The sequence below is a fragment of the Hyalella azteca genome, unplaced genomic scaffold (genome assembly GCF_000764305.2).
Source record: "Hyalella azteca isolate HAZT.00-mixed unplaced genomic scaffold, Hazt_2.0.2 contig8696, whole genome shotgun sequence".
In the NCBI taxonomy this organism is placed as follows: Eukaryota; Metazoa; Arthropoda; class Malacostraca; order Amphipoda; family Hyalellidae; genus Hyalella; species Hyalella azteca.
The window spans coordinates 340,227-412,315 of NW_025938782.1; the positions used below are offsets into that span (position 1 = coordinate 340,227).

Sequence of the window (72,089 nt, forward strand, 5' to 3'; positions counted from 1 at the left end):
TGTCAAACTAGCTGCAAAATTTTCAAACAGGTTTACAAATTTTACTAAATTTACTAAAACACCTTTACTAAAATTTTTATACAGTAGATGCCCAAAAATCCATCGTAGAAATATTTCGTACAGTCTTCGACAATTGAAAAATATAGGCAATACGTGTCTGTAAAAATTATGTCTGCGTGGATCGCAGGCGTAGAAGTCTGCGTGTCCGCTTTTTTCTGTCAGTGAAGCATTCGTGTCAGACACCTGTATAACTTGCTTTATTAATACTAAATTAGTTGATGTTTAAGTTGAGGATAATTTAGGATTGATGTTTATGAATTTAACTCGTGAAGTAAAGCTACTAGTTTATATTTCGTATCATTATTGGGCACCTTGCTGTGTCAGCTCCATGTCTGAGGCTGTTTCCTCGAAACCCTCAACGTATCTTCATCCGCTCTTTATCAAAAGTTATGAACTCCAACATTTTCATTATAAGCTTATTACAATAATCTTATATGCACAATTTATTTAATTCTATCGTAAGTGAAATTTGTATCATTGTTATTTATTACAATGACATTATCACACGAACTTTATTACCAAAACTCTTTCATTTTAACCACATTACAATGATGTTATTATTATAACCTTATCACTACAAAATATCACAATAACCTCATAAACATCATTTGAAATTACCTGATCCATTTGATTATCTTTGCATTAGATTAAACTATCATGTAGACAATTGGGCGACGTATAACTAATTTGAAAGTTACAATTACAATTTTTTTCAAAAAACCTTTCCAGTTCAGACCCATAATTTCTTGTTATACCCGAATGAGTTAAGAATAAAATAAGTAGAGGTTTTAATTATGTTAAGCTTGGAAAATCCGTCCAATTTCTTTAATACTCTGCACGTTACTGATTTACTGTTTGAATTCTTTTATAAATACATATATCGTCCAACAGAAAATCTATAATTTTTTCATGCCAACAAATTTTAAAAAGTAAAATTTGTATAAGAAAAAAATATATTACTGTGAAATAAGAAACTGCGGTACGCATAATAATTGATTTGTTTGCATCCTAATGCGCTCATAATGATGCAAATCTTACTTATTCGAGAACACAGGGTTAATGGGATTGGTTGACGATAGTGAGCACAGTACAGCTGAGCACAGTTAGTGCTATAAAGTTGAAATTTTCTATTCGAGCTTCACTCAGTTGTTACAGAGAAAAATCTGTTCGCATGAGGGACTAATTTATAAAGGGGAGTAAATTTTATTTATTCAGAAATGAAATATAAGAAATGAAATATAATTATCATACGTGATGCATTCATGATTCCAAATACATTCCTGATAAATTTAAGAAAGTATTCACGATTCGTGCAGTCTTTTGTAGTAGGAAATAAATAACCATCAAACTGCATCATTTACATTGTCTTTATCAACAATAATTAGGAGTCTTAATTTTTCAACATATTCTACATTTCCTTTTAACATGGCAACAATGCTCAAATAATTAACGTCGCGTTCACACTAGGTTATTAATCATTATCTTCCGGGAGATCTTCAAGGCTGGTTAGTACGGATAATTATCTGGATAATTATTATATATTTTAGACAACGATTTTTCATAATCTTTACATATCTACAAGCCAACAAGTTGCCAAAATGTATTATAATTTTTCTTCTCTAGCTGTTGTAACATTTAACTCGTCCTAAGTTATCATAAACTACTTACCTAGTAAACTTACTATGGAATTTCTGGTGCAATTACTGCGTGGTGACCACTACACACATCATTAACAAGTCGATGTGTCGTTTAGCTATGGATTGCATGAGAAGAATTAAAAGAGTTCAGAGTTTTGTTGAACATGAACTGAGAGAACTTACACAAATGGCAGCGTGCTTTCGACTAACCGCAGTATCAAAAATAAAACTGGATGAAAAGTTTTCAGCAAGAACCATTTGCTCATTTCACTATGAGCGCGACTATTTATTTATACATTCGCTAGACCAATATCGGTTGTCAGAGACTAGCTAGAACAAATCTCTTTACAACCACATGAATCACAACGAATAATTAGAATTTGACACAATTCGACTACTGGTATATCATATAAATTTATTATGCACAATTATGGCATTAGCCTTAATTGGATCTTCATTGTTCGACTCCCCTAACTATAAACGGTAGAGATACACATTGGTAGGTACCACACAGTTCCCTTCGATAGAGTTAATGAGCTCTGAATTTTAGCCATGCTGCGCATCATGTGACCTAATAAACTACAAGAAATAAATTATTCATGAACCTGAGAAGACTTGATAATGGCAAATATACTTTTGGTATGACGTGTCTAATTATCATGAGAAATAATTTCGCGGCGAAAAAAAATTATTATTATTATTATTAATAACCTTTTCGGGCAAAAACCAAGGATTCCTTATTAAAATTGGTGAAACAATCCACGGATTCGAGTCATATAATTTGAGTATCTACACAAGGACTGAATAACTTGATAGAACTTGAGAAATTAATTTCGAAAATTTCCGGCTTTGAGTTACGTTAAATAAGTGTGAATGCATTATTAAATTTAATTTGATTCAATGATAAGTTCTGGGTTCATCTTAAGGTTTTTACATCGAACAGTTATTATGATGTAAAAATTAATGTATTACTTGGGAAACTTTCGAAGAAGCTTTATTTATGTTTTCGAACAAACGATACTAGCTCTTTTATCATTGCAATGAACAAATAATTTATAAGAAGGATGATATCTGTATAGCTGTACAGCTAAGTCTAAATTAGTTAGTTGCAAATTCTTCATTTTATATTGGATAATACGCAAATTTGATCTTGCTCCGAGCGAGCTGTTCATGTCGTACGCTCTTTCGGGCAGTTAACTCGTACGGAGTAAAAGAAGATGGACGGGGGTCTTCACTTTACTCGTAAACGTGTTAACTGCCCGAAAGAGCGTACGACATGAACAGCTCGCTCGGAACAGTAAGATAGTTCGTATAGGAGCACCGTGTAGTAAGTACCAGGTCACAAGGATGATTAACGTACGGCCTAACGTACAGGTTCAACAACAGATTGCGTTGGCTACTTATTCTTTGTATGGACAGAGACAGAAAGAGGGGCGTATGACGCCACAGATCTTGTATTAGAAATGAAAAAATGGAATTGAAAGAATTTAAAATTTTATTGCGTTTCGTAGATGAGTCGCAACTAATTATGTTGGAATTTTAACTTAATCTATGACTAACCTAGCGGATACTGCTACTTACTTAAACTACGTAACTAAACTGAATACAACAAAACTGCGAACGCAACATGAACAGAAAACGACATATAGACAACAAATTTACAAATGAATACAAAAATTATTAATGGTGGGAAAAATTTCCCACATATTTATGTTTTCGAACAACCGATACTAGCACTTTTATTATTTCAATAAATAAATCATTTATTAGAGGGATGATATCTGTATAGCTTTATGGCTAAGGCTAAATAAGTTAGTTCTAAATTCTTGATTTACATTGGATAATTCGGAAATTTGATCTTGAATTAGAAATAAAAAAAAATTGAATTGAGGAATTTCAAATTTTATTGCTTTTCGTAGATGAGTCGCAAATAATTATGTTAGAATTTTCAACTTAATCCATATTTGATATGATGAGGTTGATCCTCTACTCTACTTTTAATCTAGATAACAAATTCATCATAATGCAAGAATGATATGAATAAATATACTTCATATTCGTTCATTATTTCATCCCGAACAATCATTACACTGAAAAATTTGTCTCTGGATACTTATCCCCAAATAAATATGCGCGAAATAAATAAATAAATATTTTATTTAAACAAAAATGGCTCAAAATTAAACAAAATCAGCGTCAATCCACGAACCAGCAGCTGAGCTTCTGAGATTTTTTTGAGCGGAACCTAGCATGACCCCTCGTCATTTATAACAGTAAGAATTTTTCTCGGCAAATACCAGTGCATGTGAATTATGGATGGCAGTGACACTTGATCACAAAAGACTTCTACTTGCACTGAAGAACGCTTTTTTTCCCCTCAGGGGACAAAGATTGTTGTGAGTCGCGTGGACAAGCCACTGGCCACGCTTATTTATGTTTCTGCTTGTGTGTGCTTGATGAATAAATAACTACGGTTTATGGTCGATTCGCATATGCAGGGAAAGATATTGAAAAAAATTTCCTACTTGAGATGTATACGAAATGGCACTCAAATACCTTATATCTCGATTTTTTTTAACAACAACAAGCAATTAATAGAAAGCTGAAAAACGTGTCATTTTGTGAGATTACATTTTTTCGATGTCAAATTAACTTGAAAATTTCATTCAGAATTTTTAAATAGGATACCTTCCAGTGCCATTGGCTCCCAAGACTGACTTTCGATTATTCTAAGACCCACGCAAGTAAGCTAAAATGAAATGTGCCTCGCAGAGATTCTATTTTTGAAAATTGCTTTAACACTACAAAACCTGCTTATGCTCATATTCAAATGGGATAATTTCAAAATATCGCTCTAACTTTGTGAACTGAAATATGAAGAAAAAAATAATAGGATAATTTGGTTTGACGCTAATTTTTCTAATTATATAATAACTTCAAATAAACAATTTATAATTGGAAAAAATAAAATAATTAAAAGTATTTTTACCCCAGTTTTCAAAATATTCCTTTCCCTGCTTCAACCACTATACGATTTGATGAAACCATGCCTAAGAGTCCAAAAACAATGAAGTAATGATGCTTGAACAGAATTATTTTAAATATGGCGGGAAGAGATAAATTTTCTGGAATCGGCTCATCACAACCTTCGTGCAATTGAGCAACGTTCAAACGATCAACCTAACTGCAGATAAACAGGTAAAACTCTTTCATAATCCTCAATCACTCACCAGCTTAACAACATACACCAAATTAGTACCTAACTCTCTTGACTAGAATTGAACGCACGGGCTTACTCAAGTGCTGAATGATATGAGATTTCTCTCTTCTGTGCAGAAACGATAAAAAAACTTGCTCATTCACAAACAGTTTTTCAAACATCAGTTTGAAACACATCAAACATCAGTTCACAAACATCAACGGCAGCAATCATCCTTCACTCAACTCAGGAAAAAAAAAAGTTACCGAACACGAACGATAATCTCAACCTCACGCTGTGAATTGAATTACATCTCCAATTAAATTATATTAGATTCTCAGCAAAAATGTTCAGCACAGACCTCATACATCACAACTTTGCATATATCCCACGAATAAGAACTGAGCCGCCATTGGTGAAATGACACTTATAAATGTGTGAAATGCGTTTCATGGTGTGACCGTGACCAGACAAATGTAATATTCACAACATCTTAATTTCAAAATAAAGTTTAAAAGGAAACTCGTTGACCTCGTGGAAGTAAAAACGAAGAAAAAACATTTAAAATTTTCCCGTGATTAAATTGATTACTTTGCCTTCGGGCACACAGTGAGAATTTTATGAAAAATTTATTTTTATATTGTTGCTCCACTGTTAGTGGTCAGCTTGTTGTTGAATGTAATTCAAAAGCTCAAAACATCAACTAATATTACAGTATATGAAATAAAGGAATATTAATATGATATAAAGGAATATGATATATGGAATATTTTATATGATATAAAGGAATATTTATGAAAGTCGACAATTAAGCAACCCAAAACCATTTGATATTTACTTATTTAAGCAAAATCAATACGCAGACTTCAAGCAATCATCCATTTAATGGCCTGCCCATAGTGTGGCTCTACTATTAAATTCACTTTAGGGTTCTTGCTGATCAATTTAGGCTCCATAGAGCCATTGATTAGAGTGTGACTGGATTATTCTGCGTCGAGGATCATCTTTTGGTCAATTATGTTGATGATGGATAGCATCATTCCTTATCCTTTAGACATCTCACTCATTTTTATCATATTCAGGAAAAGGAAACTTCGATGTATACTCTGCAGCTAATGAGCTGCGGTCTGCTTCTGCTTTATGTTTGCATGTATTAACTGGTGCTTCGGATATTTTTTAAAGAAATATTGCAATATTTTTGCGAGTGAAGCCGAAATTACTCGTTTTACACTTTCTTTGGAGCTTAATTTTTCAATTACCGGTCTCATTTTTTTCTTAATCCAGAATATTTGCCTGATATGAAACAGTGCAAAAGTACGAGGAAGCTGATGCCGACTTACCTGGATACTTATGGTAATGCAAAATTTATTGTAAATTATAACTTTCCGATTTTGTGAAGAATGAGGAATGAATTTTATGAAATTCGTCTTTTCATCAGAGTGAACATTGAACTAGGAAAATAAACAATTGTAGGACACCTTTTATTTTATTTTCTATTCAGGTCTACATATTTAGAAAGATTTGTTGCCTGTGATGCTAAGTCTCCTACGGCATTTACAATAGACAATTTATACAATGATATTGCTTATCTAAACCTATTCGTATACAATTTCAAGATGCTTGAGAGAATATTAGAAGATCTGCCCAAATACGGCGTTTCTATAGTCAAGAAAAACAACGATGTTCTTTATATACAAAAAAATAGATAACATTCACTGGAAAACGTTATTCACTCAAAGTCGATGCAACTGGGAATTTTATCGTGTTGTATTGCCGAAAAATTCTTCGATAATCTAAATTCTAGAATCCAGTTTTAATTGTGCTTCTCCTTGAATTCTACAAATCCTTAAAATTGTACTAAAGTACAATTTGTAGAACGAATAAACGTCCTGATGCGTAAGAAGTGAAAAAGAATGTCTCAATTAAAAAAAAATGCAAATTCTTGCAGGATATATTTTCAGTGAATTCTAGAGTGACGAACAACTTGAACATGAGTTATGCGAAGAACGTTATCAAATAGCCTAATGTGTGACTCATGATGAAAACGCAGTTTTTGACAGGAACACAAAATTCTATAAGCTTAGCTATTTAGAAATTACACAGGACAGTTTGTGATCGACTGAATCTAAAGTAGATTCCCTACAAAATAACATGAATTTTGCATTAATTTACGTATATCAGCTGAAATTAGCATCTATAATAACTGACCTATTATAGACCTCGAGAAATCTGAGGATGAGAAGAACATGGAATTCATTTCATGTGAATCCAAACGCGCTCCCGTCGGGTCATAGATACGTTGCACCAGAAAAGATTATGCACACAGACATGGGCGCAGGTATATAGGCAATGAACATATTTACACGCTAATCAAATCAAATGCTGATGGAACGCAATCATCGGATGACAACCATCCATGAATGGTTTGTAAAATCCTTATATTTGGATACGCCACTTTTTTATGACTTCATTTATTTGCAAACATTCATCGGAACAGATATTATGAAAAAAGTCTAGCCAAAGAATTGGCATTAGGTTATAAGAGAGACAAATTTTACCGATTACCTAGCATTTTATCTAAATTTCTTTATAACTTCCAACATAAATCATAATTTTTAATGTGCATTACTGTGTAAAATAAATCCAGAATTATTGGTATTATACGTCGAAAATACATACAAATATATTTTAGATTCATCCGTTTAGTTTTAACGATATTCACATACAAACAAATCAACGAATTATAATTAATCGTATACTGCATGTAATGAGGACAGATATATCACTAAAATACACATACTTTACAAACTGAGAAGTTATGCGACGGTAAGCATAACAGCCGCAAATAATTATCACAACTAAATGGTTAGACATGATTCATTCACGACAGAGCTGCAGAACTAATTCTTAGGTTGACAGATTCAATATTTTTCTTGATCATATTCTTGAAATTGAAAAGGATTTTATTTGATGAAATATTTATATATTCCTAAGTAAGTACCGTTTTTCCATTATTTTACTGTCCTCCTAAAATTCAACGTTATATATTTAAATTGCTGCACACATCACCATCATAAAAAAACAAAATAGCTTGTAGGCTTCCTTTAACCGCTTTTTTTTTATTGTGACGAAAAAATATGAAGAATTCTATTATGTCACATCTGAATCTCTTCGATTCAGTTGCTACTTACCTAACCTTGCCATGCTCGTGAGTACCAGATGATTTTATATTTAGAAATTAAAAGTAAAAATAAATAAACCTTTGTCTTTAGGTTGAAAATTTAGAAGCCAATTGCCAATGAAAATTCTCCAATAGGAAGGCTTGGTCAACTCATGGGCGTTTCTGGTTGAAATGTCAGAATGCATCAGTCTCCCCTGAATCTGCTAAGGTGAGATTCTAAGGCCCGCCCTCAGGTCGTAAATACACTTTGGGGAGATGGCCCCCCTTCCTGAGACAGTTTGCAGGGGGCACTTCCGAAATGAAATCAGGAAGGGGGAGTTTGGTTGAGGGAGCGCAAAAGAAGGGAGTGAACTCCAGTTTAAATCACCACCTCGTGGTCCGATTCACATGCGCTACACTGTTCTTCGACGGTGTTATCAGCCAATTAAAAGTCTGCGTAGTTAATTTCAAGGTCCATGAATGTTCGATAATAATGCACAGAATTTACAATATAGTTAACGCTCAAATATAATATAGTTAACGTTAACGCTAACATTATTATTTCAAATTTTGATTAACAGATTGCATCCGTGTCATTCGACCAAAAATAATATCAATTCTCCAGCCCTGTCAGTGACTGATATCGTATCGAGATCCTCCAGTGGTCGAAGAGTTTCAGACAGTGAGGCATGAAAATTTTGCCAGCGCGCAAATGAAATCTAAGCGTGACTTCAAAAGTGTCCCTCTAAGAACAAATTTACAACAAAAAGTTTCGCTCTTCGGTTTCATTTTCATGACATTATCATCATGTCTCACTGCCTGAGTTATCCATTAAACGGTCCGGTCGAGTGACATGTTCGAGCAGAACTGAGAGGCTGATCATCATGCAGACAACAACAATCTTGCAGCAGCGATATTTTCTTATAGATTAGTGTTCATAAATGAAGCAAAAACTTATTTGCAGCGATGAAATCTGCTTGGGGAATATTGTTGATAAAAGTAGATAAAATTAATAAAAATTTTCCCACGAGAGATTTTTTAGTAAGTGTATAGTTTGAGTAGCTAATGCATTAAATAATATTTAGTAACATTCAAGCCAATAATTCAATTGTAAGTTCGTTCGTCATGTTTTCTCTATGAAGACATTCAAATCCACAATTCGCACATTAGTGAGTGCACAAAGCTATAGAAGTCAATAATTATTTTTTATGTCATATATGAAACAGTTTTACATTCGAAAGCTCAGTGTATAATTTTTTACACGTTCAAAAATGTTTGAATCTTTATATTATATCTTCATGATTAACTTTTCTCCGCGGAAAAGAGGATCTGAACATAAAACGAACATAAAAATGATAAAATTGCGCACGTTAACAAATAGAAAATTACATACGAGTTGTTTAATCATTCAGAATTTAGTATTAAGATAGAATTCTGCTACGCATTTGGTTCTTTGTAATAAATTATTTGTACGGTTAAATCGAACAGTTCACTGTGACTATGGCGAATCGAGAGAAAATTCTTATGAACATTTTTGCTCATCTCACATTTTTTTCAAGAAAGAGTATTTTTTAACAATTCATATTTTAAAAACAGATATAATTTTTGCGTAGGTCCGCGAGATGGTGTAGTAGCCGCGAGCTGCATTGTATGCATACCCGCCGTACCCGGGGCCGTCCACTCGTTACGACCCCTGACAGCGCGAGAGTTACCACGACCAGGCGGAACCCTGCACAAAAAATATACAATTTAGAGAGTTTTTTAAAATAATTTCTATATTTATAACTTTGTTTGTGCGGAACCCTGCGCAAAAATATACAATCTAGAGAATTTTTTAATACTTTTTAAATATAAAGCATTGTATGCGCGGAACCCTGCACAAAAAATATCCAATTTAGAGAGTTTTTAATACTTTTTAAATATAAATCATTGTATGCGCGGAACCCTGCACAGAAATATCCAATTTAGAGAATTTTTTGATACTTTTTAAATATATATGCCATTATATTTAATGAATGCAAAAATAAAAGGTTTTTAGTGAATCATTTATCATCCTAAAGTTATTACAGCGATATCATTGTTGTAAGCGAGTGTCAAAAAATATGTTTTTGAGTGAGTTTTTATCAACCATGAGTTTTTACATGAAAATCATAATGTGTGAGTGCCTGCCAAAAATATGTATTAAAAAATTTTGCTGTTCTTAGAGTTATTGCATGAACATCGTTGAATGTGTATGACTCGGAAAGGGGAGTTTTCTAACAGAGTTACAACATGAGCATCATTGTATGCGAGTGTCTGCGATGAAAAAATATTTTGTGTTAGTTATTCATTAACCTAAAGTTATTACATGAACATCATTGTGAACAAGTGACTGTCGAAATAAAATATTTTTGAACGAGATTTTTATCAACCTTAGAGTTATTACGTGTGCTTGATTATTTACAAGTGACTGCAAAAACATAAAAATACTTCTATGATATTTAAACATCTTGGAAGAAAGATTATTATACAAGACAAGAATATAATTGTGTGCCGGTCCTTTTGAAAAATAACTCAGTTTGTTATCAACAATTGCTTAGTAATTGCATGTTTATAAAAATAAGCAAACATGGGTTCTGTCCGGTCACTAAAAGGCATTTCGTACATTTGAATTACTTGTAAATGTTGGAATTTGTAAACTGTTCTGCATGGTGTGAATGGCCGAGAACGGTGGATGTGGAAAACAATCGGTTAAAAATGATAATAATAAGTAAATATCAGTGATTAAAAACGATTGTATATAATCTGCAACCACTACTGTGGAAGTTACAGAGCGTTTTTTCGATCCATTACTAATTTTGGAGTCAAAGTGGTCATTTCTTTTTACCATATTAATGAAAATATATTAGAAAATGAAATTCTAACTTCGTCTACGGGATCTTTATGTGTAAAACGCATTGACAAGCAGCGAGGAGAATGAGCTGCTATTCAGATCAACTGCATTTTGGGGTAGCTTGTAAAACGGAACCGTGAAAGGTATCGTGGAAGAATATTAATAAACCTTATACCTCAAATTAGTTATTTAGTTGGTAATTGATATCGATTTCCGCGAAGACCATCATCGAAAATTTAATTTACTGCGATTCTTGAATATTCTTTATCCTTAAAAATTCCCAAAAATTTAATCCACTCACCCCACTAAAGATAATGAAATTCATAGCAGATATTGAATTAAAAAAAATAGAAAGAATTTCATTTCAAAAGAGTACTTCCTTTACTAATTGACAATAAATAATGTTGCTATTCGTTATGTAAAATGTGAGATTTTCGACCACTCTCTGTGATAAAACTGCACGGAAGGTAATATACTGGAAATGCACATTCATTGTGCTACATTTTATACAGTACTGTATCGACACATCTTTAGTGGCATTTCAAGTAAGTTTTTCAGCCGTGAATATGGAAAGAATTAAATTCAATTAGGAACAAACACTTAGAAATTGTTCATTTTATTGCATCACGTTGTATTGTTTATAATTATCACTTAAATAAATTGAGCAAGAAATTCTGAATTGAAGATTATCATAATGAATTTTTATACTTATTTAAGAAAAATGATTTTGAAATTGTTTATTTCAGTTCAATACGTTCGTTGTATAATATAAGTACTTTATTCAATGAATAAAGAACTTATTAATTAGTTATTGTTAAACAGTACGTAACACATCCGAAGATTTATTGGCAATAACTTGGAGTATCATGTGCATCATCAGTTGGTGGAGCGACCATGCATTTAGCGAGTGCAAAAAAGATACTAATAAATAATCTAAAAAAATCTATAGAGAAGGGCTGATTAAAGGCTACCAAAGGACAGATTATCCTCTCAGCTATCAAATGAATAAAGTTTTAAAATCTCCTTGAAAAAAAATTTTAAAATTCCTATACCATCTCATAGATGATGGCATACAAACGTGTAAAAATTTCTCATACGATTTTGCATTGCCACTAAATACTATTTGAACTATGATAAATCTAAGTTTTTTTCGTTGGACGAGTTTCTCTGCGCTTGTATACAACTTTCCTCCATCTGTTTGTAATTTTGAAAGTTCACAAAAAGAATGAATTTTTTTTCACTGCCGCTTAAATGATTTCGTATGCCTAATATGAAAAACTTTTTTTCAGATATTATTCATTTTCGGTTTGAGCTAAACTTAAACTTTGTTGTGTGAAATTATTCAAGTGTTTGATAAGTAGGTGGCATAACTTTTTTCACTGATGACAAATATAAAATCAAAGTTCAGAATATCTTTTTTGTTTCTCAGCTGAATGAATTTAAAATCAACATAAACTCACTTTACAGCAACGAAAAAATAAACTTTCCATGTTCTGGCGTAAAATTTTATTAGTATCGAGTGAGTCGAATATTACACTTCTAATAAATACTTCAGTGTGTATTGCAGCTAGCTCAAAATAGCGCCTGATAAGAGCACAACAAGCAGACGTATACACCTCTTGTCCCTGAGCCAGTATCAATAAAGCTGTGTTATCGTGGCCCAACCGAACCTTGACCGCTCACACATCGTTCACGCGTCAACAACCAGATAAGCCACATTACTGGCCCATACACTTAAGAAAAACTCTGCTAACGCAGCCAACTATTTGTTCATGTTGAGCAATAGATTAGAAATTGAAAAGTCAACATAAATGCCGGTGCAATGGAATTTTTTACGAAAATATTGCTTGGGGTCTTAATCTGGATATAAAAACGAAGATTTCAATTATCATAATTCCAGTGGGATATTTAGTTGCCATGTAGTATTAATTTGATGGCGCTATAATATTACACGAACGAAAATAATCCGCATATGAAATGAGGTCGTAAAAAGTTAAAAATACTATATTTCAGTACTCACTGCAGTGAGTGACAGAGGGCGCATTTTCTCGTCGACGAAAACGTGAAGTCACGGACGGACAGACAGACAGACGGACATAGCGAGCACAATAGTGAATTTTTTCATAAATCAGAAAATGTGCTAAAAAGAGGCTAATGCAGTTCATTCGAACGGCCGTTAGTTAATTGTAGACAGTAAGGTTCAAATGCTCTTACAAATTGCTGCTGTTTTTTGTATAGGAAATAAAAATTTGAAATAAATCAAACATTTTTTATTATTATTCTAATTTCATTAGAAATTTTGGAAAGTTAGCGAGACAGAAATTTTCCAAGGTTGCTTCCACTTTTCAATTTTTGTTATTTGGGTATTCTTGTACCGGAGTAAGTCTTAGATCCATGATATATACTCTATAAATAAAAATGAATAGCACTGAGTGCTAGCAGTGATGTACACTGTAATCTAAAACTCAATTTTTGATACTAGCTTGCATATAAAGTACTAGAAATTTCAGAGAAAATATTGAAACAAGTTTAGTACTACTTCGTCTGTTGCTTGTTTTTACATGTCAAATTTAGTCCACTTATCTTGATGAAGACCGAAATATGGATTCCAAAAACCTTCAAGTTCAGCGTCTTACTTTCTGGCGAACTGAAACCGCAAAGTAACCTCCGAATGAAACTGGTTCAGTGACCGGATCGAGTTTAACACTGAGATCACCTGAGAAACAATAGCTTAAGAACCTTGATAGAAACAGGAAATAGAGCAGTGAATAAAGTTCATACTCACACCGATTTATCACATATATCGTAATTATTTATATGATACATAAATAAGCGATGCTCTAGTTTTTTTTACAGTTTATGAATGCTAGTCGATGATCCCAAGCAAATTACAATAAATATTTTTCGTAAATTCATGCTTAATCACGAATAACAGTTAATTTAATAAAAAAATTAGTTACAGTATTATGTTAAAGAATTTTAGTATTCTCTCAGCCGAACTAAATATGAACCAAAGCGAAAATGAAATGCAAATAGTGTGAGATATATGTTTTGACAAACGCATAACCGTTTTTTCTTTGAAATTCTAAAAATTTGAAATTTGTCTCTATAGTTGAAAATTTTTTACTAATTAACCCACTCCATACACCAGAGTTATCTGATTTCATCATGCCCAACCTTATTTTTATAAATTTAACATGGCTGATCATGACGGTTTCAATTTTGCCGGGAATGCTCTATGAAAACACAAGCTTGATTTTCGTTACTAAAAAAGTTACCTACTACACTCTCGGTCATCTTCTGCTAATTTTCTTATAAAAACGCAATTTGCACTAGCTTGCTTCTTCCTTATCCCAAACGATGCCGAGATTTCCTGGGTCTCCATCCATCACCGATCGATTACTCACCAGCTCTTCCTTCCTACATCTCACCCAATATTGACGATATACAAGTGAATAAACCTCGAAAAATATAACTCAGTACTCACTGCAGTGAGTGACAGAGAGCGCATTTTCTCGTCGACGAAAAGTTGAAGTCACGGACGGACAGACAGACGGACAGACAGACAGACGGACGGACGGACATGGCGAGCACAATAGTGCATTTCTTCCATAAATGAGAAAATGCGCTAAAAAGTAGTGCTTTGGGCCATATTTTTCACTGACGAATTTCTCTTTAATGCTTAATTTTATTTAGACGCTATTATACGTATATTACATTATTATATTCTTACATATCATATCATTTTATTTTACATAGTCGGATCAGTGAATGCAAGTTAATTTTATTATTTATCCAACGTGATCGATATTATTTATCCGATATTATATCGGATATTATATATCCGATACGTGATCGCTGCATTCCTAGACCACTACAATAAAGAAGCCAGCGGCTCTAAAAAGTACCAGCTTTTGAAACGAATTTTCCGCTGATGGTTGATATAATGAATGACTAGAAGGAATTTTAGTCGACGGTGTTACTATAAATGAGTATTCTTTCATGACAATTCCCATAGCGAGGAAAAAATCAAATTGTGCTTAGATTTTTACCTAAATAAGAGAATCTTGGTAAATAATTTAGAGACTGTGCCAAAACTGGCCGTGAATAAACTGCATTTATATTTTACATTTATTACTGAACCTATAGTCATCTGTATTATTGCTTGGGTAACCATCAGAAACAAAGATATTTGTGAAGTATGAAGCACATTCACTCCAATCTATATGTAAAAGTAGTCTTCAAAAATTCTTCGTCGTTTCCAAAAGTATTTTTACTGTATTTTTCTATTTTCTTTTCCAGAATGCCTTTTTGAAAATGCATATAAAAACAAAATCACAATCATTCCAAAGCAGAGAAGTTGAGTCGGTCGCGCCGATCGAAAGTCAGCGTTGATGTCTCAATTTGAGCCTGGAACCAAGTGCTCGAGTGTGCCACTGAGATCATTAAGTCGTGTATTATCCGCGGCAATCGAGCCTTATCTACACAGTATTTTGAAGCTGACGGCGCTTCTATCATTAATTTCAGTCCAGAAAGGGAGAAAATGCACCAAAAATAGGCCATCCAGCGGTCGTTTGTAGCCTTCCAGAATCGTTCGTAGCGCTGCAGGTTTCGTTCATGCTCGAATGCCAACTCGAAAATAGAATAGATTTTGAACTTTCCGGCGAAGGAATGCTCAAATTTTGCGATGAGCTCGGGGCATATCATTCCAAATTTAATTATGCTTCATTTGCACAGCGGTGAAAGGACCGGAATGTGGAATGGATTCGTATTGAGACATTTTTTAACTGAGAATTTACTTCAAGTAAACACCATGCTTGGAAATTGTTGGAAATTCAAACTTGGCGGCATTTTTAAAGGCTTAAAGTCGTGAGACTTTTCTCGGACTTGAAGCGAATGCGAATAAAATTCAAGTTATTGCAAAATTAACACAGTTATTTCCTATTAGATCATATACAAGGCATTGTATAAGGAAAATAGTTCTAATTGATGCATAAATTCTTATCACAGTTTACTCTAATATACTTATTGAAAATTTTTCGCTATTGTATTCTACGCATTCATGAGAATTAATGGACCATCATTCACGGTCTAACGCATGCATGGTGACGCATAGATTTGCACCATGATGTTATAACTGGAAGACGTTTTTATTATGTTCAATTTGGAACTTAATGGAGTCAAAATTTTTCTTATATGAATAACTTCATTCAAGACACGAATTAGAACGTTTTAATCAAATCAAATCCTTAATTTCTATCGAACTCGCAATATTTCATAGAGAAATATTCAAGGTTCGAGTTTCTCTGTTAAAAAATGAACGTACGTGTTGGTGAAGACCTCAAAATGGAGATTTAACGCCACTGGTGGTCTTCAGAAATGAAAGTTAAAAAATCCTATAAGTTTTTATGGACTTCTGAACAACTCATGGCCGTCAGATTACCATTAATATTCTGACTGCACGGAGCCTCATAGCGGTCGTGCATCCAGAAGTTCATACATCATATAACCCATTAATTTCGTCGCATTGTTGTTCTACTATGAGATTATGCATGCCTGTGTGAGCTTGTTCTCTATATTGAATACGTAATTGAGGCAATACAAGATCAAAAATGATTGTTGGCAAGACCAGAGTATTATTTTATCAAAGGTTATTTGATAACTTCATGATGCAAATTTTATAAAATAATTGATGTTTATTATTATTATTATTTTATTTTTAGTTTTAATTCAGGTAGCAAACAAGTTTGCATGATGGAGCACACGCACGCAAACTCATTCACAATTACACAATATTATTATAAACCATATCCAGGGTAATTCAATAACAATCTGCCCGAAATATCAGACAGCAACTCATAGGAATGAATAAGAACCAAATTTGCTCAGAATTTCTTCTGGTATTTATAACTAATTGTCAGTAAAATATTTACTGCAAGGCAATAAATCTATGATAATGAAATAATATTCCACTTATAACATAATTTTCACAAGATAAGATTTCAATTTATTTTGTAAATGCATCAATATTTCGTGAAGAAAACGCGCTAATATGAGATGTTCTCATTTTCTATAAAAACAGTGTTTAATATAACATGTAACTTTTTCATGTAAGGTAACTTTCAATAAATTGTTGTGAGGTTCACTAATATTCACCTCGAACATTTTTATTTTCAGGCCCCTTTTCAGGAATAGTTGGAAGTTGCCTGCGCCAGCTCAACAATGGCGGCTTGGCCAGCAAACATCATTATGAATCACTGAGTTGAGATCGATTAATCTTCGCTTGCTAATGAAGAGCTTCGGCTTCGTAGGCTGGAGGGCCGACCGACGTACAAGCAAACGATCGTTCGGGTTTCTTAGTCCAATTTCAGAAACGTACTTTAAATTGTGACGAACGTCGGTCGATTTTAAGCCAAACATAGCGACAAACGTAGAAAATTGAAGTCCCTTGAAACTGAGAATTTACACCAGTTTAAGAATTCAATAAAAAATTTAAACAATGATGATTTTTACATCGTCCACAGAAAATCGATCGAAATTAAACGCGGCGAGTGCTGAAAAGTTTTATGTAGAGGCCTGCGACGGCCGATTCAATGGACGTTCGTAGGTACCGGCCCTGGCTTACCTATTCACTACTAAGGCTGGCATCACACGACAGCTTCTGATGGATGATCCAAGCCAGTCATTGGCTGCCATTTTGTGGCCTCTTATATCCCATCAAGCATTCAGCATTGTTCATTTTCTGTGAGTCTTCATACCTATTACTTTATTTATTACTTTATTTATATTACTTTATTTATGTTACTTTTTTTATTAATTTATTTAGTAGTGAATTGGATCTGATGATTTGGTTTCTAAATATAAAATACTTGATGATGAATATACTGATATAAGCGAGTTTTCTGCATTATTCACACTAAAATTTGTTTCAACGATGACTGGATAAATTTGGTAGTATAAATGGCAGCACAACAAAATCTGACAACAAAAATTTCGGTATCCGAAAGATCTCTTTGAGCATTTTCTCGGTCAGGATTATGTCGTTCTGGCCATATGTGAACGGTAGAACTAAATTTATTGCCTCACTAATTAATATTAATTTATTTTAATGAATTCGTTTTTGAGCAACAAATTTCACCCCTCTTATGTTTCATTTTCTATGTTATTCATTATTTTTGGATAAAAAATTAAGCTTATTTGCGTGCTGCACCATGCAAATTAAATGGTCGGTATGGCTCACTCGGTAATTAATACCCTAAAAGTGAGTTACTCCTATTATAAGTCTGTATTTAAATTTATTCACAGGAGGATAATCATAGGTCAATGTGAGTCATGGAATAAAATTGAGTCTGTAAGTTTAAAAATTCGCACAATTTAAAAAAAAATGAACAATCCGAAGGGAGTTATCCACGAATAAAGTAATCTGCGTGTAGAATTAGGATTGAGCTTCAATTTTTTACTTTACTCAAACCTCTTGTGCACGCGAGATTACATTCAACAGTTCAACCATGACCAGATAATATTCGCAGTACTTTAGTAAATCTATGCATATATGTTTCACTACGTGTTGAAAATACCATCAAATGAAATTCATACTCCGAGAAATAAAAAAATAAAAACAATGAGAATATGAGCCTTCAATTTGTCTTGTTTTTAGAAGCTGCAAACGAAATAATGATAAGAACAAGGCAATAAAGATGGGCAGCCAGACCGGGCATAGATGCAGAGCTCGCGACTGCCTCTCGCATGATGGATCTCTGCCGTCCTGCTCAGTTCTCCACATACCCTGGGTCCCTTGTCCCCTATAATTATGTCAGTTTCCCTCTACAAAGGATAAATGACAGCGCCTAAGATTAATCACCGATGATGTTATATGAAACAATGATGACTTAGATACGAACTTGCAAGAAAAATGGCCTCTGCCCGGGCTTGATGAATGATATCTCTTGACGAATACACTCATGACGAAATTGTATGTAATGAATGGGTGATGTCAGGCAGGGCTTTGATGTGAGGGTAGCTTAGTGGTTTGTGGTGGCCAAGCGGCTGGTTTTGATTCTGCAAGGGGTAACGGTGTAGGCTGGAAATTTATTAACGTATGCTTGCACATGTACTTTTTGTAGGACCTTTTTTTTAATGATACTAGGTAAAAAAAAAGCCGAGCTTAAAGTCATGCAAGACCATTTTTTTTATCACAGTGGAGAGTTCAAATTAAACCTCTCTCTCTGGGGGTTAAACCATCTTGCCTGGAGCCCTTTTAATTTTGAAATGATTTTTCATCCAATTTCATTTGTTAAATGATGTTATTTCGATCCATGGAAAACTTTTCTCTTGTTGCATTGAAGTGTGACTTTGTCAAAGTTTTAGAGAACGCTCCTCGTTTATCAGGAACTCGATCATCTATATTTCTCCTCTCTAGCTGGTACGAATTGAAAAGAAGATTTAATAAAACACGTTTCATTGTTAAATAACTTTGGCTGGATTAAGAGATTTACTCTAGATTATTTTTGAAATAAATTCATCGAATATTTTGATTAAATTTAGAAAGTGAATAATTGGACGAAATTTAGAATGTAGAACCTGACAACCTAAATTCCTGCACCTGATAAGTCGTTAAAAATTGAAAATAGGGATTATTTCATCAACTAATGCAGATGAATTGCTAATATATGTAAATTTATGGCTGTCAGTTTAAGGAATTTATTTCGATTGGTTAGTTGCAGCGAGTTAACCAATGTTAACTGCTCTACATTTGACGATTGTGAAAAGTATGGATTGAAAAAATTGAACTTAGCTTGCATTATGGATTCAACGGGTTGAAAAGTAGCTAGTAGTCTCATGCTAATTGCTTGAATGTTCAAAATTTAGCTAATATAGGAAAGGAAGTGAGAAGAACGGTAACTAGAGGAGGTGGAAGGGAGGACGGAGCTTGCGTCCTGTCCGCATCTGTCAACGTCAGTTCAGACAACCGTCCGCGCCAGACCCGTCCGTCCCTCCTGCCCGACGCAAGTCTCTTTCCCGCACCGATTTCGCCCGTCTCATCATGAGCTATACTGATATTTTTATGGTATACTTAAAATTATTCGAATAAGAGCTAACTAACTTACGTCACATATTTAAAACTCCAATAGAGCCAGTTCGAGCAATGAACCCGTTCCGACCAACGTTCTAATCATGAACCCGTTCCAACCAACATTGTCATGTTATACTTTGTGTGCGCTAGTCCTAGAATAAATTATAGATCAATCGAATAAATGTTGTAATAGTGACTTTTCTTCTAGAACCAACTAACTTAAAGTGACAAACTAATCTGCTTACGTCACAAATGTATAAGCCTCATTGTGTTATGAAAACAAACATTGGAGGTCGGAGAGTTAAGGGAAACTGTTGCATGTTTGAGGGGAAATTTTACAAGATCAAGAAGATATGTTGTGAGAAAAGAAGGAATGTTGGAAGTCCAAGATGTAATGTTGGAATATTAAGTTGAAATGTCTACTTTTACGGAGAAATGTTGGCAGATTAAAAGGGAATATTATTGTGATGAAGGGAAATGTTGCAAGATTGAGAGGTAATGTTATAATATCAACGGATGATGTTGAAATAAAATGGCGAAATGTTATAGAACTAATTGAAATTACTGAAATGCGTTCTTGCGAGGCACCCAAAAAGCAATGACCAAAGAGCAACAAGATTTTTTTTTGCGTTGCTAACGTGTACAGTAAAGCAATCAATTATACTCAAGTACAGACAAAAAATTAATACGACGAAGTAAAGTTGAATCTATTCAGCCTGATAACCATCAAAAACATCAGTCTGATAACCATAAAAAGTATGTTAACTATTGGGAGCGACAAATTTTTTCATTATCCCTCAAACAAAATGTCTCAAACATCCAGTTGCACATTTATTGTGGGGAGTATAGATGTCTTCAAGGGAGCAAGCAAATGAAATTAGCATGTTCTATGTTTTAAACGATTAAAAAATTGTCTTAGTTAAATTCTTCAGAAAGAATACATTCGCATAATTTGTTTTCACCGCGCATGGAATTCGAATGACACCCAACTGAACATTAGGAACAATTTTAATTCTTAATTATGCCTATACCTGCGTGAGAAACGCAAATGTTTCTGCAGGAATAGGTGTGAGAGGAGTTTTTTACTTTACAAAATCTAATACACTTGATGTTTCAGTACATATCAATGATTCAAAGAGAAAAGCTGTGTTATCGAGGCCCAACCGAGCCTTGACCGCTCACACATCGTTCACGCGTCAACAACCAGATAAGCCACATTACTGGCCCATACACTTAAAAAAAGTCTGCTAAAGCAGCCCACTTGATTGGAGTTGTGTATGTGAATGAATGACCTTCGATCAAGAAAAACTCTGCTATTGCAGCCAACTTGATTGGAGCTGAGCATGTCAATGATTGATCTTCTATAAAGAAGAACTCTGCTAAAGACGCCAACTTGATTGGAGTTATGTATGTGAATGATTGACATTCCATAAAGAAAAACTCTGCTAATGCAGCCAACTTGATTGGAGTTGTGCATGTGAATGAATGGCCTTCGATGTCAAGCCCGTAAGCACAATGAAGAACCCACATAAACTGCGTTTCAATATTCTGTTTCAAACTCAAGTGCTCAATTTGTTCATGTTGAGCAATAGATTAGAAATTGAAAAGTCAACATAAATACCGGTGCACTGGATTTTTTACGAAAATATTGCTTGGGGTCTTAATGTGGATATAAGAACGAAGACTTCAAGTACCATAATTCTAGTGGGATATTTAGTTGCCAAGTAGTATTAATTTTACTACGCTATAAAAATACACGAACAAAAATAATTCGCTTATGAAATGTGGCAGTAAAAATAAAAGAATAATATAACTCGGTACTCACTTCAGTGAGTGGCAAAGAGCGCATTTTCTCGTCGACGAAAACGGGAAGTCATGGACGGACAGACAGACGGACAGACAGACAGACGGATATGCGAGCACAATAGCGCCTTTTTTCCATAAAAGAGAAAATGCCCTAAAAAAAGGCTTATGTATTTCATTCGAACGGCTGCTAGTTAAATATAGACAATGAGGATAAAATGCTCTTCCAATTTGCAGCTGTTTTTTGTATTCGAAATTAAAATTTGAAATAAATCGAACATTATTATTATTATTCTATTTTAATTAAAAATTTTGGAAAGTTAGCGAGGCGGACATTTTCCAATGATGCTTCCACGTTTCAATTTTTGTTATTTGGGTATTCTTGTACCGGAGTAAGTTTTCGATCTATGATATATATTCCATTAATAGAAATGAATAGCACTGAGTGCTAGCTTTCATATAAAGTAGGGTAACATGGGGCAGCGAGCCCACTGCGGGTCACGGGCCCATAGCGGGTTTCTCGCTAAGTATGGCAGATATTGGTCCGTGTTCAAACCTGACAACCTAAATTCCTGCACCTGATAAGTCGTTAAAAATTGAAAATAGGGATTATTTCATCAACTAATGCAGATGAATTGCTAATATATGTAAATTTATGGCTGTCAGTTTAAGGAATTTATTTCGATTGGTTAGTTGCAGCGAGTTAACCAATGTTAACTGCTCTACATTTGACGATTGTGAAAAGTATGGATTGAAAAAATTGAACTTAGCTTGCATTATGGATTCAACGGGTTGAAAAGTAGCTAGTAGTCTCATGCTAATTGCTTGAATGTTCAAAATTTAGCTAATATAGGAAAGGAAGTGAGAAGAACGGTAACTAGAGGAGGTGGAAGGGAGGACGGAGCTTGCGTCCTGTCCGCATCTGTCAACGTCAGTTCAGACAACCGTCCGCACCAGACCCGTCCGTCCCTCCTGCCCGACGCAAGTCTCTTTCCCGCACCGATTTCGCCCGTCTCATCATGAGCTATACTGATATTTTTATGGTATACTTAAAATTATTCGAATAAGAGCTAACTAACTTACGTCACATATTTAAAACTCCAATAGAGCCAGTTCGAGCAATGAACCCGTTCCGACCAACGTTCTAATCATGAACCCGTTCCAACCAACATTGTCATGTTATACTTTGTGTGCGCTAGTCCTAGAATAAATTATAGATCAATCGAATAAATGTTGTAATAGTGACTTTTCTTCTAGAACCAACTAACTTAAAGTGACAAACTAATCTGCTTACGTCACAAATGTATAAGCCTCATTGTGTTATGAAAACAAACATTGGAGGTCGGAGAGTTAAGGGAAACTGTTGCATGTTTGAGGGGAAATTTTACAAGATCAAGAAGATATGTTGTGAGAAAAGAAGGAATGTTGGAAGTCCAAGATGTAATGTTGGAATATTAAGTTGAAATGTCTACTTTTACGGAGAAATGTTGGCAGATTAAAAGGGAATATTATTGTGATGAAGGGAAATGTTGCAAGATTGAGAGGTAATGTTATAATATCAACGGATGATGTTGAAATAAAATGGCGAAATGTTATAGAACTAATTGAAATTACTGAAATGCGTTCTTGCGAGGCACCCAAAAAGCAATGACCAAAGAGCAACAAGATTTTTTTTTGCGTTGCTAACGTGTACAGTAAAGCAATCAATTATACTCAAGTACAGACAAAAAATTAATACGACGAAGTAAAGTTGAATCTATTCAGCCTGATAACCATCAAAAACATCAGTCTGATAACCATAAAAAGTATGTTAACTATTGGGAGCGACAAATTTTTTCATTATCCCTCAAACAAAATGTCTCAAACATCCAGTTGCACATTTATTGTGGGGAGTATAGATGTCTTCAAGGGAGCAAGCAAATGAAATTAGCATGTTCTATGTTTTAAACGATTAAAAAATTGTCTTAGTTAAATTCTTCAGAAAGAATACATTCGCATAATTTGTTTTCACCGCGCATGGAATTCGAATGACACCCAACTGAACATTAGGAACAATTTTAATTCTTAATTATGCCTATACCTGCGTGAGAAACGCAAATGTTTCTGCAGGAATAGGTGTGAGAGGAGTTTTTTACTTTACAAAATCTAATACACTTGATGTTTCAGTACATATCAATGATTCAAAGAGAATGTTCTCACGAAAAATGATTGGCGATGAAAAATTTCTAAGACAATTTTTAAATTATGCACTATCAAATTACTTCAGAAATAGCTTCAATGAAAGACCAAGATTATGTTCGCTAATATTGTTGTGTGAATCCTCATCGTATGCATTGTGTTTGCATATTAATTTTACCGATTTCACATAGCATTAGATACAACTGTGCAAAAATTCCTGATAAGCAAATAAAAATTCCCTCTCTCATATCACTCAGATCTATTACATCCGTGGGCATTTATTTCAATATATTTGAATAATTATCATTCCTGTGATGAATAACAATTAAAATTGCCACGTACATTGAATCTGTAACATTTTTTCTGTAACTGTGAATGTTAACATTCAAGCCCACTCCGTTGAGATTTCGATTTTCAAATATGAGATACTATTAGAATTAAATTAATTAGTAAGAAGCCTTTGTATTCATTTAACCCTGCGAGTTATTATATACTAACTGAAAAAATACTAAGTAAAACTTTCGTATCAGTTGTCACTTTCATTGAATATTTCAAGTCCATCAGCAAAATTCATCAATATGCATTATTTTTTGTTGTCTATTTTACATATTTTTATTGACTGCGAATTTTCTAAAAAAATTTGCTTATGTAAAATATGTTTTCATCAATCAAAACCAAAACTCACCTAGTAGTAGGCTTTGGTATCCAATTCGGCGAGGTGAGGGTGGAAGTGATGTTGTTGCATCATATGATGATGCATTTGATGATATGCCTGAGGATGCATGCCCATACCGGCATTCATACTAGCCATTTTGTGTTCTTTCTTCCACTTCATCCTCCTATTTTGGAACCAGATTTTGATTTGTCGTTCTGTGAGGCAGAGAGCGTGTGCGATTTCTATCCTTCGCCTCCTCGTAAGGTATCGGTTGAAGTGAAACTCCTTCTCCAGCTCCAGAGTCTGGTAGCGAGTGTACGAAGTTCGTTGACGCTTCGTCTCCCCGTTCGAATTCACTGTACCTGAAAGAAAATTCATTAAGTTCATGTGCTATGCAAACATGAGGTTCAAATGTCTAATTTAGAACTGAGAATCGTCCACAGAATCGTTGAACAGAAAATGTTAAAAATTTTAGGTGTGAAAAACTCGATGATAGTAATGCAATATGTTACTATGTCGCACAAGTCCGTAGATGGCCGCAACATATTTTTTTTAATTTTAGATATGACTAAATTATTCACATCTAAAAACATCAAATATGCATGAATTCGTCAAAATTTTAGAATTAAATCCCATGATGCAAAGAAAATCGAAGGAAAATCTTCATTGGAATCAATAAAAACAAACATTTTCATATGTTAATAAAAAATTCAAATGTTGCCGTTCAACGTTTTTGCTCAGTTAGCGATTATTTATATAAACAAATTACAAAAACATGTTAAACGGAGCGTTGCTCTTGCCACAATCTGCTCGCCGATACATGAAAGCTGATCTTAGAGAAACACTGTAGCCGTTAATCTTAGCCATGATCTACAATTTCGAGGCTGAGTAATAAATTGGTACAAGTTGCACCTGGGATTCGAACAATAGCAGTTTGCTGCGATATCTTGCAGGGGTTGGATTTAACATGAGGCTTATGGATCTATTTAAATATCTTATATAAATGTTAACCATAGATGGGGGTGCAAGCGATTAGACGTAATTTCAATGATTTAAAGGAAAAGAAAATGTCTATAGTAAATTTCACCATAATTTCATTGAAATATTTTTTTTTTTTTTCAGTAAATTACAGTGAACTCACTTGGAATTTCTTTCGTCATTAAATTCTTGGTTAAATTACAATTTAGTATAAGCAATTTTCATAAATACTTGTATACTAATGAAAGAGAAAATAAAGTCGGTCATAAGAAAAATTTATTGTCCACTTTAAATTCTTAGTCCATAAATTAACGCATTGTTTTCCATTTCGTTTCATCAATTTTTTTTTCTTGAGTAAAACACATGAAGTAAATAAATTGTGATGACAATAAATAACGACCACCAGTTCAGCATTATGAGCTAGCTATGAATGATATAGGGCAATTTTTTTAGTTTGAAATAATAAATCATGAGACCCATTCACTAGTCGACGCTACATGAGTGAATACGGAGTGAATATGTAAAAAATGCATTTATGGCAGCCTTAAAACCTATTTACACATTCAAATTTAGCTATGTACCTATACATGTATATATAGATCCAATAACATTTACATGTGCTGCAGCATCGGTGAGTAGTTATTCTGAAACAATAATTGCAAATTGTATTAGTTTTATTGAGCAGAGACATAACGAAGTTAAAAAGCGTGAAAATGAAATAAATGTGAATGTTGATAGGCCAACTTTTTCAAATCGGTATTACTACAGTAGTTCAGTTAACAGGAAAGAAAAAATATATGTTTCTTTGTTGCAAGTCAAACATCTATGGCAATGATTAGAAAGAAACTCGACACAATATTCGTCACATTAGAATCAAAACTCGAATATCTCTAAGGACACAACAAGTTTGGGAAAATAGCCTTGTTTTCTTTGTCGTTTACTTTTCGGTCTTGTGTTTTATCCATGGCATCAGCAGAACAAATTAGCAGTGAGAGCGAGTGTGTAATATTAATTAAGCGACACAGATTTAAAGCCATTAAAAGCAAAAACAGTGGTGTTTACAATGATATATGTGGCTAGCTTCGACACCAGCTATAATTAGGTTTATTTATTGCACTCGCTGAAACACAAGTCCACATAGGTCCTGTCTTGGTAAACCATGCATTATGAACGGTTATCGGTGGCCACTAAATGGTTGGAAATAGATGACAATGTTTGGAAATGGTAATGACTGGAAATTATTGGAAATGGTGATGGTAGAAAATGGTAGTTGGAAATAGTGATGGTTGTAAATGGTAATGGTTGAAAATAGTAATTGTTGGAAATGGTGATGGCTGAAAATGGTGATAGTTGGAAATGGTGATGGTCGAAAATGTTGATGGTCGAAAATGGTGATACTTAAATATGGCAATGATTTTAAATGGTGATGGCTGAAAATAGCAAAGGTTGGAAATGTTTGATAAGCCAATGGTTTTCACCGAGGCCAGAGAATATGTTTGGATTTGTTGAAGGCCATGAAGTGGTTGAATTATAGATTCCAAGGCTCTTTTTTAGCCGCAGCCATTGCCATAAATTAGCAGGCTAGGCAGCCCACTCTGGCCACTCTGGTTTCTCCTCTCATGCTGTTGATTTATTTTATTTCAGCCTATTGATGGGTGTGGAAATAATTATAACTCTGTCATGAGTAATAAAACATGGAGTGTTTTTTAACTCATTTACAATCCAGTATTGGCAATTAGCTTCAGAAAATACATTGCATCTACATACTCGTGAATTACGTGAGTAATTAGGTGGGTATCCATTTGGTGATTGTTATGAAACAATTTACATCTAAATACATAAATATTATTTTCATTTAATTTTTAAGCAAATTTCTTCGCATGAGACAGATTTCATAAATTCGGTCCACTTTTGAAAAAGCGGGAATTCAATAAGAAAACCATTTATAATCTTTCGTAGTTCCTGAAAGTAAGCTTAACTCAATATTTTATTAGTTGCTCTTTTTTATGGCCAACCTATCTATTTTATGTAACCTAACTTATTATATTATTTTTATAGATAGTTATATAACTTATTTTATATAACTATTTTTAGCCTTTATATCTTAGACCTACAACAAACTTACTACAATGGTGATATAATTGTTGCACAAGTTCAAGTTCCGCTTTTTCGACGATAAATCAGTCAGATTTATAATGAAGTTATCGTCATGGTATACGTACAATCGACGTACTCTCGTTATGCTTGGTCTATTCGCGCAACGTTTGTCTCTCGGTTAGGAGAGAAATTAATTGAGTTGTCGACAAGCGCTGCTTAATGAGCTTTGGCTTGGCCTAAATTCGAAGTTTTCAGTGCTATTGTTTAAAGTCGTGCAGGCAGAAATTGACTGTGAGCATGCACGCGATCGGTAGGTGAAGATCAGACTTGAAATTTATTGATTGTCTTGCAGCAAGGCATTGTATCAGTAATTGAAACAAAGAATTAAACTCTCCCAATGATTTTTGATGCTTGCATTCTCAAATTATTTCACATTTCACTTTTCACATTCATACCATCTAACAAATTTGGGCAGTTTCAGTTTTAGTTTAATTTTGTCGGAATGTTAAAGTTTAATTTTGTTTTTGTTTTGGAGTTTAGTTTAATTTTGTTGGAATGTTAAAAACACAAAAATGTTAGCCTTGGGCCATGTAGACAAGTTAATTATTTGATGCAGCAATGCTTCAAAATCCATCAGACAATATTTTATACCGCTTTTTTCGCGCTCAGGAACAAAATAGGGTATCAAAATAGATTGCTCATATCCGTAGAATAAAACATAAAATAACTAACTAAAACACTGAATGATTCTCTTGAATTAATGTTGTCAAACAATACAATATATAAATAGAATAATAGCAATAGGTTAGATAAGTTTTGCTCTCATACCAGTATCTGTTTCAGAAATTTTATCCTCAACCGAGAAATTTGGTTACTGAATGACCTAATTCAGAAATAACCGTCGGCTGACGTTCACGACATCGAACGATCGAACTACGGAGCATCGAGCAGATTTCCGGAGACTCATGATAAGTGCAAGCTTGGGTGGCTCCTGAGCGGGAACTTGACACGTACTAATGTTACCTCAGGGAACAACCGGCAAGCGGCTGCCTTTAAATCATTCTAGCTGCAACCAACGCTCCCTATATAGTTACCCCCACAACCAGCCGCTCTACGTTGTCGGTGGAAGCAACTTATTGACATTCCTATGGATATTCAGCTGGGTAAAATTGTGCTTTATGGGTGAGATTAATCCTTAACAATATAATTTAATATAAGTAGATGTAGGGGCATCTTACAATCATTCTTGCTGCAACCAACGCTCCCCAGTTACCCCCACAACTCAGCCGCTCTACGGTGACGGTGGGAGCAACTTATTGACATTCTTATGGATATTCAGCTGGGTCAAATTGTGCTTTATGGGTGAGATTAATCCTTAACAATATAATTTAATATATGTAAAAGTAGGAGCATCTTACAACATACTATACTATCTCTTATGTACTCTTTGCTGTCGATGGACAATGTCATTTTTGTTGATATTTCAATTAATTTAAAAGTATATTTGTTTAAGTTTCTATGTAAATAAGCCAATTAAATTTGAAAGCTTTGAAAATATGATAATTTCAATTGTCATACATATTAGAAAATAATATTCACAATTTTAGACATTATTAAACAATTAGACATTATTAAACAATTAATTTCAAGAATCCAAGCTTTTTGCGTTTGAATAGCATTAATATGGATACTTCGATGGTTCGTTGTTTGCATATACAGACAGCTTGCCAAACAAGTTTTGTTTTGGGGACTCATAAGTAAGAATTCGCGCCTATAAGCGAGAATTTATTTGCATTCAAAATATATATTTTGAATATATTGAAAAATGGTAATGATGTTCTCATATAAATATAAGTATTATGATATAACATAATATAATATAATATAATATAACATAATATAATATCTGTCTCTTATACACATCTAGATGTGTATAAGAGACAGGTCTTGGTAAACCATGCATTATGAACGGTTATCGGTGGCCACTAAATGGTTGGAAATAGATGGTATTGGTTGGAAATGGTAATGGCCGGAAATTATTGGAAATGGTGATGGTAGAAAATGGTAGTTGGAAATAGTGATGGTTGTAAATGGTAATGGTTGAAAATAGTAATTGTTGGAAATGGTGATGGCTGAAAATGGTGATAGTTGGAAATGGTGATGGTCGAAAATGTTNTTGAAGTAAGCAGCACAGTAAGTATTGAAGTGATGTCTGCTGCACAAGTATTGAAGTAAGCAGCACAGTGAGTATTGAAGTGATGTCTGCTGCACAAGTATTGAAGTCATGTCTGCTGCACAAGTATTGAAGTAAGCGGCACAGTAAGTATCGAAGTAATGTCTGCTGCAAAAGTATTGAAGTAAGCAGCACAGTAAGTATTGAAGTAATGTCTGCAGCACAGTAAGTATTGAAGTAATGTCTGTTGCACAAGTATTGAAGTAAGCAGCCCAGTAAGTATTGAAGTAATGTCTGCTGCACAAGTATTAAAGTAAGCAGCACAGTCAGTATTGAAGTAATGTCTGCAGCACAGTAAGTATTGAAGTAAGCAGTACAGTAAGTATTGAGGTGATCAGTCTGCTGCACAAGTATTGAAGTCATGTCTGCTGCACAAGTATTGAAGTCATGTCTGCGGCACAAGTATTGAAGTAAGCAGCACAAGTATTGAAGTAAGCAGCACAAGTATTGAAGTAATGTCTGCTGCACAAGTATTGAAGTATGTGATAAACACGGCACGCACACGGCATGGCCATGGCAGACGTTGGTCGTGTCTGAGCGGCGTTGGCTGCGTAGCGCGGGCTTGAAGGGAACAAATGGCGCTGTCACTCATTACCCTTCAACTGGTCGCGCTCATTAAAAGGTGCTGTCTCTGCAGCCAGCGCATAACCTGCCCCTGTACCACCTTCAAAACATCTAGCAACTAATCCTCAAGCTTCGCTATTTCAGCCAGCTCAATTACATCTCTTCTTGCTTAGTTTTTTTCTGTTATAGGATCTACTTGTTGTGTTATAAGAAAAACTTCTTGGTTTTATAGTTTTTTCGTTATTGTTTTATCGAAACCACGCGTTGTCTTATCAGAAATATTTATTATTCAGTTTTTTGATACGTGATCCTTCTCATGCAACTTTTTAGCGCATTTTCTCATTTATGGAAAAAATGCACTATTGTGCTCAACATGTCCGTCTGTCTGTCTGTCCGTCTGTCTGTCTGTCCGTCCGTCCGTGACCTCAAGTTTTCGTTGACGAGAAAAAGCGCTCTCTGTCACTCACTTCAGTGAGTACTGAGTTATATTTTTTTAATTTGTTAGTTTCACTTGCTACTTCCTTCCTAGTAAAAATTTACTGGGAAGGAAGGGAAATTTTTTATCAGAAGCGGCAGCTTCTGATTTGGATTACCAGAAGCTGGGGTGACTCTAAATTTTGTTAGGGTTGTTCCTTATCACCAAACTTATTATCATTCATAAAGAAATTCACTTGAAACACACACATGTTCCTATTCAATTCGGCTCGATAACAACACTCTAATTTAAGTTCGAGTAAATACTTTAGCATAGTTCGATTATAGTCCTAACTATTTATTAGGCTTTTTATATAGTTTTGTGTCCGTATGACTTCTTGTTGTGGGACTCCGTTTAGAATAGATTTCTACAACACTAAATTGAAAAACTAAATGATTTTCGAATAGTGCAATACTAAAGCCTGCAGTGTACTATTTCTTTCGTCTTCTCAACTTCCAAGTTATCCTACAGCTTGATGCAGCTACTTGGGTACATAACTTGAATTTAAAATATTTGTCAATAAAATATATTTGCCATCATATTGAAATATTTTCCAAGTGTGTAACGATCACCCAAATACCTTGAGCTAAAAAATCAAAAGAATTACGCACGTTTATTCAGATTCGCTTCACGTCAATAGTCATCACATAAAAATGATCAGGCTAAGAGCAGAACTAAGTCTTGCATGTCCCTGTAAATCTCAAACAAAGGAAGATCCGAGCTTTTTGAGGCTCATTTAATAATTATTTAACATCAGGAATCACTTCTTTACACGTTAATCCTTTATAAATAAATTTAAGAACCACTATAGGTGAAAATTAAGCGGTTCCTGATTGTTCTTTAAATCAGCTACTTGTTGTATGCAATGCCATGCAACTCACCCCATATACACGTCGCCAAGTCAATGCACGTCTCAATCTTAATTGCAGAGCCTAAACGCAACGTTTGTTCCAGCGTGCATATGCAAATGACGTGCAAATTCTACAACGAGGCAGACTAGGGGCCATGAAGCGCACAGGCAAACAATATTTATGTGAACTTTGAGGCTTGGTGATGCACAACTGCCAGTCTCGTGAAGATTTAATGCTAGAGAGGGCAATTAAATAGGATCAATCAAATAATTTTACTTTTTGCTTCAAAGAGAACTCGAAGAAAATCTGGAGTGGGACCCACTACAGAGGCGTACAAACAAAAGTTTACTTTTATTGAATTTTCCAAGAAGTAATTTGCATAATTAAAAAATTGCGGTAACTTAATATATCAAATATGGAATAATATTGGTACGAATTATTACACCATCGGAAATTTTCTACCAATGACGTTAAATTTAAAGAAGTGAATATAAATCAATAATAATTCAAAGATGTACAGCCAAGCCATATGTCATCATTTATTCATTTTTATGCACGAGAATAATCATTTATTCTCAAAAGATATGAATAGTTATCTCTGTCATTGAAGAAAAATATAACATCATACTATACAAGTTTGCATCTCACAATATTGTTTTCCCCGACTATTGATAAAGAGAGATAAAGCTGCACTCACCGCAGTTATTTATAGCTTCTATACCTCAGGCCCTTCGCAAATCCGGAAACAGACGCCGCATGCATTTAACAAAATCTCGTCTAGGTCTTCAGTACAACCGCAAAGTATTTTTCGCACAGACCACCGACCGCAGTTCGCAGGTCGTCCGCCAGGTGCTTCGAGCAAACAAGCTATTGAAATAACTGCACACACATGTATAGATGCAACCCAACGGAATTAGTCAAAACTAGATAAATATAACAACAAACAAATAAAATAACAATCGCTGGCATTGACAACAACGCGCCTTTTAACACTTATCTGTTGTAATGTCATAGCGCGGAGAACAAGCGTTGTCCGAGAAAGATTAATGATCCAAAACGCTGGCCTTCTTGTACGCGTCACAATAGATCATCCAATGTGTCGCCCATCGTCAGCTCTGGACCCAGTGAACAACGAGCCCCTGTTCCCCAAAAATGTCTTCAGCCTTCAAGACTTGGAGCAAAATATCGTCTTTCTTTAAGACTACAAGGGAAATATTTATTTATTATTTGAAATCCGATTGGGTATGTAGGGGGTAACTCTTCCAGCTCGGAAACCTTTTAGACATATCATACCTTGCTTGAAGTCTCAAAAAATATGTATGCTATCCTTAAGTTTCAGAGGCATATTTCATCGAAGCCTGAAATTATTGGTTATCAAACTTCATCGAAGTTTATATAAAATCTTTCACTCTATCTGGCGCAAATTCCTATAGCTTCTTGGACTATTCGAGGCAAATTTAAACACCGACTGAGGTCAGAGTCATCAGAGTCGACATTTAAGAGTATTGAGACTACATCTAGGTTTACATGGGAGTCTCAGACTTGTCTCCAACCTCCTCGACATTTGATGGATGAACTGTCGTCAGGGCCCACAGCGGATGACGGATGAAGCGTCACTAAGACGTTATCATAATGAAATAAAGACGTCCAATCCTAAAATGTCCGACAAGCTCCTTGCCTCTGGAGTGTTCAAAAGTCTGAGGAAAACATGAGACTGTCAAAGTGTCGAGTTTTTTTTAATGATATCGCCAGCATTTAGTGCGCTAAATTATTTAAAACATTGGATTTAATTTATTGTACATAATAATTGCCTTCTGTTAAGATGGTTCATGACCTAATGTTTATTTCAACATTTGTATGCAATTAAATAATGAATTTATTTAAATGCCAAAAATTATTCAACGAAAAATTTATAAATGAGTCAAAATTAAACATATCATTACAATTAGTGTTCCTATGTATATTAACGAGGCATTAATTAAATAACCAGCTTACAAACCATATATTTTTCAATTGATCGCATCGAAAAGTAGGAATTACTTTAAAATAATTATTTTTTCATCAATAGGACTTTTGCCCGCTAACCGCACTAAGACTTTGGTTTCGTGAACAAACTGATTGTATCACAAATAATCGCCCGAATTATAATTTAAGCACACTTACCTGAGCCAAAATTATTAACAAAATGTAGTTATAGTTATGAGTTTTTATAAATTTGATTTCAAACAAACGAATGCATGATGACGAATCACGAAAACACAATCGCAGAAAATGTATCATTATGATAATAAACTCTCTCTTCCTGAATTCTATTACTACTGCAAATTATCAATAACTGTACCAGGATATTTTATTCCTCCATGCAAGGATTTAAAAATAAGTGATGTTGTGTCGTCGCATTCTCCCAGTAACTCAAGGAAAAGTGGACTTGGCTGCAGAACAAGACAAATGAATGGCCAGACGAAGCCTCTAATAGAAATCGATAAAGTAGCAAAGATTCGCTTCAATGGGGAAATAGGGTCAGAGCAACAGGAATATAGCGAGTTCTGTTATTTCTCTCGTTCGAATCCTTTCTTTTCTAGGCTGATTGGAGGGTTTTCTTTCCTTTTGCGGAATTAACCATCAGACGATTAAGACATTTTTAGTTTTTAAAAAATAAATATGTTAAAAATTCATATATTGATGTTAAAAAATTATAACATTCTAAATGTGTTCAAACCTTAATCCTGTATTGGTCGGTAAGAATTCTTCTTCTTGAGAGTACAATTATCCATATTTCCTGGAGGAACTAAATTATTACTAGAATACCCATTTTTATTTGTAACATTAGAATTGAATTACGCGAGAAGTTTTATAGTTGAAAAAATGGGGGACACTTTAGTGTTCATATTTGATCAGAGATAACGAAAAATTGTCAAGCGGATTTTCAAAATTGACTTCATGATATAATTTCGTTGGTACCACCAAAAGAATTGCATTACGAGATTGATTATTAAATCTGCGATGCGCAGGCCGGTAGGCCGCGTCTGCCAATTTCGAGAGAGTGTGTGAGAGAGGCACAAGTGATTGATGGTTTTTCTGACAGCTAACATCAATAATGCAGCCTTAATTGAAAAAAACTTTGTGATATCGATAACGATCGTACACTTCCCATCATAGGAGAGTGAAAACATGACTAACTTGGTGAATGTTATTGAATGAGGTGCATAGGATTTATGAGTACTTGTATTGATCTAGAATTTTATCTAATTTTTTGTTATCTACTTTTCACATATCCTTTCATATCACATGTGTTTCATAAGACATTGTTTCCGTTGTTTTATACCCCATGTTGCTCTTCAAAAACTCGTATGCAGCTGTTCTATGCCACATGTTACTGCAGCGATACAAAATATATGAGTTTTTAATATTACTAGAATTTAATCATAAATTAAGAGACATTGAATCCACTTCATGTTTAGTAACCTTTAGCTTATTTTAGTGCACATTAATAAAGTTCTAACATAACGTACATTTAATTTAACTAGTTTTGATTAAGAAAAATGAGCCAGCAGCATAAGAACTGTTACAATATTGAAAAATCTAATAATTTCGCATTTTTCATTCAATCTTTTCATAATTTTATTTTATGAACTTAAACCATACGCAATACTTAGAACTTGGAGTAATTAATGAAACAAAACATAAACGATACACTGAACATTTATCATTTGCTACAAAACCATCACGTTTATCACTCAAAAGAAACGTTTTCTCGCAGATGTTTCCCTCTCAGGTCACTCCACTACGGGATCTGAGCTGAGCCGTCTGAGCCACCAGATTACTCGCTATATGAACGTCTTTTAGTTTCCCAAGCACAAAGTTACTATGTATATAATGTTCCGACTTTCATTAACAATGCAATAAATAAGCATCCATTATTTCTAGTTGCTTGTATTGGGATAGCAAAATATAAACTGGTAAAATGGTTCTAGCAACTTGTGTTTAAATTGAAACCAAATTCATTTTAGTTTAGCTTTAGTGAATTACGTTGGTGTATAAAAAATTTTCGTTAACAAAATGATTTAAAAATTAAATGCATTTTCATGGCTAGGTAGGAGCGATATTCAGTCAGTGGAATATTTTTATTTATAATTTCCATTCTTGACGCATCTATTGATTGAATTTCCCTGGAATTATTCACTCTATGGTCACATAGTTTTGTGAAAATAATCCAGTCATATAATTCAAGGAGTAGATCACATCACATGATTAATGATTGCTTCGATCGAAATATCTAGTTGTATACCGTCTCCGAATCTTGCAAAAATAATAACTTTTACAATCTCTGAATATCATTTTTTTTTCTATATTAATCTGAACAGTGGGAAATGATTTTACGGATATTCTTTTATAGAAAAATGCACAATTACAAGTCGCAGTGATAGAAAAATACAGGTCGCTTGCGGAACCTGTCAAAGGATGACATATTATACAGCTTGTGTTCAACCGGAATCAATAGATCGCTGGTCGTTCGTCAAAGTTAATAACCCGCCGCAGGCTTGGTATTCGCCAACTGAGTACTTTTTGCAGTTATTCCATACGTGACATAATTTCGCGTAAGCATAGAACAGTTTTAGACTTAATAGTAACTTATATTATTTCGCTAGATTATTGCGAATTAATACTAAAATTCTTAATAATCAAAATCAAATTGATAATAATCTATAGGTTAGTTGAATTTTTTATGTACTAAAATTTTATTCACTAGTATTGCTCTCATTTTTTATTGATGATAATGATTTCATTCAGTATCAACTACTCAGCCGTTCGTTGTCATCATAAAATAAATCATTATATTTTGGAGCGTATGGAATTCAACACGCATGAAATATGTATTAAATTTTCTATTTTTTCCATGATATTATTTTGACTTTTTCAATTTCGTGAACGATCTTGCGGAAAATTTTGAACGCTGCTACAGCGTGAACTTTAAATTGAACTCTCCATCATAATTTGGTCCTGAAGAGTCCTCGAATGTTCGAGACTTGAACAACCCAAGTGTTTCTTTGCAAACGAGTCTTCGTTTATGTGTTTGGTCTCGATGCCTTTTGTCAATCTCATGTCCACACATGGCGTGGGGATCCGTATAACTCAAGCCCAATGGATCAAATGATGTAAAAAAACAAGACTGAAGCTAATGATGCTGTGCCATTCAGACGACAACTTCCTGCACCTGTTAAGCTTCACTTAAAAGCCGCGGATAGACTTAATAGTAATTTATATTATTTCGTTAGATTATTTCGAATTAATACAAAAATTCTTTAGAACTAAAATCAAATCGACACTAATTTTTAAGAGAGTTAAATTAATTATGTACTAAAATTTTATTAACTCGTATAGTTCTTATTTTTTATTGATGATAAATTGATTTGATTTAGTATAATATACTCAGCCATTCGTTGTCATCATCAAAGAAATCATTATATTTCGGAGCGTATGGAATTCAACACGTCCTGAAATATGTATTAAGTTTTCTATTATTTCCATAACATTATTTTGACCTTTTCAATTTCGTGAACGAACTTGCGTAAAATTCTGAACGCTGCTACAGCGTGAACTTTAAATTGAACTCTCCATCATAATTTAGTCTTGAAGAGTCCTCGAATGTTCGAGACTTGAACAGCCCAAGTGTTTCTTTGAAAACGAGTCTTCGTTTATGTGTTTGGTCTTGACGCGTTTTGTCAATCTAGTGTCCACACATGGCGCGGGGATCCGTATAACTCAAGCCCCAATGGATCAAATGATGTAAAAAAAACAAGACTGAAGCTAATGTTGCTGTGCCATTCAGACGACATCTTCCTGCACCTGTTAAGCTTCACTTAAAAGCCGCGGTAAATGCTTCATTAGAACAGGAAATGACAGATATTCATGGGCTCTCTGCGCGTCTTCAAGCATTACCTAACGGGTCTTCCTACCATCATGTCTACGTGTAGCCATCGTGAACATAGATTTGGATTCCATTTGTTTTCATTATTATTTCCTGACTATTTTATTTTATTTATATTTAATGTCTATTTTATTATATGTGACTAGATCCAAAACCTCGATTTCATCAGATATTGCTGCAGAAATAATGATATAAATGTAATTCCAACAAATTATGATACCGGAACGAATTGCATTATAATTTAAAAATTTCTGAATCATATCGAATGGATAATTGATTTTAATTTCGAGGTAAATTGAAAGAAGGATTCCAAGTTTCCCCAAGAAAATATTCTCGAAAAAACATCTATGATGTTGATTCAATCGGCCAGCCTACCACGTAGGAATTTCTCACATCACCAGACTCAAATTAAGCCTTGCATTTGCTATTCAAAGTCAGACGAGCGACTAACTTTCTCCTCTTCCTCTCGCCGCTGGTATCCAAAATAATGAGAAAATCTATCACTGTTCGCTTTTTCCCGACGACTTTTAACTTGACTCAAGGATAGGCTTTTTCTCGAGTCCGAATGTTATTGAGAGAAGTGGGAGAAGAACTGCAAACTTCGGGAGAATATTGATAGTATACGAGGGCTCGATAGCGGGCAAACTCCTTGTGGGAAAAAGCTGGATGGCGCCAAACAAAGTCTGATAAATTTTTAAATCTGCAAGGGAATTCACGATTAAAGAATTATCAATTCTCTGTGTCTTTAAATATTGACAATCATCAATCGTGTGTCAATTAAAAGTGGAGCACTTCATGTTCACGTATATTAAAACGTTGAAAGTACAGGTATTTAGAAAATATTTGATGCCGAACTGCTTCCAATGTAAAGTAACTTGCTATACTCTTTTATTTTTATTCGAATCCGGGAATTTATTATGAGGCAACGTTTAATATGTGCATGCAAATGAAATGCCTGCGAGTGCGGCATCCAATACGAATTTTTTTCGTTCATGGAAAAAGTCGCTAAGATATTTATTTACTAGAACTTTACTAGCAGTGTTTTTCAAAATAATTAGTCATATGACGAAAAATTCATACTGATTATATTTCAAGCCGTAATGGCTTCTTTAGACTAAAATATGACATATTAAATTCATATCACTTTTAAAGAGTTGCTTAGATAGATTTTGATAAACTATTTAGATGAACATTGGCCTCATGAATCCTATGAACCGGTGTATTAAACTATATATGCTCGGTCGTTGCTCATCGGTGGCAAATTCGCCCATAAGAAATTCTAGATTTATTTTGGTGGCGTAGTTTTAGGCCCAGATCCAGCAGCCCTTTTGACGGAACGCTCTCGACAGTTACGAATGTGGTTCCTCGCTTGCCTGCCTTCGTTCGCGAGCTCGGCCGAGAGAATAGGTTTTCTTCCGATAAACATAGGAGAAGAAACGTGAGAAGTGCCAAGAATTCTTCTGGTAAACAAAAGAGAAGAAACTTGTGAAGCGTTACTTGAAAGGAAACGTAAGATTAAACGAGTAGAAATTCAAAGTGTTAGAAATGTAAGAAATAAATGAGGCTATCTGCTGATATGGTGAGTAGAAGTCACTTTCGACGTGCAGCTTTAAAATATCAAAAATATTTTATGAAAGAAAGATTGCTGTTTTTTAAATCTTGGAGAGATTTAAATAAAACCCACGATCAAATATTGACGATTGATATCAGACGAACATTGCAAAAAAAAAAATAGAACAGTCATAATTGAATTACACACTACAGGATTTTTAGAATAAATTTGTTCACTGAAATATTTATATTAGTAAACAATTTTTTTATATGTGCAAGGAAAAAACTACTAATAACATTATTTTTGACGTATTCTAATAACTTTCCTCCCTGCAAAGTAAAAAAAAAATGTATTTAATACTTGCATGGCAATGATACATAACTTCATTATTAAAAATTTTTGATCGCTCATGATAGTTTTTCGGCTAGTTATCGCTTTTCATTTATCCCTTTTATTTTATTGGGGCGAAAATGAACGTCCTGGAGTGAAAAAACACGAACAATAAACGTCCCGACGAACGAAAACAAAGCCATATATTATATTAACAAAATAAAAAGAACACTTCGAGAATATGAGCAGAATTGAAGCTTTCAATCCCTGGTCTTTATTATCCAAGATTCATTATCCATTCGATTTTAACTTAGAGATAAAACAACACCTGCACATTTTTGCGTTCCATTGCATGAAGTTTGTGGAATGCTCCAATTTCATCATAACTAACTCTTTTACCAAATTAAAAAAACTGCTATCATCGCAAATTTTTTTTTCCTGCTAACAGTGGCCGCAACTAAAGCAAAGAGATTCACTTATCAGAGCCAACACCATTAACCGCACGCAACGAGGCAGGCTGTGGTGCTGTGTAAGGATTTACTTGGCTGATTTACTGTTGCTATTTAATGGCTCATTCGAAGCAAAGCTTTGGAGACACTAACAATGACCTTGTGTAGCTCTTGTGAGGCATTCGTTCTCTGTCCTTAACAATGTCTTAGAAAAATCGATCCGCATCCCGCATTAGAAAGACGATCCAAGATTCGGTGAGAGGGCGATTTTTTACCAGCATCTTGGACCACCCGCTATGAAGTTGCACATAAATACATGCCTGTTGCTCATGCATGTTTTGCCTCCTAATTATTCAGGGAAAAAGATGCGAGAACATTTCATCTATTGATAACAGCCTATGATAACAAAAGGAGCTTCAGTGGCCAAATTTGTTTGAGGTGATGGTTCGCTATTACTCATCCCTGGATTGTATTGTAACATAAAAGTCAATTTTTTGCTCCAAAAAAATGTATTATATAATATTTTATATATGTTAATTCCAGCCATTGTTTTACGAAAGTGTAGAATCTTTCTGACGTGGATACATTCGTCAACTGCATCGCCGAGTTCAACGAAAAGAAGGCATGCTTCCTGGAAGTTCAAAGACAATTCTAGAAAACTCGACTCTAGTTTCAGGAACAACAGAGCATTTCGATCAATGGGAGAACAATAAAGAGGAAAGAAAGATTCGTGCGGATCGTCAGAGCTTCTTCCAAGTACTCTGTGTGGGGATCTATTTGTATGAGAATCACGTTAGATCTCGCCTTGTTGTCGAGTGCTTGAGAAACCAACTTCAGTAAAGAGTTTGGGGTTTTCCAGCAATCGTTTCTCGCGGGCCGTGTGAATACCGTCTGTTTGTAGGCATTCATGAAAATTTATTTTAAATTGTTCGTAACATAATGAGAAATTAACCTAAAAATTACTAGTAAAATGACAAGGAATAACAATTATAAATCATACGAAGAAATTTAAAGAAAATGATTTTGTGATCAAATATAGAAAATATAATGAATCCATTCATAGAGAATCTATCCAAGAAAGAGATCCATGCAGCCGGAGCAGCTGGAAAAATTCTCAGCCCTATTTATTTCTGCGGCAGAATAACCTTTAAAATGTAATTGATTAATTCGCGATAATCTAAGGTAATCACTTTTCGAATCTAAATTCAAATTTATCATTCATTTGAAGTGCACATTAAAATTACAATGTCACGTGACTACTATTTTTAATTCTAACCAATTAATTTTATTCAAAGACATCTTACGCACAAAAAACTTTCGAAATGTACTATATTTGTGCAAGGCAATTCTATCTACGATCGTCCTATGTTATGCATTATATTGCTATGCACAGTCCCACTCTTATCACGCCTCTCAATGACGGGAGGTCATTCCGAGAACAATGGCACGCGCCCTAAACTCGATTTCACTCGAAGTAATTCTTCCATTAACTTGCTATTCCCTCTCAAGTTAAAAAAGACATTTTATTACAGTTCTCAATACAAAAAAAATATTCACAGCAATTTTTCTTGCCTTTAATTGAGGTTTGAATTATTTTTCTCAACATTTTCTGTGGCTTTTACATCTTATCAATAAACCTATGACGTACAAGAAAGTTCATAAGTATTTGCTTCACTGAAAACGTTCAGTGCTTGGCATAGGAGTCTCAATATGTATTGCATTAGTGCTTTCCTCCTTGTAAAATGTTTAGAGCAAAATCGTCTGTATACTTAGAAAAAAGAAATATTCCTTCAGTAATTAAATTCATTTCGGACAATTCATTTTTCACGATTTTCGATTTTGGATCTACAATCGGCATTAATTAACGTATATTATTGTACAAATTAAGATTAGCTACTGCTCTGGAAGACTGAAAAACTTCGTAAACTGCCTCGAAAATTGTAAAATTTACTGAACATTCAAATTTACTTGGACATACCTTACTGGAGGGTAAATAGTAATACAAAGATGGAGGTTGGATTCAATAATATACTAATATTATCCAATACAATAATTTTATATCATATAGAACTACCCCGTATATTGCAGCACCACACGTCATCAAACTACATAGTATAATACAATGCCAAGGAAAATACAATTTCAAAATTAATATTAGCCTATTCACTTCTGAAAATACTATTATGTTTTGTTATGTATGCTTCATTATCAGTAAAACCGAGCCTCGCTGTTCAGACTCACTTAAATCAATCGTAGGCGCTGAGACTTCTGTGGTATCTCCTGATTTGCTATGGATTTTCAGTTCTTCCATTGTCCCGAGTCCCTTATCGAGAAAAGCGATTCATCTTGTCGCTTCAATTACAGCCTTTCTCTCTCGATATTCCGTCGACGCTTTTTCTGACTATTCGAGCGAGAATAATGAGCTGAAGATCGAAGCCTGGTGCTGGGCTCGTGCCTATACTCAATTTTTTATAACCGCTTAAGAGTGAAATGTATTCAATGTGTCCGAATTGTTTTTTTTATTTTTTAAGGCAATTAACGTACTAATCTAGAGAACAATAATTATAGTAACGTGAAATTTAGAAATTGCATGCATGGGACATTAAATATGGTGTTGATTGGGTGACTGACTCATTTCAACATGTAACATTAATCGTTAATTGCTGGTGTGTTCATCAAAAAAAGTTTTCTAGCAACTATTGATACATTAAGGATACAGAGAAATTAGATTGAAAGAAAATTACCCGGTCCTTATATATGTTCAATATTCAATAAATTCAATAAAATATTCGCAAGTTGTAATGGAACAGAGAAGAATAAATTTCTGCTCTAATAATTTCAAGTTTTCAACCATTGAATTTGATCATTATCAAATTTACCATACCCTTTAAAATCGAGCCATCATCTGCACTGAAATATGTTCAACCAAATCCACACGATGTGCAATAAATATTACCGATGAAATTCTGGTTTAGGATGTCATATGGCTCCAAACAATTAAGTCTTGCCCTTTAAGTCGAAATTTTAGCTGACAAGCGACAGATTCCGTTTGTAGAGGTTAAAAAATTTCTTTATTTCTCAAGTATTTATTTGGTTTTGCAAATAATTTTGTCCTCATGTCACTTATGCTATGCCTACCAGAATAGCATAATTAATCTTGCAGTAATGGATTAACCAAGGCGATGCAAGGGACCGAAACTGCGAGCGCAGTAAACACAGGTCTCCAAATGAGCTTGGTACGCCACAATGGACCGACAAGCAGCAAGCTTTAAAAAATTGCACCACCAACTTCACGTGGCGCGGTATTGCTGCGCCGTCTTTACGGAAGCAGGCGTGAGATTTCGGAGAATCGATTTGATGCAGAGTTCCAGTCTATAGATAAGAATCATTTGGAGTATCACATATTTTTAATCGGTGTCTGATTCTGAAGGTTCTAGAATAATTTTTATTGTCAGCGATCAGTAGCAACCGTAACGTTACGTTTTACAACCTAAATCAACCCTCCGTGCTAATGAAGTCTAAAGTTTAGCTGGAAGGTTATGCTTAAGATTACAGTATTCATGTCATCATACTGATTGAGGCTGTTTTTTTTAAATTTCTTGCTAGAATGTCTCATAATAAGAACAAATTCGTACGTTTCAATTATCATATATTTAATTTAGTTTAACTTTAACTGAAAATGTATACCATTACAAACAGATATTTTCTAATGCATAATATACTTCATTCATCTTCCAACTCCGACCTATATATTCCATTTTACTCGTTGAACTAAAAAGAATTACAAATACCGACGATGACGACGAGGGTAAAAAGCTATTTTGATGACGAAAAGAATTCACACGCGAGTGCGCAGTTTTCTTCACTTATAAAAGTTTGGAGTAGCCCGGAAACCTGCGGAGGAAGCGTCGAGTCTGCCATTAACAATTAACCGCACGTTTAATTGGGCTTAGGGACCGGAAGGCGAGGGAGTTTCGCGGTGATCGAGACGCCAGCTCAAAATAAAGACTTGGATGCCTCGGCTCCCTTCCTAACAGCAGCTCAAATTTATCATTTTTTAAATTTTTCACTATTACCAGACTATATATACATTATATAAGGCAAATAGTTGTAAAGAACAGCTTCAATTTAAGTGCATTGCACATAACGGTGGAAGTTTACAAATCAAGAAAGCTTTTAAGGAAGCAAATTACAGTGTATATAGATCAGTGAAGGCAGCTCAATTTCCCATGTTGTAAGTCTGTCAATTGTAAACAAAATTAAGATGCATGAAAAACGGTCTTATAGAGATTGTGAAGTATTGCCTCAATTTTATGGCATTGAAAACTCGCATGAACGATTTTCAATTCTTAGTGAAATCGTTCATGTGAATCCAATCGCTTGTAGTGAAGATGTTTATTGACATTATTTGCACTCATATACGAGGAATCTACAGAAGATAAGGTAATTTTTTTAATTGATTTGAAGGTATTATTTGGGAAATTTTGAAATTGTTAGGGTAACTGATGTTCACTGCCTTAATTGGCGATGAGTGTTTTGACAAATAAATTTTTCAAGATTTTAAGAGATAGAACACGCTTTTCTCGAGGTAAAAGCGGATTTATTCCAGAATTGTATAGCATAATATTTTCCACTGAAAATTACACTGATCTCGATGACTCTTTTAAATTAATTACCGTGTTTACAGAACTTTTGTAAACTGTATTGTTGCACGTTTCATTATTATAAATACTGAACACGTCAACTGATCTGTCTAGTTAATTTTATAATGCATGGCTATAGAACATAGAACCAATAAGTTAATGCATGTAAGTTTAAAGCGTTTAATTATTTAAATCAAGTTGCGACATAAAGAGAAGAATTAAATCTAATGATATATTGAGATGTGAGAGACAGACATAGTTGCAAATATTCATAATATATAATTGGCAATGCCTTAACAAACATTCTGCTCAAAACTGAAGAATAACATAAAGCCAACTGAATTTTCACATTCATATGTGATAATAACAAAATCTCGGATATCCAAATTAACGGTCAAAAATTATTCCTCGCTTATTCCCAAGAAAAAAATAGAGATTGTAGCGACTAAATAGACTACAGCCCAAGCTTTGTGTCTTTAACGCCTTATCATTTTCAATTTTTGCATCTGATTGAAATTTAAAATAAGGCATTTCAGAGTATTTGTGCCTTGTAAATCATTGTATTTGTTGTAAAATGTGCACTGTTTGTGAGCCTTACACATCGGGAGCAGGAATAAAAGATTTTTTCAAGTCAGGACGAGCAGCTACTACATGGACTAGTCAGAGGCGTGTTTGCTTAGGATCTTCCTGCGTTGAAAGAAATTTGTTTACGTAAACCAGCAGCCGATGACTGAAGTCGTCAGCCTGACCGAACGCGTGCCTTCATAAATACTATAAAGCTTGAAGAAAATCTGGCGAAGATTTAGAAAAAAACTTTATTTGTCTGGAAGTTGAAATTGCAGCAACTTAAAAATGCTTAGAAGAAATTATCAATCGTGCAATAAATTGAAGAAACGATCGATAAAAGTCGTTGAAGTAGCAGGAGAGTGACCCCCCCCCAGGAGACGATGTAGAGGCATGGGGGGTTACTCCCCCCGTACCCCAGTATTGACCAGTTAACCGTGACAAAATGGCGGGGCTACGCAAACTGAAAGGGATTTTAGAAGCCAACACATAAGCCACTGGCGAAGTGATTCTGGAATGGAGCCACTACATGGATTATTTTACACCATCATCATATATGATATGAAGTACGCAGCATCAGCTATACATATAGATGCAGGTTGGAATAGATTCTCTGTATGAATTTGGTTTTCCTATTTCCTGTATCCTATTGTTATATATTAAATATATACTAGCTAGATTGTCATTTAGGATTATCAGCTAGGAATTTTATTTTCACTAGTAAGAACTACACACACATTTTCTTGTTTGATATAACAACTGTTTTCGTAGAGCAAAATCCGGTGGTCAATAGTTTTCGTGAGTCATGTAGTTGATTAGTTAAATCGTTTATGAAATATTGTCATGTAAAATATCTATGAATATGTAAGCTAAAGGTCAATATATAATGAATCAATTTAATGATGTTTGTTCTGGCTTTAGTTATATTAACTTTCAAAGTTCCAACTAGAATAATTTGCTTCATTGGAATTTGACGGGAACCTTTTTATGTTATGAGCGATCAGCGGCTGTGCACATTTGATGTGAATAGTAACACGTACGCTTCTTCCCAAATTGTTAAATGACATTCTAACAAATACAAATACAATGCAACTGCTGAATAATGCAATCAGAATTCATGATTGAGTTAACATTATTATTATTATTATAACTTCAGACTGCTGGGAATTTTATCGCAAGTAAATGGCATATGCGTAGCTTGATATCATGTAAAACTTTACCAAGTGATCTTTAAAATTAAGGTGAAAATCTGCTCATAGCTGGAAATACTTTATTGGAAGTGACAAAATTAAGGTCATCACACGTAATGATGCACCAAATTATAAAGAAAATTTAGGTTCGCTCAAACCAAAACCGGTTATTTTTTCAATCTCGGAACGAAAGCCTATATCCACTTTTTCCGTACTTGGTAGAAAATGGATGACTTAGTCGATGCTCTAGAAATGCGATGTGGTAATAAGAATTGTAAATTAAGTAGAATGCTGTAATAAATAAGGAAAGATATTTTGTTGTGCATTTTCCTAGTTGCAATTTATATAACACTATTGCAGGTTAGTTCGGATTTGCCGGGGCTTGATAATTCCTGCAATTTTAGAATCCTGCCTTCCAAAATTCAGTCATTCCCGAAATCCATATTTCGGTTAATAATAAGAAAACTGCTGTATTCTCATCAAATTGAAGCCCCATGAAACCCACACTTTAAATAGACCATGCTCTTTATATTTTAATTCAGCTTAAATAGACAAAAATTCTATTATGCATCTCTTAAATAAAACTCATTATTATATATAACTCGAAAAAAATAAAATTTTATCTAACCCTTCCCTCGTCCTCTCCTTCAAACCTTTCCTATTCTCCCACTAAGAATTGAATTTAAGGATACGTATCGTGGATACGCGCCCGAAGCAATCCCACACTCAAACAAAGTTCGACGAATATAAAGATTATTGAATATACGTAGAATATTGTCTTGCTGCATTCACACGCTGAGGATAGGCTCATTTTTTCCTGTGAGAGTATTGACACGAAATAAATAGAACCTCGAGTGATCAGTAAAAAAATTAGTAATTTAGTTGAGACTCAATGAACTAGTTGGATACAATTTTTAATTTTCCCCTCTTAGGATGGAAATTTGGATGAAAATCAGTCATAGCTACCGGATATGAAAATATGACTTCTCACAGCCGAAGCTGCTGCATGCCATGTTTCAGTTTTCGAGATCATTCCGGTAGGTTTTCTTGCAGTCGAGAGTGGTTGTGTCACACGGTATTTGTCAATGTCACTTCTCAAGAGAAGGATTTAGGAACTCGACTCACAGGCGAGGCTGTTCAAGGTATCAACTAAACGTAAACGTGATGCGGCCGAGCCTACACAGCCTATGAAGAAATAAAATTTAACGAGCTATTGAAAGAGGTGATATAAAATGTATGATTTGTTGCAATTATCAAACAATTATTTCAAGAGGCAAGCAAATCGACTATAGTTTCACTCTTTTCGCCAGAATTTAAGATTTTTAAACGTAAGTAAACGTAAACGTGGTGTGGCCGAGCCTACACAGCCTATGAAAAAATAAAATTTAACGAGCTATTGAAAGGGGTGAAATAAAATGTATGATTTGTTGCAATTGTCACACAATTATTTCAAGTGGAAAACAAATGGACTATGGTTTCACTCTTTTCGCCAGAATTTAAGTCGCATTAATTGGAACTCTATTTTAAATGTCAGAAGTAGCTTTGATTGAAAACATTTTCGCTCATATTCAAGACTGTATCGTATTCAAGTTGCATTCCGTGAGAGAACGTCATTTAGGCGGGAATCGGGCTTAAATTCAAACAAAATTTTTCATGAATTCATCGTATGAGTTTTAATCTGTTTGAGGTGCTATAATACTGTATGTATGAGGTGCTCTTTGTTTACTTCTTTGGGTCCATACTACTCGCAGTTCTTGAAAGAGCAGGCCGTGTTCTTCGAACAGATTAATACAAAATATACATCTTCATGTATTTAGTTTAATCCAAGTTCATTTTCGTTCGTTTAGTTTCAAGTTTCGCCTAAAAAATTAATGTTTAGGGAAAAACTTGAAACTAATCTCTTGCGACTTTTCACATAATTCATGCTCTAAAAAAGCTCGAGGATGAGTAAGCTTTATTGTTTGAGTTTTGCTGCCGCTGTTTAGAGGAGCAGCTATTTACGACCGTCCGGTATTTGCGAGGAATTGTTTACACGCTGCCCACCACTCAAGAAAATTTAAGCCTTTTACGAAAAGGAACGACTTACGTACACTCTATAATGATTTAGAATAATCGCCTGAAATTATAGATTAGTGTATAGGTAGGTGCTAATTTATTTTACAGCGTACATTTGGAATGAATTTTAAGTGTTGGGTTTGAATAAAAAATGTCAGATTACAATTTCTTTAATTTTTGTAGCTTCATTCTCGAAGATGATGTCTTCATGAGTAAGAAAATTATATCTCAACCTCTGCAATCATTTTTATTTGGGATTCTGCTCAATACTATCGATAAACCTGACTTGGTGCAAGAATTATGTTTTGAACGTAAATTGACTTATGTTTTGACCGTAAATCACGTTGAACAAATCGATTGCCTCTGTAGTCATCAACAACAACTCGACAATTGGCTTTATGTTCAGGTCTTCTCGCTCACTTTAGAGCTCTAAATTTTTGGGGCTCTAGAAGCATTAGAGACGGATTAGAGGAGATATAAACAATAGCAGCAACGGGGCTGCAGCAGCGGAAGACTCGTGCGTTTCAGTCGTGCATGCCAACAGCTGATTTAGGGGAGATAGAAAACTTGAAAATTTCAAGCTGGCCTCTAAATTTTTCAAAATTAGAGAAGAAGTCTATCTATATAATGGTATATAGATTTCAATTGAGAGTAAAACCTATTTGCGTAAAATTCAATGTTGCGCATTTCACAGTGGAAAATTTTTTGNCATAAAGGTTGGTATTGAACTTCTTGAGAACTGGGTATTTTATGGTGGACAAAATATTTGCGAAACTGATTTTCGTCAGGTGAGAAGTTTGCAATTTGAAATACTAAAATACCAAGTATGAATATTTGCCGATGGTAAATCTCAAATAAATATAACTTGCAAAAAATCATATCCTACAATTTTTAAAGAGATAATGTGCAAAGCAAATGCGATGAGATAAATATATTTTCTTGACAGGTATATTAATTGAGAATATAAAGTTGATTCATTCAATTCTACTCAATGTATGGGTTGGCACACTGGTTTATTATTTCCCATTTTAATATCACGACATAAGTCAGTGACTTTGCCGGAATCGAGAAAAGTATTTTGTTTTATAGAGAAAAATAGATGATTTCGTTTGCGTTTGGGATTACGAGGAATCATCCCAGTAAAGAAATGCCCCAAAAACCCACCACCATAAATTAACATCAAGGCTTAATTAGGTTTAACTCAACTGAACTAGTTTCGATGAGTTTTACTCTTTTAATGCCAAAGAAGACGACAGAAAGTATATCATAACGGATATAAATATGTTAATACATTAGAGGATTTCAAGTATAATACAACATCGGCTAATAAATGCACGCGTGATTAATACCGACAATTCGAGTGCTTGTGCTCATCGAGTAAAGAAGATTTAGCGTAAGCCGTCGATTCCGAGGTTGTCGGTGCAAAAGCGGTATTTACATATTGAAAAAACATTACCTAAGAATAATAAAGTCGCTTCAAAATATCTATGATTATAAATAGAGAAAATGGTCTATGAAGAACGACTTTAAAATGGTAAAAACGCGAATATCAAACTATCGTATTTCCATTCGAATTATTTTGCTTTCGTCTTATAAGTTGACTGCTGTAGTTAACTTCGTTGCATCTAATGGATTATGAATACAACATAATTGTTCAACCTGCATAAAAATTTTCACTTATGTTCAGGCGGGTCCTATTTAAAAAACATTGAATTAACATGAAACTTTGACTTGCAGGCAATTTTTAACATATTTTTTCCGAAATTCTCCAGGGCATTTTCGCGCTTAATGTTTCATAACCGATCGCACCAACTTTTAAGTACGCATTAACTGTCTAAAAAATGCAGCCTAAAAGATCTTGCTGTCTTTGTCTTTTGTAAATTTGTTTGTCTTTTGTATTCTAACATAATATGTTGATACTATTTTTAGTTTATTACATAATCGCTTCTAATAAAATGTAAATATTATAGAACTGCTTGGAGGAAAATCCTCAATTCTCTGGATGAATGCGTCATGTATTTTACTTTCATTCATGCATTTTTTTATTCATGTGTTTCTTTTATTCATGTATTTTTTATCTATGTATTTCACTGTATTGTATTCATGTTTCATTCGGGTTGCCTGAATGATCTCAACACTGCCCTAACTCGTTGTAATCAGTATTTTAAAAGTATTAATTTAAATGTGCAGCACCTGCACGTAATCTAATCCAACAATTCAGAATTCAATGTCTGATCTTAATGCGGATTATCTTATTAGATTACAATGCGCTTCTCCTTCAAATATTCTTCGTGCCTTCAATTCTGATTGCAGAGGAAGTAAATTTGTTGAACAACAAGCACTGCCGTTAATGCTTAAATTTTAATTAATTCGTTGGACTAACGATTGATATTTGTTCTAAAATTTGGTATATATGAATAAGGATAAGAAAAATATATAGATAAGCTAATTTGCGGGAATACGGATTTGAAGACTTCCGCGTGTATCAAAGACAAATTTTTTTAAGAGTACAAATTTTTGTGGGATGCAGAATAGATCGCTGCAGGATTTGAAATCACAAAAATTTAGGTCGCAATACACATCGACTACGCTCTTACAAACACACAATACTCGAACCTTTCAACCTATGCACAAATAGTTATAATCACAAATAGTTATAATCTGCGAGTCGATAATAAAAAGTATTGAATTCAGATCATGCAAATGTCTCTGATTTGCGAGATCAGATTGTAGTATTACATTCGTTATTGTTACATGTTTTGGTTTTTTGCGCAGATTATAATTCAAAATTATTCTCTCTGATCATTAGATAGAGTAATCAAATAGAATTGTAAATCAATACTCGTAGTGTAGTTTTAATCATCGAATTATTCGGATGCAAGGATCGCTATAAATTTAACTTCACAGTGTTTAAATAAACAAAATCCCATACCAAAATCATTAATTAATTAACTTTGTAATGCAGCCGTTACTGGTGGAATTTAAAAAAGTTTCTACACTTGAGCTTTGAATTAATTAAATAGTACGTGAAATATGTCAAAATAAAGAACAGCAATAGTTCATGTTCTGCTTTGGCGAAGCTTGCTTTAAAAATAACGCTTTCCTCGATGAACTTACTGGAGAACAAAATTCAATCAATTATTCTTCAAAATGGAGACAGGATATATTGGTTTATGTTACCATGCAGTGCACTTATAAACGAATTCTCAGGCTTCAAATTTTTTACGAAAATCAGTGGTAAAGTTTGAATTTTTGTATTTCTTTCATAAATTCAGAAACGAATACTCCTAATGCGCATATATAAAAAATCGTAATTTTCATGGCACCACCCGATAAAGTAGCGAAATATTTCCTACTAATAAAAAGTTAGGGCTTAAAAAAACTGAGAAGAGACTATGGATAAAACTCTTTTGTGAGCCTTAAGAGAATGCTTCATGAAATAATAAAAGTTGCCTGACAACTTTTAAAGAGTAAATCTGATTCACTTACTGTTGGTTCCGAGGTGAACTCTTTTCATCCACGGGTAAATGTGAGGGTTCGACTTAGTATTCGACCCCGATCCACCTGCTGTGGAATCCCCTGCTTCACTTCCTTCTCCTGCTTCACTTCCACCTCCTGACGCACTGTTCCCTCCACTATTATTTGCACCACCTGAGGTTCCTCCACCACCACCACCTGATCCACTAGTCGGTGTATTCTGCTCAGATCCACTCGTGGACCCGCTCGATCCCGGTCCTCCGGCTGACACCGAAAGATCTTGAGGAGATCCGACGGGATTAGTCCCCGACTCAGGAGTGGGAGCGAATTTACACGAAATATTATTAGAGGTTCCCGAGGTCGTATTGGCTTGAGGGGTAGATACTGGAGACGAGGAAGGCTGGTGTAGCCGGGGATGGACAGATGGACCTGGGGTCGAGCTTCCACTCTCATCTCCTGTGCCCAGACTCCCAGTGGCAGCAGCTGAAGAAGCTGCCACTGACGACGTTAAAAAGTCAGCTGTCGGGGTTCCGTTTGGTAAAGCAGAGGCACCCGTGGGTGTATAAGCTCCATATTGCTGCAGTGGTGGAGAATAGCATGTGTCGTAACTATTCATTGCGGCTCCGTAATAATCGGCCGCAACGGCGCTAACATCTTGCACTCGTCCGTAACAAGCGGACATCGAGTTTACGAACTGATACGAACTCATTGTTGTTGGGTTTAAGTCACTTATTTTCACTCAAGAATCACACCACACAACCTTGATTTGAAATAATCTTATCATGGATCATTTTTTTTTAATTTGCCATCACTGGCATAAACGAGCGTTTCACAAACTCTAATGCCAGTTTGTGGCAGTGAGCAGAAGGCTGTGGCGTTAGTCCCCCTTACTCTGTCCAGAGGACAAGTGCGTCAATTGTTATAGGGGCAATAAAGAGTTGGAAGTGCGGGCACACTGTGGTCGAGAACCATGCATCTAATGGTACGCACGCGACCGCACCTCGACACTACGAGTAGGATAAATTACGAGCCGTGATACGTAGAAGATCAAGGCTCACTGAGCGTCCATGAGACGATACACCAACTATAAACAGCCGTAAATAAGACGATGAGCTGCAGCAGCTGCTGCCAGTAGTTGAGGCTTGTAGCAAGCTAGAGAGAACGAGGGTCGGTGGGGGTTAAGATTCAGAGTCAGCGAACACTACCTTCCGACCACTCCACCTTGCTCCAAAGTTACAAGTTACTGCCAGTTTCGGCTCGGTCTTGCCTCGGGAATCTGCGGACACCTCCCGACCCCTCGAAACAGTCTCCGCCTACCACAAAACCGGCCCCCTTCTGGCTCCTCCTAAGCACACGCAACATGACTGCACTCACACCTATCCAAGGCTTTCTTTCTTCATCCCTATAGCTGCCTCACTCCTTTTTACCTCACATTTTCCTTCATGAATTAGCGTATTGAAACGCACCACGAATCAGCTGCACCTTTGTTCTGTAACTTGTCAACGCTTGCCTGCGTGGTCGAGATGCCAGCACTAGCTTTGAGTGGTATATTTAATTTTATTATAGAATTCTGTATGACTTTGGAACAGGCCAATAATATTGACCACTTTATTTTTGCGTTGACGGCTGGCTTTGCATGTGCAGAATACAACTAAAAACTATGTAATTACAACACAGTATCATCAAATTGTGCGGATAAAATTACCAATTAGGTAGAATTCTGATCAAATAAAATTTTGCCTCTCTTTTGATCGTTAATTTGGAATTGATTTTTGCAGTAGGCCGAACTAGAGTGATTATCGTGGGTTTCATCGCCTTTACTATCATATACGAACCTTGGTTTTCCACGCGTACGTTCTCAATTTTCACTATAAGTTAATAATTATCAATTAAATGTCTACTAACATTTGTTTTTAATAATTTTCTATAAATACATGAGATAATGCAGGTCAATAAACTTTTTACGTCGACTGATTTCATTACCGTAAAGTCTTGTGCAGTCAGAAAAAGTCGTTGACTGATATAGTAAAAATATAGTAAATATAGTAAAACTAAACATTATGCTACCTAATTCGCCGCTGGAGTAAAAAAAACCAAAGCAAACTGTATTCAGAATTCGAAATTTCCACAACGTACCAATTTTTTTATAATATCTCAATATTATCGTGCATGCCGTCAATATTGAGTAAGAGGCATGAAAAAAGTTCATTGAGCTTAAGACGATAAAAATTATTTTGTGTACTGCATGGGGGTTGAACAGCAAAAACTAAGACACCAATTGACTTACCATTTTTCACCGAATTAATTAATTTACTGAAATTTGGTGTATGTCAGGGGCTAACAATTACTGAAATTTTAGTAAATTGAATCTCATTCCAAGATCCCGTAGAGTTTATTGGAGCGCATTATTCATTATGGAGAACTTATTCAAACTAGGGCTCTTCCGTGTCTCGATTGTTTACAAACTATCTATAAAATAGTTGAAATATTATTACACGCAGGGAAAAAAGCAATGAGCAATTAAAACTCCGTGAATAAAAAAATATTGTGCATTTCAGAACCTTTGCAAAGTTCTGAAATGCACTGCAACGTAAATATTTGAATGAAAATGTCCTCATAAAAAGCGTCATCGACCTAACCTTGTCCATAAATCAGTACTTTCAATGTTTGGTGGAAATAAAATCTGTATTTTTTCTTAGAAGGCCTAATATATGTTGCGAAATAACAGTCAGTTGAAAGCTTTAGTTTCATGCAGTAATATTTCCTCGTCCATTATTTTCCGTAGAACTCACTCGTGCACGAGCAAATTACTTCGCTAGCAAATTATTTTGGCATAAAATATTGATAGATTTATTGCACGAAGTAGAACATGATAAATTGTATTTGATTGCGTTTGTTGAAATATTGTGTGGAAATTATAACAAAAAATACTGCTAGCCTAGATAAAGCTTCAGAACATGAAACTATATAAGACAGTTTTCATCCATTTCTAAAATTTATCGTTGTTATACTTCAAGTTATTGTCACAATTATGTGTTCAGCCTATATCCTCATTAGCCATATAAATGCATGTAGTTTAAATTTTCATTATATTTTTCTATTCCTTATCCAACAATAAAGTAACCAAGTCATTTATTAAATGGATATAACCCTTTTAATACATCAAGTTACTTTATTATTGAAGTTTGGCGATTAGTATAAGTCACAATGAAATGCGTGGTTATGCAAGAATACGCGTTAAATTATATGGTTAAGTATAGACGACTTTTCTTTGAATTTTTTATTATCAAGAGTACAGGATATGGAAAACATTGAAGTTCATGAAATTGAATTGAAAATAATAATTATTAATAACCCAATTTAGAATGCTCTTGGTCTGTCATCTGTTCCTTGACACGATGGAAAAATTCTCAATTTCAGACGGAATCAGCAATGTTTCTCTTCAATATTTAATGGAGAAGTATAAATATTTTTAATATATTAATCGATATCGTCTTTTAGTAATCAAATTTTGATTAAAACTTTCGATAATATTCTTCAATTCGATATTTTCCCTTGTACCCTGAACTAAAAACAATAATTTGCCATAATAGTAAACTCGGCTGCAATTTTCATTTCCTTAAATATTTTCGTATCGCCCTTCTTATTATTAAAATAAAAACCGCCCTTGTTAAATAACAACATTATTATTGTTCCGAAATTTCCCAAAAGGTTTGTACTAAATAGTAATGGGGCTCTGTTACAAACTCGATCAGAAACCATAATGAAATATAGTAAACAGACTCTCATAAAAAAGCTTGATTTTAATACAGAGGATTAGCATCATCATTAGAATCTACGTTTTCAACTCGAGCTCCAGAGCTCAACATCTTCTTTGCTCGCTCAATCTCGTAGCAAACGTCAGGAACCCCAATTAACCCCACAAGTTCTTATAACATCACAGATCTTCGTTGTTCACTCGATATCATAGCAAACATCAAGCCTCGGACGGCAAAAATTAGCCCCCACATGGGCGTATCATTGCAAAACATCTTAGTAGCTCACTTAATTTCGTAGCAAACATCGGGTGACCACAATTAGCCCCATACGCTCGTATCATAGCTACGGGCCCGGCCATGGGACCCCTACGTCATAAATTGCAAGCGCCCACGCGAAGTGAGGGGACCAAGCACGTGATAGAAATCGGGTCTCCATAGCACGTGAAATTATTGTCTCGCGTGTCAAATTATGCGTTAGAAGCATATAAGTTCATGCTTATTTACACTCTAATTTTAGGTCGTATCTAGGTCGTTATTAAGTGGGGTCAAATTTTTTTTGGCGAACAGATATACACAGAATAATTATCGTTTCTCTAATAATTTGTATAGGTTTTAACTATTATATCGAAAAAATATGTTTTGATATTTTTTATATTATTGAGGTATAATACGACCATGCTGCATAACATTTCCGTCTGTGCCGATTAAGCCAACTTTAAAGCCTTAATTGTTTCTATATTATGCAGCCTTTCTACCGCGAAACTTCTTTGCCAAGATTCCATGAATGAGTTTGTTCCCAGCCCCCTCAAGTCTGTGCCACCCACAATTCACACTCGCAATATGCAGGTGTTATCACTCCATTAAATAACACTTCCCTCGAGCATCCTCAGATCTGCGGTAAACAGAAGAACCATAAACATGTCTCTTGGAGCCACGGCGGGCCAAGCCCCGACTCGCTACCTCATTGCTGGCCAATTTATGATACCACCGGCCGGCGAAGATCTTCGCTCACTCCTGTGAGTTTCGTTCAGCGCTGTTCGAAAAACTATGTCTTATATCTTAATAACTACATATATGAAAGTTTAGTTAAGTTGCATACTCAATGGATAAAAAAATAATTAATTATTTTTCATTCTCTGCCTCACTGTGAGATTCTTTATATGTGAGGAGGCTGGGAAAAAAAACTCTTTGAAACGGAACGAGAGAGAAATCGTTCCTAAGATGATTGGGCATGAGCCGAGTTATGGGATGCTTTATGGGAGTGTTTAGTGCACCAAATGTTTGGTTAAGGGGACTTGGGCATTTCCAACATGAAATGAGACTCAAATGTTTACGACAATTCTAACCACAAATCACTAAATCATCGGCATCGGCCCAATGCTCGTCCATTTATTAATCCGTTCAGTTCATTTCGAATATTTTTCGATTCTGAAAAAAAACGTTGAGTTCAAGCTTAACTATGCATTCTGTTCAAAACACATCGGAAAATCTTTACCAAATATATTTCCATATTGCGTGCATGATTATTTTATTTTTAAAAAATCCATCCATTTCAAGAACTTAATTTTCTATAAACTGGAGCCTGTACGTAGATCCTATCGAAGTATCGTAGTTCTCATGGAATTGTTATAAAATTTTCATCGGTGGGAAATTTATTTGCATTACACGTAAACCAATTAATTAATATGGAGATCGTTAGCACGAGACATTCATTTCTTTATTTCATACAAGAAGAATTGAGAATCAAACTAACATAATATTCAAATTTTGAGCAAAATTTAGTTAAATATACCCTGTGTAAAATCGAAGTTGGAAAGTTTTAATACAGTGAACCAGTGAAACAATTTTCATCATGTGAGGTAAAAATAGACATTATTTTATTGGCAAATTTATCGAAAAATTTATCTCAGTCCTGTAATAAAATTGAAGAGAAACAGTAAAATATTCATGCTATAAAAATCTTGTCCATCGATGCGTGTAACGGACATATGCAAATGATGCCGGTGTCGTTTGAAGCTATAAAGATAAAAATGATCAAAATGAAATAAAAAAAATACAAGGACTAATAATGAAAAAGTTGAGTCTCAATAGCAGCTGTGGTGCAGACGATGACCGCGCAGGTGTCTCTAGCTGCGACTGTGTGGCCTGTTCGATTGAGGATGTGGAAACTTAACACACAGAGAAATGCATGTGATTTGTCCAAAAAGCGATAAGCACTTTACTCTTGAGTGGGTCATCCTGTCCCAATTCGGCCCGGAATAAGGGCGTAATAGTGCTACTACCAGAAAAAGTGTCGTAATTTAGACAAAACGATTAATTTATTTTCTTGAGTGTCGATATGGATTGCTAGGTTCATGTTGCAAGTCAGGCCTGGTAATGGGCTGGGTAGGTGCCGGAGTAACAGCGTTATCCGGCGACAGTTAATGCGAGCGTAAGCCAATGACACTTCATTTATTATACGAGGCGTCGTACTAATGTAGAAGCCCTCGCGTGCCAGAATAATATAAATGAATGGGGGACTGGTTTGAAATGTCCCCCTAAAACCACCACCGCGTAGGTTGTAATGGATGTAGTGGTTCAATTGCATGGTTGTTGCAGAGAAACCAAAATGTATGTTTGAAACATTAGCGCCTGCCTATGTACTCTCCACTATAGCCTCCAACTTTCACAACAACGTTTTTATATTCAGTCGTCCTATAATCGCAAGCCATCGTTTGTAGTCTCGTCTTGAAATATAAGAAAGTTGTTCTTTTGTCAAGTTAATCTTTCATTCTCATCACGAAACTTCGATTTTTTTAAGTCGTTTGTAAAATTTGATCTTGTTTCGTAAAATGAACAAAGAAATATTTCTTAAGGTAGACCTCACAAATTAAAAAAAATATTTATTAAGGTAGAACTCAAGAGGAAAAAATTCATGTCATGATGATTACACTATATCATTATTGATTTCGTTTCTTCAATAGTCATACATCCCGTGTCGCCATTGTAAAATCAAAGCAGGTTTCCAGAAAACAGATGATATTATAATAGGTATTGACATGTTAAGTAGTTCGACATCGATCCAGCTTATGTCGGAATTTTTACGACATTCGAGGGATCAATATGCATAAATTAAGATCAAATGTGGGGCTATTGATTATAATTTTCCATAAGGATTTTCCGGCTAGAAAAAAACATGACAGGAAATTGATGCACTCATCCATAGGTGACGGCCGTAAATCTAGTTATCGTGATTTGAATAAAATTAGGAAATTAACATCACATGACGAATTAACACAATTACATCACATGCAGGCTCTTGGATGAATCGAACTCTCCAAACAAATCCATAACAATAAAAGAAAGATCGCTCGAAGAAAGAATGAACCAACCTCCATATACAATATCTTAATTGTGCGTAAAATCTATAAACCTTATTGATAACATCACATTAATTTTACACGATGGAAAAATTCTCAATTTCAGACGGAATCAGCAATGTTTTTCTTCATTATTTAATGAAGAAGTATAATTATTTTTAATATATTAATCGATACCATCTTTTAGTACTCAAATTTTTAATAAACTTTCGATAATATTCTACAATTCGATTTTTTCCCTTGTACCTTGAACTAAAAACAATAATTTACCATAATACTAAACTCCGCTACAAATTTCATTTCCTTAAATATTTCTTACCGTCCTTCTTATTATCAAAATAAAAACCACCCTTGGTAAATAATTACATTGTTCTTCCGAAATTTCCCAAAGGCTTTGTACTGAATAGTAATGGGGCTCTGTTGCAAACATAAAAACCATAATGAAATATAATACGAATTAAGACGCTCATCGGAAAACTTGATTTTAATCGAAAAGAATAGCACCATCAATAGAATCTACTTTTTCAACTCGAGCTCTAGACCACAACATCTTCTTTGCTCAATCAATCTCGTAGTAAACATCAGGAATCACAGTTAGCCTCCTATATTAGCTCGTAATATTATAGATCTTCGTTGTTCACTCGATATCTCAGCAAACATCAAGCATCGGACGGCATTAATTAGCCCAACACGGCCGTACCATTACAAAACATCTTAGTAGCTCACTTAATTTCGTAGCAAACATCGGGTGACCACAATTAGCCCCCATACGCTCGTATCATTACAGATCTTTTGTTTTTCATTCATTATCTCAGCAAACATCAAGCATCTGACGACATTAATTATCCCCACCCGTTCGTGTCATCACAAAACATCTTAGTCGCTCACTTAATTTCGTAGCAAACATCGGGTGACCACAATTAGCCCCATACGCTCGTATCATAGCTACGGGCCCGGCCATGGGACCCCTAAGTCATAAATTGCAGGCGCCCACGCGAAGTGAGGGGACCAAGCACGTGATAGAAATCGGGTCTCTGCAGCACGTGAAATTATTGTCTCACGTGCCAAATTATGCGTTGGAAGCATGTAAGTTCGTCTTTATTTACACTTTAATTTTAGGTCGTAGCTAGGTCGTCGAGGGGTCAAATTTTTTTTCGTCGAACAGATATTCAAAGTATAATTATCGTTTCTCTAATAATTTGTATAGGTTTTAACTAATCACAACAACGTTTTTATATTCAGTCGTCCTATAATCGCAAGCCATCGTTTGTAGTCTCGTCTTGAAATATAAGAAAGTTGTTCTTTTGTCAAGTTAATCTTTCATTCTCATCACGAAACTTCGATTTTTTTAAGTCGTTTGTAAAATTTGATCTTGTTTCGTAAAATGAACAAAGAAATATTTCTTAAGGTAGACCTCACAAATTAAAAAAAATATTTATTAAGGTAGAACTCAAGAGGAAAAAATTCATGTCATGATGATTACACTATATCATTATTGATTTCGTTTCTTCAATACTCATACATCCCGTGTCGCCATTGTAAAATCAAAGCAGGTTTCCAGAAAACAGATGATATTATAATAGGTATTGACATGTTAAGTAGTTCGACATCGATCCAGCTTATGTCGGAATTTTTACTGCATTCGAAGGATTAATATGCATAAATTAAGATCAAATGTGGGGCTATTGATTATAATTTTCCATAAGGATTTTCCGGCTAGAAAAAAACATGACAGGAAATTGATGCACTCATCCATAGGTGACGGCCGTAAATCTAGTTATCGTGATTTGAATAAAATTAGGAAATTAACATCACATGACGAATTAACACAATTACATCACATGCAGGCTCTTGGATGAATCGAACTCTCCAAACAAATACATAACAATAAAAGAAAGATCGCTCGAAGAAAGAATGAACCAACCTCCATATACAATATCTTAATGGTGCGTAAAATCTATAAACCTTATTGATAACATCACATTAATTTTCCCCCGTTGGAATTTATTGCATGGAAACATATTTTGTGTTTAATTATTCAGGTATTCAGAGTTGACTGGGGCAATCCATTTGAATATTTATGTTTTTTCTTTAAACATAGACATATGAATGTTCCAAAAATTGATTGCTTTCTATCAGCTTCCTGCCAACATGAAACATATTGTTGACACAATAGGCAATAACTTTATAAATTCATATTACCTTGGTGATTACAAATTAAATTACCTTGGTGATTCACAGGAAGGCCGCGAAGCAGTGAAGTTCAATTTCAGTTTCAGTCAAGCTAAACATTTGCCTTGATTTTTCTTAGCTGGGTTGATCTTTATCTCTAATTCGAGGTCTAATTGAACAGCTGAACAGCATTGAGACTACAAAATACATTTCCCTCAATAGTAATTTGAGAAGTGAATTTTAAACCCTTTAGGTAAATATGACTATACGCAGGCTTCTGTCATGCGTAACGAAAAATGTGAATATGTGATTCATGTGTAAATGTAAACCCGCGTTCAATTGATAAAAAAAAATCACTGCCCACTAACGATTTCTAATATAACGATACATAGAAACCGTAATTAATGTTCTGTAGTTTTAATATTTATTTTCTACAAGCACAATTCACTCAAGATCCCGTACGATAACAGCACGAATGGCAGTGCATAGGATCATCAATTGCATCAAAATCGCATTATTGAAAAAGTTAGACAACTGTGAAAAAATTCATAATGAACACATGCGTTTGAAAAATTCAATCTTTCAGCACTTCTAAAATAATCAATTATGAATTGAATCATGGATTGCATGGTAATAATTTATTCATCATTTTTTCCATTGTATTAATATTAATTAATTAAACACGATCAATTATTATTGGACATTATTATCATAAATATTTTTACACTAATTTATTGAATATTTCGACGGATCTCCTTCGCTTCACTTTCTTGCCCTCGTATGCGCAGCGCTTCCCTCCCGACTCCCTCGAAACATCATTAATAATTACTCTCAAAGTTGAGCGGCTGTGGTCGGGTCTAACACACAATAAATAATTATCGGTGGATTATCGGAGGCTATTATTGATCAGTCCTCTGCCATTCTAGACGAAGCATTACCGGCCACTCAAATATTAGGGTCGGCCGTTTCATGCTTAGATTCTAGGATGAATATTTATGAAACATTCATGCTTCATTTATAAAATATTGTTAACTTCCCAAATCTTACAAAACTTGTAAGGGAATCAAGCTTGATCAATCATCAGCTTCCGAAAAACTTCTGTTAACCTATTTATACGTTAATATCCCACCACTAACATTCAACTAAAAAATATATCATTTGGCCACCGATAAAACGTCCAAAAATTTTAACAAGGCACCCCAGCTCGTGAGAGCATCCAGCGTACACGCGCTGCCGCAGTTCGCCCAGATCGATCAAAATGACAGCACTAAACATTACCGCAGCGTCTCGATTACAAAGCTTGTGATGTGCCTTTCAGTTATTGGTCGAGTTCAGCAATGAGGATGATAATGGTCGAGAAGCATCGAGCTCAACCGCTCTCTATGTTCAAGAGGGAGAAATTCATGAGAATTTTGTGCGGCACACGAGATTACAATAAAAAAGGAAACGCGATGAATTTTGAGATCAAGAGAACTGAATTTACTGCATAGTTAAAAAGTACAAATAACTATGATGGCATAGATACAATTCGGATACATCAGAGTTAAAATTATGAGGATATTAATGAAAATTTTTTGATCAACTAGTTACGACATAATCTATTATTGGAGGCATATCGATGCTCTACTCGATTTATCTATTGTGATTATATAGTTTATTTCATTTATTTGCAACTTTCACATTTTCCAAAAATGCTTAACCGAAACGATTAAATGAAAAGAGGTTACTAAATCGTTTCTGTTTTGAACGTGAAGGTAAAATATTTCGGAATTTCAATTATTTGACCAAACTTATATTTTTTGTTTGCATGGATCACCATTAGGATAAAGAGAAAGTTGAAAAAAATATTAGCATTGAACACAATTTTGTTGATACTCAGAGTATTCTAATAACTTAACGATGTTCTTTTTAAAGAGAAATTTTAGCACTGGAAATTTAGTCGGTCGTAGTTCTTTTATTGACAATTTCAACCCTGAAGTTGACGGATAGAGAATGTCCGACGGTTTGCTGCTGTATATCTTCATATGATTTTCATTCGCTGCCACAGCATTGATAAATCTGGAAATGGAAGAAAAATAAAAAGATTATAATTTAAAGTAGATAGCGCATTCATTGACATTATTATTTAACCAAGAACTACAAGCGAGCATTTGTTTACTATGAACTTGAACTACAAATCTGATGAACAAAACGCCTATAATAATAAAATTAGAACATTTAACTCACTGAAATTTTGAGGAGTAATTTCATATTGCAGTCGTGCATGAGTTGTGTTGACTCATCCCTCGTATTCATCTCTTGGTCCCGCTGTCGAAAAATTTCCAAATTTTCATTATTATTTTGAAATAGACATTGCAGACGACGCCGATATTTCCTACCCTTGAAATCGATTGATTTTATCCCGCTTGCTGTAAGAGTATTCACTTTTTTTTCGACAACTCTTGCACTTCTAACTTTTGTCTGAATTATTTGCACAGCTCTAGTGCTATTAATTCATTCTAGTGCTATTAAATTCATTCATCATCTGCAACACTACAACCCTTCGTCTTCCTGACTCACCTTCATCTCCCTGACTCACCTCCATCTCCCTGACTCACCTTCATCTCTATGACTCANGTACACGCTGCAGGATCTGTTGATTTGACGTGAAAAATAAAATTTAGATTGAAATTATTTCATGCGCAAGCTTTTCAAAAGTCTGCTCTTACGAAGCAATGTCGATATTAAACCATATATATAAATAGTTAAAATATGTTTTGAGATTTGCTTATGTACCATTTTGATAGATTCACTTTGTCTCTACTACAACAATTTAATTCATAAAAATCACCAATTAACCATTTAGGAAATAATAGCTGAAATATAAGTCTTTCGAACCATTTACAACTAATAACAGCACAGCCATAAGTGATGTAACAACTTTTGACATTTACGAGCTGGGATGCATTAAATATAATATAACAAAATTCAAAGGGAAATTCTAAGATTTATTCTTTGAGTGCTTGGGCAAATTGAGATACTTCTTGGATATTTTTGGAATAATTATTTTATTTTAATGAATTTTTTCTCCTGTGACCGCCTTCTTTCACATCACACAGAAGATATTAGCCATCTTTAACACTTTTATTTACGAAGCAACAAAAAAAATTGTTAGTGGAGCAATACAGAACAATCATGAATTATTGATTTATATTCAACTATTTTTGTCACATCTTCATTTTATGTCACCATACGTCAATTAAATATTTTTTCAAGTTTAACGTGCTTGTTTGTCGCCAATAAATATTGCAATGCCAACAGTCTATGACCATGAATTTCTATGTGGAAAATTCGTCCCGGTTAGATTCTCAAGACTATAAAATTATAAATGTCCTATTCCGCGTAGAATTTGTTGTCGAAAATTAATTGAAACGGGTCGAAAATATATAATGGTTAGAGCAGTTGTCGAAAATTAATTGAAACGGGTATAATGGTTAATGTATAATGGTTAGAGCAAATTGCAGAAAGACCTGAAGTTCAGATTACAAGGCAACTTTAACAAATGAAAGACAAGTAGAGAAGTGGTTATTGTTAAAATATTAGTGAACGCGCATTACCAGCAATTGATTCTGATTTAGTACGGGAAGCAAAATTTTTATGTGAACGATTATTACATCAGTAATATATTTAACATTTAAGATGTAATGATTTCAATTTACAATAAATGGCTTGGAGGCGCATTTTTTTGTTATCATAGGAAAAAATCTAAAACGTTAGCTTGAAATTTATAAATAGAGAAGACAGAAGTTTCAAAATCTACTTGTGTTTATATGACGTCGAATTTTGAAGATCAATCGTTCAATAAATTTACAAAAATGGCTGCTTACACAATTAAATTTTAGTTAACCCCTTGGGTTAGCATTAACTTTCCAAATGAATCATTAGGTAGAAAAAAACTAAATGGATACTATTAAAGTTCATGCAGAGAATTTTCGAAAATATTATTACGATTTCGATTGACGCCCAAATTAAACCATCGGAGTTAAAATTTTCATTCCGTGATTCTCATCACAATTTTGAAATATCTAAACAATTTGTGACAAGTATGGAACAATTATGTCTTTTAACAACACAACCACTCGCTTTAGACATAAATGACAGCTATATACAATTTCACTATTTTTCATATGTTGAAAACAGAACATATGTTGTTGAGATTACTAGAGCTGCATATTATAGCTCAAATTAAAATTATGTTTCTCCTTATTGCGTTTTTGATGCCTAAAAAAATTTTAGTGAAAAGCATAACATTATTTCCTCAATCGTTAGCCACTAGTAAAATAGATAGTTAGCTAGTGTCGTCTATAGTGGCGAATATGAATTTGTTGCGTTCTATTTTCCTCGAAAGTGAATAAGAAATATTTTAAAGTATTTTATGATATAAAATCGAAATTATGGTAAATAAAGTACGAGCTTTAAATGTGAAACTCGCCAATTTAAAGACTTTACTTGTATTTCATAATTATAAAAATGATAGTACCTTATCAGCATATATTTTTAAACGACATTTATCAACCATTAGGACTATTTGATTTATCTTTCTCAGACAAGTATATCAAGATAATTAACGATGAAAGTTTGATGGGAATTGAGTATTTGTTGCTCAAAATTCATTTTGTTATTAACATGAAGACGCCATTTATCACTTTATCCTTTGTATTAACAAAATTCAAAATAGAACAAATTAGAATTAGCCTAAACATTACACAGGAATCAATTGATCTCACAATTACAATTGACATTATATTACTTCGGTGGCAGATAAAACTTGAGTTCATATTTCAGATTGAAAGCTTTGAATAATTGATAATTGGATACCTAATCTTGATACATTTAAGGTTTAAAGTAAAAAATGATATTGTTCTTGGTCATTCATTCCGACTGAAATAACTCAACCGTATAATAATTTTTAATGTTTCTGCAACAGTTTAAAATAAACATTTGAAGAAATTTTTTTTTCATTTAATTGCAAAGCTTTGAATGTTCGGTTGTGCAATCCCAGATCGATGGTAATAATTGATACGAAAAAGAAGATCATGTCCCGATACAAATGAAGATCATGTCCTAATTTAAGCGTATGTTTCCTAACATCGCATAAATCACTAATTACAATGTACTTTATAGTTACCGAGAACGAATAGAAGATCTTTAGAAAACAGTGGATCAAAGTGTAAGTGAATATAATTATGCAGCGCACTCAAACTATAATATAAAAATTTGACAACCAACTGAAAAATATCAATTTAAAACCAATCGCCGCATCACGCTTCATCTGATGATTTTATTGCAAAAAGTAATGAGATCGAAGTCTATAATTTCATCTTAAATTCGCAATTCTACCTCAATTGCTGTGCCTTTAAATTACGAAATTAATAAAATTTATTCTGGCTGTAGTATATAGTCACAAAATAATTTAGATTCTCAGCCTAGATTTAAACTAAATTTCGACCTCCAGACTTAGTCCGCTTGTGAGCTCAGCGGCAGCGGCTCGGCGAACCCTTCGCCGCTGTCAAGCCCCGCTGCCTCGACCGCTGTCTTCTATGGCCGAGCCAGGCGACCTTGCCGCTGAAATTTACGAGCGTTGAGCTGCAGCCACACTTGACTTTTATGGCCATCCCAACACCGGCAAACCAGCGCCAAATGATAGCTGTACTAACATCTCATAAAGTTACGAGCCAAATAACACTATTGAAAAACTGCTACTGTGCCATTTGAATGGCTCGTTTAGCGCAAGATTGTAGCTAATTGGCGAGGTGTGAGGTAAGCAGAGAAGTGACAAGTACGTTGTTTTAAAGGGACTTCGTAGGACAAGAGCGGAGGAAGTAAACGAGTTTTTTTACTCTATAATGAATCTTATTCCTCGATATTAATTATAATATTAATTTACTCCTATGAACCCTTACATGGAGAATTTTTATTTTTATTTTTCAAGCGTATAGCCAGGTATAAAATTTTCAAATAAATGATTTTTTCGTCATTATGCCGTTCATTAGTTGACGGAAGAAGGAAATGTGATCGCGATATTTTTTTGGTACAAAGGCCAACAAAAAAGTACTCTAATGCGATTAACGGATCTCCATAATGACTTGCAAACTAACCCGAACATCGTACATTGGAAAATTTCTGCAGGAAATGCATGCACATTATGAATATTAAATCCATTTTTCCCATTTAAATTCTTTAGAACATTGCCCATGCGAATATATTGTGTTTGCAAACGACTGTGGTATAAATTATTTTATGATCATTACCTCATGCAAAACTGAATTTGTATGACAACGTGTTGGTTTTTCCTGTAAACTGATGAAGGTCAAATTTTATTTTTTCAGTTGTTTGGAAAATATTTTCGGTGTGTAACGACAATATGACGAAATATTATAAATTAGTTTATTTAGATTTGGAAGCTTATTCCAAAGTAGGAAAAGTTATTTAGTTTATATAGTTATTTATAACTTCTTAGTTATAAAGTTATTATATAACTTATTATTATAAGTTATTTTATAACTTCTTATCGACAGAATTCGGTTACAACAGAAGTCCGCACACAGCATTTCGGTACATAGGCCAACAACACACGCAAATGCCGAGGTAGCGCGCCGCTCTGCTCTCATAGAAATGAGTGAGGCTTCGTCCAAAAGTGATACACTTTTCACCCATATGTGGGTCATCCTGGTTCAGTTTTACCGAGAATAAAGGCCAATGAGTTTTAGGGACAGAAATTGTGATACTATTTGGAGATTATCACTCGTTAATTCTCTTGAGTATTTACGCGTTGTGTATTGAGAATTTGTAATTCGGTTTGACGGTTTCTGCTTAAAAATTAACATGTAAGAAATAGTTTACATCATAGCTAGTCTTTACTAAAAAAATCCTCCTGGGAATTTACTTTAAATCTTTCAATTTTTAAAATAGAAATTTTCAGTAAATTATTTTATGAAGGATTGGCAATATAAATAGGCTACATCATTCTTACGCTTCTATTATTTGTTGCCATTAGCATCAAACTATCGTTGTTGATTTATTTGTGACTATTACTTATCAATTTTTATCAGCGTAATTCCATAGTTCTAGCTGCACCTGATGTTTAAAAGGTTTTAATGAAGTTATAAATTTTCCCAAATCGAGTGTAATGATATTTTGATGCTAAAAATAAATAATTAATACATAAAATAAAAAATATTCATATTAACCAGGAGAAAATTTGAAGGTATATAACATATGAGATTTAATGGTTGGAAAAATATTTGAAGGTTTTTGTTAGGCCTATTTATTTACATGTTGAATTAAAACACCAAAACTTTGACGTGTGCAAATCAGGATGAAAATCTTCTCATTTACATGCATGATTAAAATTTTACAGTTATTCGACCTTTATTTAGTAATTTCATCAAAGAAAGCCCTACGAGTTCTCCAAATATTTTTTTTAAATTCCAATTCAAACTGTTCCAAGCATCAATATTCTCAAATATTTAAAGTGCAAAATAAATATATGCAACATTTAAAAGACATGCACTGTTCCAAATTTTACATGAAATTAACTACCGAAATATTGTTTATTAATAATCGTTTTGAGTAATAAATTAAAATAATCTGTGGCGACTGGCGACAGTTCTGCATATTATATGCAGTACGAAAATTCGGAAACATTGAAACCGTTTCTAAAGAAACAAATCTCGTTCAAAACTTGCACAACTATTATTCAAAATTAATCAAGTAGTGCACGCAAAACTATCACCCCAACTTCAATATTAGTGCTGAAAATTTAAACCTGACGATAGGTCTAGTATTGTCGACAGAAATTCTACTGAACAAAAAAGTACTATCAAATATTTTTATTGTATATAACGCAGTACGAACTTACTCTTACGTATGGGTGATGATAAGTTCAATATATATCTTTATTTATTTAATTTTGAATGTAATAATCAGGAAAACAGTCACGATACACACATTCCCGAGCCATCTTGGAAACTGACGTCCAATGAGCGAGGGGAGCTCAAGTGACGTCACAGCTCGGCGCCAGCGGGACAACCGAACTGTTCTGCTGAGAATAAAGTAATCCCTTTAGGTATTTCCATTCATAATGAGGCAAAAAATCTGATTCTTCCCATAATGAACAGGCAGGTTTGATTTTTCAATTTTCAGTCTTGCCAAAGCTATAGTACGCGCAAATTATTGAAGCTCGTCGGTACATGGATTCAAAAAAATAATTCCTATTGATATTACTAACTAGGTAAGATAGTAACTAAAAGTATTTGTTACCGCGAGAACAGGCGGTATTTTAGCACAATATCGCACAGAAATCAAGTGTTACAAGAAAGAGCAAAATGAAAGCGGCCTCCCGACCTCGATACTCGGAATCAATAAATAGATCCATTCGAGTGCGGAGAAAAGATTGGCGGCTGGGGAGCCTAGGGAAGATACAGCTGGGTTCTTCGTTGTACAGCTGAGTCTATGCGCTGTATTTTTGCAATACCAGTTAAAGATTAAAGTTTTTATGACGAAATATACATGATATTTGATAAATAACTTGCCAATCGTAACACTACCTCCAGTGATCCAAAACTTATTGGTTTGATTTCGATTCTAAAAAAATCTGTCAACTTAACAGAATATTAATTTTGTCATGTATTCAGGTTTTTGTAAAAGTCAGGTCAGTAAATTTTAGTGAAATATGCATTCTAAATATACGTTGCCTGCGGTCACGACTTCTCCAGTAACATAGCCAATATACTGTATGTTGGAGATTAAAAAAAACACAAAATATTTTTCATAAGTGTAAACCATTCATAACCAGTTAGCAGCTCAAACCATATATATAAAAAATTTTTCACTTAATGAGATTTTTAGTAGTAGAAAATCACTAAGGACATCCATCTTAAGGAAAAAAACACTTTCAAGCGCTGTATATAACAGAACTTCAAAAAATTCATGTATATTACTGCTCACTCAGTTTTCTTTCGTTTAGGCGATAAGTTTCATTTTAATTATCTCTTGAAATCAGCTTACGATAGATTTCAAAATTAAACATTTACATTACGACTACTTCCGCAAAAATTACACTTTTAATTTAAAATATTCACCTTGTCCCATGCTTTTCTATTATTCATTTTTACATCAGTTATTTTATTAAAAAAACATTTGCACCGTTTTCCTCGTATCCATCTCATTCTTGCTAGAAACAATCGGCAGAGACAGAGCAATGAAATGTTATAAGCACCCTCACTGTAGTCCGGTTGTAAACGTACTGATCAAACATCTCTCACGGTTCCTATGCTATCCTAAGTGGTCTAGAAATAGAGCATGAAATGAGAGCCGATAATGTTTAGAGCCTCGTCTAATTTTAATGGCTCTGGTTAGACCCCTCACGGTCAAGACTTAAAGGAGGTCCGTTAACTTGGCCATGGACAATTGAAATTGTCCCAGTGCCTTCTAGCCGACCTTTAACAATCTGTGCGTTAGTTTAGAACAATAGGAATAATTTGCAAATTCTTATTTGATAAATTTGATGTCGTGTAAAATTTTACTTATTTAATGGAAACATCTGTTTGATGCTTCAATGTTAACTCATCAATTGAGGGAAAAAGTTTTGAACTGAAATGACATCAGTTTATTTACACCTGATGTGTTAAATACCCATTGTTAATTGCTTTATTTCTCTAGAAATTTTGCAAGAAGGAATCAATTATTGTAATTTTTCTCCTATTTTATTCTCATATTCTATGCTCGTTTACCATCTCTTTGGTCATACCTTAAGTACACGAATAGCAGTTAATGACAATTTATCATATGTTTATGTCTCGTGCATTGACATAAGAACGACCTTACATTCTCAAAAATTCAAAAAAACACATACAACTTTCATTTCATTAAAATACAACTTTTTGATATCCAAGATATATTTATGTCCGCGTGGGAAATATTCAGTACACAACTGAGTCAAAATTCACTTCGTTTCCCATCATTTGTAGCGATCGGTCGAAGGTCAATAAATATTTGGTGGCGATCGGCCACTAATTGGTTTAGACAGAGCACATCATTTGGCCTAATGACTGGTGTGGCCGCGCTGTTCTTAAACACTCCCGACACCAGCGACCGAGCTTATAGGTTCTGTTCCTTGACCACATTTGCTTTGGTCGCCCTAACCATAAAACGAATTTCATCAAAAGAATGTACCAAGGAAGTGCTTAGGTTTTCTTATATGATGACTTCTATAAATAGTTTTTTTACGTATTTACTCTTTGCCGCGACTCGAACTGTTACTAAATTTATATTACTTACTTATACTATATGAGCAAATTTTTACGTTGTGTTGCTTCTCATCGAATTAATATTTTTGAAGTTTGCGGATTGGTCTATCTTAGATATGCATCGCATTTTATGTACTTTACATGAAACTAAGTAATGAATTATCAATCATAGGACCAAATAATGCAGATTGAATTTATCTTCATGGGCAATGTAACACCTTACTTACATAAACTACTAATCATTATATCTTTATTTAGCAGGCGCCGACAATCAACGAACGTTTCAACCTTTCGAAAATCAACTTCAACGAACGTTGATGCTCAACCTTTCCCTTCCTCAAAAAAAAATCTATGCATATAATGAGAATAAACTCATAGAAATATTAGTACATATAATATATTACCGAAATTATGTAAAATGAATATAATTTACTATAATATTACGTAATTTCCCATTTAATGACGATAACAAGAGTTGCGGAAGCCT

General features: G+C 34.3%; 1 protein-coding gene and 1 long non-coding RNA gene across 2 annotated transcripts; both read right to left on the reverse strand.

The window, feature by feature from the left end:
* Positions 1–9,710: 9,710 nt before the first annotated feature.
* LOC108671904 (homeotic protein Sex combs reduced) lies at positions 9,711–53,275 on the reverse strand. Its single transcript, XM_018159500.2, has 3 exons — positions 52,037–53,275; positions 24,668–24,999; positions 9,711–9,785 (listed from the first exon to the last, which is right to left on the reverse strand). The coding sequence occupies exons 1-2, from the start codon at positions 52,731–52,733 to the stop codon at positions 24,668–24,670; spliced, it is 1,029 nt and encodes a 342-aa protein (XP_018014989.1). The 5' UTR covers positions 52,734–53,275; the 3' UTR covers positions 9,711–9,785.
* A 9,501-nt stretch (positions 53,276–62,776) lies between these two features.
* LOC125178295 lies at positions 62,777–63,616 on the reverse strand. The gene is made up of 2 exons (XR_007156850.1): positions 63,540–63,616; positions 62,777–63,371 (listed from the first exon to the last, which is right to left on the reverse strand). It is a non-coding gene; the product is annotated as an uncharacterized LOC125178295 (long non-coding RNA).
* Between the last annotated feature and the right edge of the window lie 8,473 nt (positions 63,617–72,089).

What these genes read in the sequence shown, in the direction of transcription:
- LOC108671904 (XM_018159500.2), bottom strand. Translation starts at nt 52,733, where the DNA reads ATGAGTTCGTATCAGTTCGTAAACTCGATGTCCGCTTGTTACGGACGA. An exon ending in AGTTCACCTCGGAACCAACA is followed by an intron (nt 25,000 to 52,036) that starts GTAAGTGAATCA and finishes ATTTTCTTTCAG; the next exon opens with GTACAGTGAATTCGAACGGG.